The following is a 62,629-nucleotide window of genomic DNA, read 5'->3' as shown; positions in this document are numbered from 1 at the left end:
TTGACTTTTCAATAGCAATCAACTGATGATACAGTATCAATTGATTATTAAAATAATTAATTAATTCATTAACCGATAAAACTTAATCGATTTCATATTAATTTAATTTATTCAATTTTAATTGTAAAATTCAATATGTTTGATTTATTAAAAAAATTGATTTATTTGATTAAGTCGATTTAATTTTTAATGGAATGTTGAACCCTAACCGCACTTATATCTGGACGGATAAGAACAGATTTGAAAGAGCCACCAACTCCAGTGAATTAATCCCAATATTATCATTATCTTGTGAATGAAAGCGTAATAAATTAATAATATAAACAATTTGGTGTATTGTCTCGGGCCTTTGTCCCACGTGTTGCATTGACCAGGACCCCGCCTGGCGTACGATGGTCGTCGGAGGAGGAAAAGTATATATATATATATATATATATATATATATATATATATATATATATATATATCGATCGGCCTTTATATATTACGACCAAAAATTATATCAAATCAAATCTAATCTGTCTCAAGTCAACAACATATGCTCGCCTACTTTTCTTTAAAATATCTTCAATATCTTCGAGAAGAAGAATATATATATTGTCTAGCGTTTCATTTCCATTTTCCACGAAGAGTGTTGAATTATTCTTGTATTATTTAATTGGATCAGATATTCGAGAGAGAATAGAATATGTAAGAGCTGAGAAGGTTCCTCTGGTGAAGATGCATGCATGTAAGATATGGTATGGTGGGGCCAGGGTAGGAATAGTATAATTGAGTACATTATATATACAGATTGTTTGTTGGGTTTACCATAATCCAATAAAAGATGATAAGGACTCGTTGCGTCTTCAAAGAAATGTATCATCTAAATTAAACTATTAAAAAGATAGGCGTAGACATGTTTAAGAGTAGTCAAATCGTTCAAAATATAAATATATAATAACTAATTATTGGCAGCAAAAAAATAGTCATTTTAATTAATTTAAAAGAGGTTTTCTATACAACTAACATTCTTAATATTAATTCTTCTCTCTTTCTGTATTTCTCTGTTCTTATATGTTTCTATATGTGATCATAGGCTTCGACTAAAAACAAATAGTAAATTAATCTATAACTTTTAGATTAATCTATTTTTTCTCTTTATTTTCTCTAAACTTTTGTGTTAGTCTAAACACACTGCACAAAAAACTCATATTCACCTATGACTGAATCATCAATATCTTCATCTGTAATAATATAGATCTCTATCGATGATGAATATGACATCTCTTCGGTGAATCAAAGGTATAATTATTTATTTTGAAAGATAGCTAGTCTCTCATTACTTTACACTTATGACCTTTTTGGAATTATCAATGGAACCTCTCCTCACCACAAGAAGATGATCCAACTTACCCAATTTAGGTTAATAAAAACCGACTAGTCTAGAAATACTCAATCTCAACTCAACAGACACTACCTTGGGCTGTTGGATTTAATACAGGTCTAAGAGGTCCTTGCTCAACCCTTCAGTACGACTCACGTACCATCCTCAAGTCCTGGAACTCTATATATAGGTATAGTCCAAGTAATATGGCGACAACTCCAATAAATATACGCAATTAATTGACACTTTAGCAATCAAATTGACTACCATTGGTTATCCAATCTCTGAATTAGACTTATTAACGCATGTTTTGGGACCTCAATCTAACAGCTCTTTTTTTAGCATGTTTGAGACCTCAATATAACAGCTTGTTTTTAGCATGTTTGGGACCTCACAAGTATCAAGTGTTCCTTATAAACGACTTCTATAGTTGCAAACATAGAGGATTTTATACAGTCTTCCGCCTTTAATGCATATGACTAGTTGTTAGTGCGATCATACCCTTAAGCATATGGTTTCCGTGTACATTTTAATGTTTGAACAAATTAAGTTAGGAGATATTGTTAAAATCTCACGTGTGTCATGTGTACAAATGCAGAAAAAATTGACATGTATTGCAAGTGAAATAGTAAAGTACAAGTAGGTCGATATGAACCAGATACTTGGCAAGTAAAAATCTAAATAGGTCAACAATATCAAATAGTGGGCAAGTGCCAAACCAAATAAGTCCGAGGCATAAATGATACTTGTAAGGAGGTCAAGCTGATGAGATGCTAGGTAATAGGTAAGATGACGAAACCTCGAAAGTGAGAGTCTTTAGGCATAAATGACTCTTAAGTGAGAAGGCTTCTTGGCGCAACAAATTCCTAGAGGCATGGAGAGCCTCTTGACACAAAGCAAAGCTCGTGTAAAGAGAGTCAAATGTACTTATTCAATGGAGTATAAATGGGCCTAGTCTAGGGAGGGGCTCAACCATAAATGTTGTTGGAGTTAGAAGAACAATCGAGTAAAAGAGTTCTTTAGTCGATTGGTACATGAGTCAATAAGACAATCAACTTCGGATTGAAGAAAATTAAACGAACAGAATAATTTTGTTCGAGTGTTACTCTGGTCACTCATCTTATTCTTCAAATTAGTCAACTCATGACCGAATAGAAATAAAAAAAAAAAAAAAAAATCTATTCGAAGGCTAGTTAACTAGTCAATCAACTAAACCAAGTTAGTCAATCCGATACCTTGATTAATCGACTAATGAATAATTAAAAATTTAGAACAGAGTAATTGATTTGATAACAATGGCTTGAATGGCTAGATACCTACATGCTACTATTTGATAAGTCAACTGATGAGCCAAACTAACGTTCTAGCACAACAAATTGAAAAAATAAGTCGTTTGTTGGTTGATATTTGATTCAATCGACTGATCGTGACTTGAAAAAGTAGAACCATGGTTGAAAAGGAGATGAAGCTTGAGCCTATAGATAAGGGACCTTGGGGGCACATGGTTACTAAAACAGCTCACATTTGCAATCTCTACACATGGTTTCGTTTCCTTGTGCTCTAATTCTCAATTTCTTTCTTTGTGCTTAAATTGTATTCATTATAAGAAGTGTAAGAGCTTTCTTCACCACCAGTTGTTTGTTGTTAAGAAAGAGAAAAGATAGTGGAACTTCAAGGGATGATCTCCTAACGGATCATAGGTCATGGAGTATGAGCTTGGGGCTACCAAACTACATTCAAAAAGAATGTGTTTCTCTATTCGTAGTGTTATTTGTTGCTTTCCATTGCACTAATCTTTATTGTAATAATGGGCGAGATGTGAAGAAATAGGCTATTCACTCTCCTCTAGTCTCTCTTAATCTCAGGTTGCATGAGACAAATTGAGGGACAATAGAACAAGGAGCATCAAGGCAGCAAGGACAATAATTGATGGAGGCCAACTCCAGAGGCAAGACGTATAAAGGATGGCATGTGGAGGAATTGAGAGCTCATGTGCATATGAGGGGCGTATGACATGATAGGAGATGGCTGAGGACGAAGTCAAGCTACAAAGTATAAAACTTAGGTAAGTTGAGTGTTGAGTGAATGTTTCCATAGGAATGATGGAAAAACTCAACATAGGTGAATTCAGCCTTAGAAGTGGTCATAGTTAGAATCAATTTGCTGGTAATGTACAATAGTTGACTAGTGGCTAGGAAACTCATTACCCTGAAGTATCAGTCAACTAGTGTTGGAGACTAATGAAATAGGCAGTCGACTTGGCAAGATAAAGTCTAAGAGACGTAAAGAGTCTCTTGTTAAGATGAAGACTTGGAGGCACGAGGTTGCTTCTTGGCTTGATGAAGTTCTGCAGATGTGAAGAGTCTCTTGGCAAGATGGGTCCTGAATGCACGATGAGCCATAAAGGCTTCTTGGCACAATGAAGTCTCGGAGGCATAAAGACCTCTTGTCAGGATAAGATAAAGTTCATTCAATTTATGATTTATGTCAATCTACTAAACCTCAAATAAATTTTAATAGAAAGTTTCTGTTCAAGCCTGCACAAGTAATAATGGATTGGTATGTGAATCAATTGATCAAACCTTGAACCACGAACCACGAACCACGAACAAAATAAGACATCCTATTCAGTATGTCAATTCAGCTGATATATAAACAATCGTTTGACAAGTTAACTCAAAAACAAAATAGAACAAACAAAAAAAATTATTCGATCAATTTTGAAAATAGACGATTAAGATGTTGACTTAAATCAAATAGACAATTAAGATGTTGACTTAAATCAAGTAGTCGACTAATAATCTCAAGTAGTCAACTAGTGTGAAGATAAAAACTTATAATAGTCATTGATCTAACATGAGATGACAACAATGTTGGATAACTACCGGCTACTATGCAAAGTAGTCAACTAATGATGGTATGTAGTCGACTGATGACAACTTGAATTTGAGAAACGGTAACAAATCTTGAAGCTATACAAAGCTCTATAAATATAGAGGTTTGGAGGCACATGAAGACTACTAAATGCTCATATTTTTGCTCTCGAACTCTCCTTATATTAAGCTTTCATTGCTTTTCACTTTACTCCCTTGTACTCAAAATTCTCATACTTGTAAAAAAAGAGTGTGAAGGTTTGTCTTCACCCCTAGAAGAATTCCAAAAACGGAGAAAGATTTTAGGTGTTTAGAGGAGTGATCCAACTTACGGATCATAGTCATGGAGTAGAGTCCTCGAGGGATTGTCAAACCATGTAAAAGAATTATCTTATTCTTTATTGCTTTCGCTTCATATTCCCTATATTTTCTAACTGGACTAACTTTTTGTAGAAAGAAAGTGATCAACTATTCACCCCCTAGGAGATCGATAATTCACACCCTAGCCATAATAGCCTTAATAGTTCTAATAGATAATATTTCTATCCTTTTTCTAGTAGCAGAACGCCCAACAAAAATAAATTTTGAGTCTTAAGAATTATGTTTTCCTCGCGTGTGTTTATGAACAAGACAAACACACCCTAAGATTTTTGGAAGGATAATATAGGAGTTACTTCCTTGAATAGGTCCGATCGGACATTTGAAATTCAAGGTGCTTAAAGGCGGTAGAAAATAGTACATACTATATCCCCCAACATACTTTAGGGACATTCATATCAAACATAAGAGCTATATTTTTCTGTTCACTACACCATTTTGGGCAACTGTATTAACACAATCAGTTTGGTGTATAATCACATAAGTGTCTAAATAAGTATGAAAGATCATCATATATTCAGTATCATTATCAATTCATAAAATTTTCATTTTGGCACCAAATTATGTACTAATCATTCTACATAAGGACTGAAATAGGAAAAGACTTCATTTTTTGCATGCATCAGATACACTCAGGACATCCTATGACAACCAATAAAAGTCAACCATTTATAACTTGATAAGGAATGAATCATATCATGAAGGAAACTGAACTTAATTATTGACTAAAGGATATGAGCTTCTAGTATAGTTAGCAAGTTCACAAGCATCACAAATCAAGTTTTCCACATTACACTATAAAAGTAGGAATAAAGTTCTTTAAATATAATAAAAGAATGATATCCTAATCTCCTATGCCACTATATAATTTGGTGATAAGCAAAATCGAATTCACCTAATAAAGCGTAACTCCTGAAAAAAAAGTCTTTCAACTAATTGATACAGTCTACCATACCTAATCATTTTCCCAGTGCCTAGCACTTGGATGATACAATGAGAAGGAAAAAAAAATTATAAGTTAAATCTTTTGTAAGAGCACTAACAAATAAAAGAGAATATGTAAACAAGAAATAAGTTAGTAGGAGTGTAATTTATAGAAGCTCTTATAACAATATGAGATAAAGGTTCATGAGCTATACAAATTTTTCTTGAGCTTGAACAAGAAGAATATATCAAAATTTTATATGAGCACTAATCATATTACAAGATGCACTAAAATCTAAAATCCATGAGTCATCAGAAATACCATGAATATTTTGGATAATATAACTAGTATTAGATGGTGAACATGTTATTCTTGAATGTACAATATGAGAAGTAGCTATGGTGGAAGAAGACTCAAGTCTTGCCATAATGAGCCTAAGAATTTGTTGTTCCTCATTGGATAGTTCACTAAAAGGATTGGTTTCTCTTTGCAATCTGGTATCAAGAGTTTTAAACATGTGAGCTTGAGACTCTAAACCATCAAATCTTGTTCCATAGCGACCACATGTTGGAAGGCCAAGAGGTTTCCAAATGTATCCTTGGTATGCCTTAATTTCCTACAATAACCACACTTATTAATTCGTTCTCCTCCACTTATAAACTCACTTTAGTGTTGTATTAGATATTAAAGTTATGGTAACATAGCTATATGCTTACCAATATTCTTATATGATGGAATACACCATTAAGTAAATTTCATGTGCACGTTTTCTTTCAAATTAATTATGAAACTTTATTGCATTAACCATATAAGATGTTTGAATATCCTAATAGTAGTGAAGTTTCTTATCACAAGCTACAACGGTCAAAAAAATACTAGTCAATTGTCATCTCACCTTATTAGGTTTCAAAAAAATACTAGTCAATTGTCATCTCACCTTATTAGGTTTCGTAAACCTTTTTCCTCTATTCATATATCCGGACATCCTTACTTGATTGGGAGAAGTATGAGCAGTTACATCCCAAATCTTTTAAGTTGTATCTATAAGAAGGTAACCTCGTGTAAGCTATGGCTGCATTGTGTTGATCAATCATGACATGATGAGAAATTTTCTAATTCTCATTTACGGGTCCAAATCAATAATATTTTTCTTTTCTCATCATTAACATAGCCTTACAATCTTCTAGCTTGAATGAATAACATGATCACAATTGTACACCATAGTTTATTCCATCTAGTTTAATTAGAACAATTTTAAAAGAATTATCATAAACAGCTATAATTTTATCACTTTACTAACCCCAATCAAACCTCTCAGTTGCATTCAAGACACAATATGAGGGAGAGAACACTAAGGTTAACAATTCTTTAATGATTGCAACAAAAGAGACGATTAGGGTTTGAAATGATGACTAAGATTTAAAGAGGTGGCTAAAATTTAGATTATTGTGTGTGCAAGCGGATATGGTAATAGGTTGAATCTGCTTTTGAGACAAAGTCCAAAAAACATGACATTCAAAAATATAGATGAACAAGTCCGGGCAAACTAACATTAAATATATAGTACAAAATATTAAATAGCAAAAATATTTGAAGCTGAAAAAAGGTGAAAACCAATCTGACCCATCCAAGAAAATGGGGGGAAAACTCAAAAAATGGTAAACGAAATAAAAAAACACAAATGGACCCAAATCATAATATTTTGCATGCGTTTGGATTTTGGATCGGGGCTCAAACTTTTATAATCTAATCATGTTAGGTCAGATCAGGCTTCTCTTAAAACCCACTCAATCATAAAACTCAAACAGATTCATACTTTCTTGTAAAACTCATAAAAAACTTATTTGTTGCAAATTATTGCAACAAACCGTAACCAGGAAATCATATTCTTCTTGTATGCTAAAAGCTGTGAACTATGAAACCATAACCAGGTCTCCTTTCTATATGGCAAAAAATGAGTTGCTGGTATCTCAAAAACTAACTTTTTCATACATAGTAGGCCTGCATAGGATGTAGATCTAAGATACTGACTACCTGACCCATAAAATTGTTAGAAAATTGACAAAAGGGCAAGATGTTCTTACAATTGTTCTATTTTAGAAGCTCTCGGAAAACACTTGGGAAAGCCACACCTTTCATCTCTCAAAGAAACGGAGTTCCACCATGGCCTCTTGGCGTCTGGGTGAATACCAAGCAGTGGCCTTTGCTGAACCAAGAACCTTCAAAGCCCAGTCAATTGCAAATACTGATTCCTCTACTTGAGCAACTTTGTTTCTTTCATTTGGAGTAAACAGAATTCTGGAATCTACTCGAAAACTGAAAGGCCCAATTATCTATGAAGTAAAAACTGAAATTAGAACTTTACAAAATAGTTGAAGGTTAGCCAGCCAACTGTTCTATGCTCTCAAAAATCATCAATCTGTACCGTTACTTGATAAAGGGGCACAAAAGTCAAGATGTTAGGAGAGGTAAGATATTGGCACAATGTTGTTGTAACAGAAAGAAACAGCACGTTTGTCTGACAAAGAATTTGCATTGTGCTCTGACACAATTGCCATACAAATTTTCTGCAAAAGGTGCTCATTGCACAAGTTTCTTAAATTCCATGACCTACTGTTTCCCTTTGAATCATAACAAACAACTACATAGTAGTCCCAAGCAACCAAACAAAAGATCGAAGCAAGCAGAAATATGTGAGAAAAAACCTGTTATAGATGCACATTTCAAAGACCACAATAGAATACGTAATTGTTTCCTTTGCTATACATGGGAGTTATATAGATGTAATTGATTAAGGATACTACCCAAAGTGGCCATGGGGTATTTAGTATTCATGCCATATTTCCTACATCCATTTAATAAGGGATGTGAAGGATTCAAGTCGATACTAATTATGATTTTCCCAGGATGGACAAAAGGCCAAACCTCAGACCCAATGGATGCTTAAACTCTCTGAAACTAAATCAAATCCAGATAGATCAAGCTGGGTTTTTATTTTTGGACCTAATCTATATGTTTTATAATTTCCATTTTTATGTTCTACCAAAAACTGATGGGATTTATATGAGAGCAATTCACGATTTCACGGTTATTATCATCAAGCTTTGTTTGTTCCAAATATTTGAGTTAACTACATCAAATCTTATTCCTCTTGAGCCCTATGCAAAATAATATCACTAATAATATTGAAAATACATAAATCAACTTTGATTATATTAAGTAATGTTTACTTTATTCTCCCACAACTCTTTGCACCTTCTACACTAATAGATTCACTTTTCTAACGATAGAAACTTTAGCTCACCTTTGAACATGTTTATCTCATGTCAAGCTATTTTCTCATTTTATTATTCATTGGAGTAACATTGCTCTCAAATTTTAATATGTGCAATGATAAAGTTGTTGCCATGAGACTTAGAGGCCACGTGTTTGAGTCTCGGAAACACTCTCTTGCAAAGCAGGGTAAGGCAAGCTGCATACAATAGACCCACATTGGTGGTGCATCGTGCACCGGGCTGCCCTTTTAATAACTCCACACATTTTTCTTATCATTCTCATCTCTATTACATTACATTTTGAATCCATTGTTTCCTAAAACCACAACACTCTAATTAAGTGCAATTATGTAGCATAAGATTTTCATCTTAGAAATAATTGCAATTTAATATAGCACCAATAGATAATAAAATGAGAACAAATAGGTAGTATAGACATTCAACAACCAAGAATTTTAATCATTTAAAATTGAATGTGTGAAGGATAAAGGGAGGCAAAGAAAACTTTCCTTAACATAATTAAAGAAAAAATGAATATTGATGGCAATACATCCTTGTATAATAAATGGTCGCATAATATTCGAGTAGTTGACCACAATGTGGTGGTTGGTTTGTTATTGTGATAAAACTTGTGTTGGATATCTTCAAATAAATAAAATTGTCAATCCTTTTATGTATATTTTCCCCGAGGGGAGATCCACCCTTCTAAGTTTGTAGTACTGTATCTACTTGCAAGTTCAGTTGTACCAAGAGGATGAATCATGAAGATTCTCTTCCAGCCTATATTAACCAAGGCATCAACGATAGTACAATGTAAAGGCTAATCCAAAAATATCTTAGTGCCTATAAGTAACCTTTTCAAAAAAACTAAAACATACATTATAAATATGATTAATACAAAACTGTGCCAACATCGTAACATGTTCTTGTAATTGTGGGATTGTAACTACCATGCATAGTCCTTAGGTGTCTTTATGCAGCTCCATGAAAATTGTATTACCTGTTGTTGTAGAGACAGTGTGAGCTCAGGACAAACAGCACCAAGTTGTTCTAGATTCAGTTCTTGAGAGTTATATAAATTCTGGGCCAAACCTGCAACACCACTTAAAAATGATGAACCTGAGGGAAAATGCATCTGGGCATTTAACCTTGTTAGATCAAGAAAAGGCCTCTGAAAATTGCCATATTGAGCTGAAGTAGACAGAGATGCAAAGAAGTCAACAAAGGCTGCCAAATTATTTCTTTGGGCACAAATCCTGAAGGCATTGGATGCCTGCAAGTGCAACCGTTCTTCATCACTGAACCGTGCTGAGCAATCTCCCAAAGATACACTGGCTACAGTCCCTAAAGAAGACACAATCCAAGAATTCATAAATAGCAGTCTTGTTTGAATTTTAGTGAAAGCCAAACCAGGTAACAAGTAGAATGAACAACTAGTAGCAAATCAAATAGGACAACCTTATAAATTTAAAAAAAAAAAAAATTATAATGAACTGAGATTTCTATGCTACACAATTCCAAGCAACTAGCAGAAATTAGCCTGTCAGTTTAAGCAAGTTATTTGAAAAATTAAGACAAAAAATAGTATCTTACTAGACATAAAACACAAGAAAAAAATACAGCAAACTAGTAATCTCCAAAATTTATGCAACGTTAACAGCAAAGAAAAATTCAAAACCTTAAGAACAGTCAAGACCATATATGTAAGCATCTAATAAAATGCTATTTAGCTGTCTATCTTGCTTATTTCTGCCGAACAATAAACTAAAATTAGTTGTTATACAGAGCAGATAAGAGTGGAATTGAAGTTTAAACTCATACAAGCATATAAGATTCAGAGAGGAATATGCATTTAATCCAATTCAGTGTGGATCAAAATATGCTGATATTTGTTGCATGATTGACTGTTCTACATATTTCATACTAAGAAAAAAATATTTACCAACATATGCCCCATAGAAAATATAACTAGAGGCAGCAGATGGCAACCTTATCTCAAAAAAAATGTGGAACCGCCACATCAGCGGCCCCCCTAGAGCCGGTCCCACGGATATGGAGGGAGGTAAATGCAGGTACACAGGTGGAAAGTGCATGGCGGAGACGTTAACCCCAGGCAGTGACACCTGGGGATCGACCCCTGGACCTTTCAGCCACAGAACCATGCACTCCCCATCTGTGCTACGCCCTGGGGACAGATGGCAACCTTATCTCAAGACTGAGTTTAATGTGGATATGAACCACAGGAATTTAGCTGGTTTTTCATACTCAAAACACCAATGTATAATGTACTTATCTAAATTGAGAAAGGAAAATTAATATACCAAATCAAAAAGTAGGAGCTAAGGACACAATATACCAGATATTGACATCCAATACTAAATTTTTTTTGGCATTCAACTGTTCCCAATCATCCAATTGATGTTGGCCATTGTTTCACCAACTCTTAACTATAAAAAGTGCAATAAGTGTTTTGATAAAGCATACTTGCAAAATGCATTACGTACTACACACAATATCTTTGTATTAGACTCTTCACCAAAAAGAAATATGAGAATCAACTGGTAATAGTGATCTTGCAATATATAACATCTCCAAGAACCAATTCAATAACTGCAGAAAATTGCTAATCATTGTCATTACTGCTGCAGAATAAGAGAAGAATACAACATTATTGTTTGTTTTATGATGATTCTTGTAAATAGCAAAATAATTAAGCTTCAACATGTCACAGCTAAAAAACTAAAGAGCTATTTTACATGACAAAGTTTCAACAGAAACAATGTTTTAGCTAGAAATAAAATTCCTTAGTATAAAAGGCATACACCTTTTTTTTTGGATAAGGTAAATGTATTATATCCAAGAAAAATGTACAACCAGGATTTAGCTTAAGCCCAATCAAGCTCATATGACAACACCATCCATCCCACGCTGCTAAGGCACCCTAACCTCTACATACATACCCGACTACTCATCAAAATGAAGTAAGCGGAGTTGGACATGTGTGATGTCTTCATGAGTAGTAGGCTAGTAGCGCCTCCATATCTAATCCAAAGTAGGTGGCCCAGTCTGTGATCCGTCAGCTAAGGCTCATTAGCTTCCAAGGCCAATCAGCCCAGCTTGCAAAGCTGGGCCATCAACAGGCCCTCTAAGGGGAGAGCAGCCCGCTCTTTGGCAGCCTGGCTCCTCTGGGCTTTATCCACAGCCTGGCCCAATCAAATCCAGAAGCTATTGGGTTTTGGATCCCAGCTGCAGCCTAAGATCCAAGTAGGTCAGCCCGACCAGCATCCTTCAAGCCCGCTGAATCTGCCTCCATGTGCAGCTCCTTTTGGAGTTTGAAGTTCGAATTTGAAATTCAAAATTTCCCTCCATTGGTATATGCATCCCCAGCCTTCCTCATAGTCCGTGTGTGCACATCGAAGCTCCGGCAATCCATCAGAGTTCCAGCCATCCAGCAAACGAACCAAAACAGCCCCAATGATCACTACCCAGGGCCTAGCATTGGCCGACAGCAGCTCCAATTAGCCTTCCCTCCCGCCATGGAACACATAGCACAGCCTTCTACGGTTCTCATCGCCTCACCACCAATCAGAGGAGCTCCAGCAGAGAGAGATCAGCAGAAGGAGTGCTCACAGCCACTGCCATTGCAGCTCCATCTGCAGCAGGGAGCAGTGGGCGGACAGAATTGACAGCAAGTGTCGGCTGAGAATTTTGCACTTGTACCTTCTCTGATCCTTCCAACCACCCCAAACTCTGACAGACTGCCTTGCCGGAGTTCTTTGACAGGCCATTGTGGTCGGATCAGAGGTAGCAAGGGAAGCAAGGTGCCCCCAAGCATCGAACTACCGGCCATGGCAGTGTGCTGGCCAGCTCTGTACATTACCCTCGCCGGCCAGAGATGTCGGCTGCTGCAGTCTCCTACCACAGCATCCCATAGTCCAGCAAGTTCTTATGTTGTGGATCCAAGCTACAGCCCGAAACCCGGAAAAGTCCTTGAGCTCCATTCCGGTATGGTCAGTCCAATCCGTAAACTTCAAGCCTATTGGTTTTGGCTCCAAGATGACAGCCACTTTGAAATTCAAATTTTGAATTTGAATTTGAAATTCCCTCCGCTTGGCATGCTTCCCCAGCCGACCTTGTTGTCTGTGCACATACCCAACACATGACAGCCTTTTTCCTCAGCTCCGGCTAGCCACCAGAGCTCTGGCTACCAACCAGCAAGCAGAATAACCAGTCAAAGCAGCAGAAGCAGCTCATTTCTGCCTCCTCTCTGGCCAATGAACTTCCAGCATAGCTAACTGGAGTTCTTTTTACCTTATCGCTAGTTAGTGGGTCCCCGACATGAGCAGAGGTAGCCGGAGAAGTTCTCATCGTCACCAATGTGCAGCTCCACTAGCAGCAACAAGAGCCAGCAGTAACCAGTGAGGAGCAACGACCTGGGTCAATGTCACCGCCTCCGTCTACCACCCAGCATGAAACTCCGGCTATCTTCTTGCCAAAGTTCACCACCAAGACGTTGTAGCCAGAACCGAGGCCATTGGAGGTGAAATGAAGGCTCCCCCATGCTGTTCCACAAGCCGCCGGCCATGGCATTAGCCGGCATGTTCTGCCCATCTCCTCCGCCGGTTGGAGATAGCAGTTGCTACAAGCCCGCATCGCAGCACCTCTTGGCTGAGGTTCAGCCACACCAAAGCTACACACCTTGGCTCCTCCTTGCACTATTCCAGCAAACTCAATCACCCTACTCACAGCAGATCAGAGGTGGAATTCCTTGCCTTGACAGAGCAGCCTGGAACTCCGATGATGAAGTTGAACAGGTTCATCAGGGACTGCCCCTTTCTTCCATGTCGAGGTTGTGCTCCCACAACCTCTCCAACACCGCATCGTCGTCGGTGATGAAGTTTTCAACAAGCCTCCACCGGTGGGGGGAGAAGCCACCTTTCCTAGCTGACACCAACTACCTGCAGTGAAAGCTCACCAGTGAAAGGAGCTCAACAGCCCCTCCTATTCCCGTCACCTTCTCTAGAGGGCAGGGAGAGCGTCTCTCTCTAAATGGGTGGTAGAGGAGGTGACTAATGTAAGTATTGTTGGTTGATTTTGATGTGATCAACCAAGTTAAGTTAGGCTCTGCATGTTTGATGCCTTGTGTCTAAGTATGCAGGGACTTAAGAACATAGGAAGACGAGCGAGAGACGCAGCTAGCGAGAAAGAGGGTACGAGAAACAAGTCGACGAACTCGGTACATCCGAGAGACGAGGTGTCCGCACACCGGCAGACAAGACGGACGCGCACGACACTTCCGAGGGACGGGCTTCCCTAGTACCTGCAGAGGTTCTGTATCATTCCAGACAAGATGATACCCATCACCGTGTCTATACCCATAGATCAGAGGAAGCAATCCTGGTTACAAACAACCAAGTTGACCGAGCTTTTATCCAAGAAGAAAGTTTCCAGCAATTACAAAGAAGTAGGATGAGATTCCTACATATGGGATAATTCAAGTCCGAATCCAAATTCTCCATAGACAGGAAGAAGGAACTTTACTCCTTGTAGTATTTCGAGACAACCGCTGGCAAGGGGATCAATTAATCTTTGCCACTATGGAGATTGACCTCACACGAGGAACACAATTGGTATATGTGATACCTGATACAATGCTAACTATTTCTGATTTCTACAGAAACAAACAGGTATCATTCTTGGCCAGGGGATATGAGAACTGGCAAAATGGCGAAACAAATATTCTTGTTACCAGGGGACTAGTTGGCCGATTATCCAACACTCCTAATGTTGGATTTGCATACGAAGTACAGAATGTTGTTGACTACTTGGCAAGCTACGGAGTAAGAGCACTTCCCGGGAGGAGCTATAATACAAGGGATGTCTTAGGCCAAAACTGGATGATCAGACAATCAACAGTAAACATAGCTATGCAACCAACGGAGGTAAATACACGAAACCTTCTAGATGGAAGAATTTCTCTCAGTTTTAATAATTATCAGGTAGCCTCAATAACAAATCCTCCAATATATAACGCACGAGATGAAGAGATATCCTCTGATGAAGAAGAAATTACAAATCACATAATTACAGTGTTTACTGAAACAGAAAGAGAAAAGGAGGAATTATTAGTAAGAAGGATATCAGCAACAGCGGCACTACCAATAAGAAGAAGTCATGGAGCGACAGGGTACGACATTGCCATAGACAAAGCATGTATTATCGTCTCTCGGGAAAGAAAGTTATTAACCACAGGGATATGCATCCAAGTTCCTCAAGGACTTTATGCGCGCCTGGCCCCCCGATCTAGCATAGCATTAAGAGGAATAATTATTATGGGAGGCGTTATTGACACCGACTATAGAGGTGAAATCAAAATCTTAGCATACAACACAACTAGTGAAGACATTTATTTTGAAGAACAAGAATATATAGCTCAACTCATTCTTGAATACATTGCCACCCCATCCATACGGGAAGTCGAAATATTACAACCAACTGACAGGGGATCACAAGGCTTTGGTTCCACAACCATATAGGTATGTTCCAAATACAAAGCTAATCCTCAATGTTCTGGTTGTTACTATTGTTGCAGTGATGACGAATGCGCGCAAGAATATGATTTTTATGTTGCTAAAGAACATATGAAATCTAAAGGCAAGACAATACGAATGGAGTCTTCAAAAGAAAGACTGAATGTCCTCAGCCGAAAGGCTAAAGATTATCGAGTTGCTCAGCACAAATTCTATGAACAAGAAGCTTATTTAAATCTTGTCGAAGGACCACAAACACTGGCCTCATCCATATCTCAAACAGCAAGAATGTTGCAAGATTCAAGAGAATACCGACGGCAGTTACAAAGGCAACTTGATGAATCACCACAGTCATCAACAAATTTTTTATGTACGTTTACCAACTCCGATGATGACTATTTGGATTATTTGCAATATCTAGCGTTGCATGACACAGCTACCGAGGAGTTTACAAATCCCTTTGCGGAAGTTGGTTGGGGGGGGGGGTGGTGGGGGTAACTGATTCTCAGTTGCTGCTGTCACAGAAGAATCAAAATGGATAACTGATTATCCCCAGTTAAAGGCTCTTACTGAACATATTTATTCAAAAGAAGCAAACTCTCAATACAGACCCCAGCTGATGAAACTATGAACCCGGTAGGTTTCCCTCCAAAGCCGCCAGGACCTAAACCAGAGCCCATGAGTTATGTTCCTGAGCCATCTGCCAGACCCAGGAGGTTCGCCAAACAAGATACATCCGAATGGTGGAACCTACCTTTTGCTCATCAGCAAACGGGTGTCATCTTAACATTGCCAACCCAGCTTAACAAAGTTGATGATGTCCTCCTAAGATGGGAAGGTATAACAAAAAATATTGTGGCATTACAAAACTTCTCTGATGTGCAGGATAAAGTAGATTTTATTGAAAACCTACTTGGAGAAACTGAAAGACTAACCTGGATTCAGTGGCGAATGGCCTATCCTACTGAATACCAGAAGCTTGTCAACTCCGCTGATGGGAGGAATGGAACACAGAATATAATCTCCCAAATCAGAAGAATATTCTTACTTGAAGACCCTTTTAAGGGATCAACATATATCCAAGACAGAGCGTATCAAGACCTAGAGAGAATTTCCTGTACCTAGGTAAAAGATATAATCTCATTCATGAATGATTATATGAACCTGGCATCTAAAACAGGAAGGTTATTTACTGGGACTGAACTATCCGAGAAGTTCTGGTTAAAGCTCCCTGGAGACCTGGGAAAAAGAGTAAAAACAGCCTTCGAAGAAAAATACCAAGGTAACACTATAGGGGTACACCCCAGAATAATATTCACCTATAGGTACCTTGAGGAAGAATGTAAAAAGGCAGCTTCAGTAGATCCCTCAAGGATCTATCATTTTGCAGCCAGATACTTATCCCTGGGTATTATCAAAAGGCAAGCAAAAGGTATGGAGCCAGGAAGTCGATTACATACAAAGGAAAGCCTCATGAATCCCATGCCCGAATAGAAAAGAAACATTTAATTCGCAATAAGAAATGCAAATGTTTCTTATGTGGCGAGGAGGGGCATTTTGCAAGGGATTGTCCCAAAGAATATAAGAATGTACGAAGAGTAGCCATGTTTGAAGGACTTGAGCTACCTGATGACTTTGAAATAATGTCAGTACAGGAGGGCGATGACCAATCCGACGCTATCTATAGCACCTCTGAAGGGGAAGACCAGTAGGTACTTGCTCATGAACACCTATATGTTTTTATTGAACAAAGAAATTGCTACATGATAGGAAAAACGGGGAGCTGGCAACCTATGGTCCGAGTTACAAAAGAGCAGCATGACTGTCAACATGTCTGGATAATAAATGATGAAATCCCTCCCCCATATGAAAGGTGCCACTGCTGTAAAAGGGAGACAATGAAGAAGCATCGAATGCATTGCCCAAGCTGCAAAATTACATCCTGTGGTATGTGCACTGACAATTATTTTGATATTACAATTCCAGTTCAACGAGAAACAGCTATCCCATACAATCCAGTGAGCTTCATAAAAGAACATCAGGCATATGCTACTTGGGCTGAGGCTGAAATAGAAAGGCTAAGGCAGGAATTAGAGGCAAGTAAATTATTGGCTAAACTCCAGCAAGAACAACTGGTAAAGGAGTCCAAAATAAAAGAAGAGGAACTTATCAGAATAGCTTCAGCAGACAAACTAGAAGCTGATACCGAAAATGAAGAATTTCGATTAAAAATTAAGGCCTTGGAATTAGAAAATCATGACCTCAAGAAACAGTTACAGGAATACAGAGAAGGAACCAATGTTTCTGATCCAGATGGCACTGAAGAAGAAGGGATAAATGTTTTCATCACAGAAGGAAGGGAGAAGGTATTCTCAGCTGAAGAAGACACCTAACCAAAGAAAAAAACAAATGGCTTATTCAATCTAAGTGTTGAAATCCATATTCCTAGAGTCAAGGAATTCAAAGCAAATGCTATTCTGGACACTGGTGCTACAACATGCTGTATAGACCAACAATCCATACCACCAGAAGCTATTGAAGATAACACATTTGTGGTTAATTTCAGTGGTATTAATTCAAAAACAACGGCCACGAAGAAGCTGAAGTATGGGAACATAAAGATTGGGGAACATTCTTTCCGTATTCCCTATACATATGCTTTTCCCCTGGGGGGATATCAACATGATAATTGGCTGCAACTTCATCCGGTCCTTATATGGAGGCATCAGGATAGAAGGAGATGAGGTAACGTTTTATAAAAATATAACAACTATCAAAACACATCAAACTGTGACTGCAGCACCAGCCATTGAAGAACTCGAACTAGAAGAAGAGGAATACTACCAAATCAAAGAGCAAGTTTGTACCAGGAAAACTACATCAAAGATTGAAGGCATAATACGGAAGCTGACGGATACTGGTTACATTGGAAATGACCCCATGAAGTATTGGCAGCAAAACCAGATCAAGTGCAAACTGGATATCAAAAACCCAGATTTGGTAATTGAAGATCGACCGCTAAAACATGTCACTCCTAAGATACAGGACTCCTTTCAAAAACACATAAAGGCACTACTGGATTTGAAGGTCATTAGGCCATCCAGGAGCAGGCATAGGACAACAGCGATAATAGTTCACTCAGGAACTACCATTGACCTGGCAACCAAGCAAGAAATTAAAGGAAAGGAGCGCATGGTTTTTAATTACAAGAGGCTGAATGACAACACTCATAAAGACCAGTACAGCCTACCTGGTATAAACACAATTATTAAGCGAATTGGAGGAATTAGCATTTACTCCAAATATGATTTAAAATCCGGATTCCACCAAGTTGCTATGGACCCCGAGTCAATAGAATGAACCGCCTTCTGGGTTCCTAATGGGTTGTATGAATGGTTGGTAATGTCATTCGGACTGAAAAATGCTCCAGCCATCTTTCAGAGGAAGATGGACGATTGCTTTAAAGGTACAGAAAATTTCATTGCTGTTTATATTGATGATATCTTGGTATTCTCAAAAACTGAGCAGGAGCACAAAGAGCATTTGGAGGTTATGTTAAAAATTTGCTAGAAGAACGGACTTATTGTAAGTCCTACTACGATGAAGATCGGAACCCCTGTTGTGGAATTCCTTGGTGCAACAATCGGGCCTTCCACTATCAAGCTGCAGACTCACATCATCTCCAAAATTACTGATTTCAAGGAGTCTGAGCTAGAAACAATCAAAGGCCTACGATCTTGGTTAGGCCTTCTTAATTATGCTCGTAGCTATATCCCTAACCTTGGCAGATTATTGGGACCCCTCTACTCCAAAACCAGTCCTACTGGGGAAAGAAAGATGAATTCACAAGATTAGAGTTTGGTCCGAAAGATCAAAAGAATGATCTCTGATCTCCCAGATCTTGCAATCCCCCCTGAAGAATGTTTTATTATCCTAGAGACTGATGGGTGCATGGAAGGATGGGGCGGCATTTGTAAATGGAAGAGGAAGAAAGATGACCCACGAACTGAAGAAAAGATCTGTGCATATGCTAGCGGGAAGTATTCTCCTCTGAAATTAACAATTGATGCCGAAATTCATGCTGTGATGAGCAGCTTGAGCAGCTTCAAAATCTATTATCTTGACAAGAAGGAGCTTATCCTCAGGACTGATTGCCAGGCAATTATAAGTTTCTTCAACAAGTCTGCTCAGAATGAGCCCTCAAGAGTCCGATGGTTATCTTTTACAGATTATATTACCGGACTAGGAATCGATATACAATTCCAGCATATTGATGGTAAGGATAATACACTTGCTAACGCCTTATCACGCCTTATCTGTTCTCTTACAGGCTCATGACTACCTCAAGAAGAAGACTATTTAGCCTTAGCCCAAGTGGAGGAAACAATGATCCAGCTAGTGAGGAAGCCCAATACCAAGGCATCCCAGCACCTGAAGGACCTTATCAATTACTGGATCAGTATGAAGAACTTAGCAGGAGTAGGATGCCAAACCCAAGGATCTTTAGGCCACAAGAAAAAGATCTCCGAGCCCATCTTGAAGATATCGAGTGGACAGCATCACGTCGCGTCCTCAACAGTATTTGGGAGCTCAAGCTTATCAACAATTCCAAAGAAGCAGATTTTGCCTACCGAGGACAACTCAGAGGTGGCCTCTACTTTCAAGATTCCCTTCCTGAGGTGACAAAAGCTAAGGAAGAATTATTGGACCTCTTCATCAAAGCTCAAAACATCATTCAGCGAATAAGGGACACACCACCATAAGGAAGCATGATGGACCCATAAATCCAAAGAAAGCAGATACGATAGTACTCTGCTAGTTATCTTTATTTCTAGCCTATTTGGGAGCTCAAGCTTATCAACAATTCCAAAGAAGCAGATTTTGCCTACCGAGGACAACTCAGAGGTGGCCTCTACTTTCAAGATTCCCTTCCTGAGGTGACAAAAGCTAAGGAAGAATTATTGAACCTCTTCATCAAAGCTCAAAACATCATTCAGCGAATAAGGGACACGCCACCATAAGGAAGCATGATGGACCCATAAATCCAAAGAAAGCAGATACGATATTACTCTGCTAGTTATCTTTATTTCTAGCCTTTAGCTTTATAGCTTTACTTTTGGCCGCTTTATTCTAAAGACAAATGGACTGAGCCCCGGGGAGCCGTCCACTACTCTAAAGATAAGGATGCCTTGTCAGATCACACTAGGTATGCGTGTAAAGGACTAGATATGGGTAGATTTGCTTGAATGAAGATGGGGCCCAATGAGCACCCTGTTCAACACTTCATACCTCTATATAAGTCCTTAGATAAGCTCATTGCAGAACACAAGTCGAGACACCGACACAAGTTCTACTCTGAGATCTCTTAAGTTTGTAAGTTCTTAAGTTCCTAAACTTGTAATCAAAATCTTTGCAATTTTATAAGTTCTTTTTGCAATTATCTTTGTTATAAGATTAGAAGGCTTCCGCACCTTTTTGGTATCAGAGCGAAGTTCAATTCATGGCTGAGTAAAAACTTTATCAAGGTATTCATTGGCGAGAGGTCCATGGGTCTCCATGTTTGAAAAATATCAACCTAGATTTTAGACAAACATTAATGAGTGTCTTTCTTTAAAATTTTAGATTAGTGAATTGCAACTGTTGATCAGTTATAGCGAAACCTCTTACTGAAGCAGCGCTTTAATAACCAAAGTTCTCTTCAAAAATTCTAAGTCTAGATCTTATTGTGATAAGGCGAACAGGGAACGACGGGCGGATTGCAAAAGGACAGATCCTAACTTGGCAGCAAGGGTAAGTCCAAGGGCACATCTGTATGAGCAAGAAAACCTTTAGAACCCTCTAAGCTGTAAGCATAAGATTTAGAGGAGGAATTAGAGGAGAAAAGAAGTTATAAATGTTTTATGTCTAAACACTGGGAAGAAAAGATTCAGGAATGGTATTCCAAAGCCCATACCTCAAACTTTGAATATCTTGATCTTGCAGAAACTAAGCCAACAGTAAAAGAACTAGCTCACAACCTAGCAATAGTTTACGACCGACTTTGTCTCTCTTGTAGAGCTCATCTTAAAAATTTTAAGAAAATACATGAGGAAATCGAAGAATTAAAAAGACAAAACCTAGAACTAAGAAAATCTCTGATTTCTCTCACCGAAGTAGTCTTATCCCAGCAACCATTGACTGAGAGACAACTCAAGAAATCAATCACCAATATAATTGAACAACCAAAACTCCCTGAAGATTTGAACAAAAAAACTTGAGAGGATAGAAAAGCTTCTTCACAAAGTAGAAGCTTGGGTTAACGCATGAGTTACATCAATACCCAAGCAACAACCAGCTATAGAGAAGCTCTTCAAGCAACTGAAGGAATTGAAGCACCAGCCCTTGGTTTTATTAGACCAGCTGAGTATCAAGGCGCTGTAAAAGGATCTGTTACGGCCATCAAGCAAGCTAACACTCAAATACAACTACTGGTGACGATCCTTGAAAAGCTAGAAAACCTTGAGGAAAGAATCAAGAAGCTTGAAGCAAAAGCTGCAACTCTAGCATCTTTGCCTGACGAGGTAATCCAAAGCTTATCAGATAAAATCAAAAATTTGTCTGTCCAGGAAAAACCTAAAGAAGGCAAAGGCAAGCTCCTAGTATTCAAAGACCCTTACGACATCCTGAAAGAAGTTCAAAAACATCAAAAAGAATGATGACAAGAACTCAAAATCCCCCAGTCACAACAAGAACTGATACAGAAAATTAAAAATTGAGGCCTTGGAATTAGAAACTCATGACATACGAGAAACATTTATCCCTATGCGTCCTTATCATATGGGGGAGGGATTTCATCATTTATTATCCAGACATGTTGACAGTCATGCTGCTCTTTTGTAACTCGGACCATAGGTTGCCAGCTCCCCGTTTTTTCTATCATGTAGCAATTTCTTTGTTCAATAAAAACATATAGGTGTTCATGAGCAAGTACCTGCTAGTCTTCCCCTTCAGAGATGCTATAGATAGCGTCGGATTGGTCATCGCCCTCCTGTACTGACATTATTTCAAAGTCATCGGGTAGCTCAAGTCCTTCAAAATGCCCCTCCTCGCCACATAAGAAACATTTGCATTTCTTATTGCGAATTAAATGTTTCTTTTCTATTCGGGCATGGGATTCATGAGGCTTTCCTTCGTATGTAGTCGACTTCCTGGCTCCATACCTTTTGCCTGTCTTTTGATAATACCCAGGGATAGGTATCTGGCTGCAAAATGATAGATCCTTGAGGGATCTACTGAAGCTGCCTTTTTACATTCTTCCTCAAGGTACCTATAGGTGAATATTATTCTGGGGTGTACCCCTATAGTGTTACCTTGGTATTTTTCTTCGAAGGCTGTTTTTACTCTTTTTCCCAGGTCTCCAGGGAGCTTTAACCAGAACTTCTCGGATAGTTCAGTCCCAGTAAATAACCTTCCTGTTTTAGATGCCAGGTTCATATAATCATTCATGAATGGGATTATATCTTTTACCCGGGTACAGGAAATTCTCTCTAGGTCTTGATACGCTCTGTCTTGGATATTTGTTGATCCCTGAAAAGGGTCTTCAAGTAAGAATATTCTTCTGATTTGGGAGATTATATTCTGTGTTCCATTCCTCCCATCAGCGGAGTTGACAAGCTTCTGGTATTCGGTAGGATAGGTCATTCGCCACTGAATCCAGGTTAGTCTTTCAGTTTCTCCAAGTAGGTTTTCAATAAAATCTACTTTATCCTGCATATCAGAGAAGTTTTGTAATGCCACAATATTTTTTGTTATACCTTTCCATCTTAGGAGGACATCATCAATTTTGGTAAGCTGGGTTGGCAATGTTAAGATGGCACCCGTTTGCTGATGAGCAGAAGGTAGGTTCCACCATTCGGATGTATCTTGTTTGACGAACCTCCTGGGTCTGGCAGATGGCTCAGGAACATAACTCATGGGCTCTAGTTTAGGTCCTGGCGGCTTTGGAGGGAAACCTACCGGGTTCATAGTTTCATCAGCTGGGGTCTGTATTGAGAGTTTGCTTCTTGTGAATAAATATGTTCAGTAAGAGCCTTTAACTGGGGATAATCAGTTATCCATTCTAATTCTTATGTGACAGCAGCAACCAGCTACAGAGAATCAGTTACCCCCCCCCCCAACTTGTGCAAAGGGATTTGTAAACTCCTCGGTAGCTGTGTTCTGCAACGCTAGATATTGCAAATAATCCAAATAGTCATCACGGAGTTGGTAAACGTACATAAAAAATTTGTTGATGACTGTGGTGATTCATCAAGTTGCCTTTGTAACTGCCGTCGGTATTCTCTTGAATCTTGCAACATTCTTGTTGTTTGAGATATGGATGAGGCCAGTGTTTGTGGTCCTTCGACAAGATTTAAATAAGCTTCTTGTTCATAGAATTTGTGCTGAGCAACTCGATAATCTTTAGCCTTTCGGCTGAGGACATTCCGTCTTTCTTTTGAAGACTCCATTCGTATTGTCTTGCCTTTAGATTTCATATGTTCTTTAGCAACATAAAAATCATATTCTTGCGCGCATTCGTCATCACTGCAACAATAGTAACAACTAGAACATTGAGGATTAGCTTTGTATTTGGAACATACCTATATGGTTGTGGAACCAAAGCCTTGTGATCCCCTGTCAGTTGGTTGTAATATTTCGACTTCCCGTATGGATGGGGTGGCAATGTATTCAAGAATGAGTTGAGCTATATATTCTTGTTCTTCAAAATAAATGTCTTCACTGGTTGTGTTGTATGCTAAGATTTTGATTTCACCTCTATAGTCGGTGTCAATAACGCCTCCCATAATAATTATTCCTCTTAATGCTATGTTGGATCGGGGGGCCAGGCGCGCATAAAGTCCTTGAGGAACTTGGATGCATATCCCTGTGGTTAATAACTTTCTTTCCCGATAGACTATAATACATGCTTTGTCTATGGCAATGTCGTACCCTGCCGCTCCATGGCTTCTTCTTATTCCGCACCTTTTTTTATTAGAAGGCTTCCGCACCTTTTTGGTATCAGAGCGAAGTTCAATTCATGGCCGAGTAAAAACTTTATCAAGGTATTCATTGGCGAGAGGTCCATGGGTCTCCATTTTTGAAAAATATCAACCTAGATTTTAGACAAACATTAATGAGTGTCTTACTTTAAAATTTGAGTTTAGTGAATTACAACTGTTGATCAGTTATAGCGAAACCTCTTACTGAAGCAGTGCTTTAATAACCAAAGTTCTCTTCAAAAATTCTAAGTCTAGATCTTATTGTGATAAGGCGACCAGGGAACGACGGGCGGATTGCAAAAGGACAGATCCTAACTTGGCAGCAAGGGTAAGTCCAAGGGCACATCTGTATGAGCAAGAAAACCTTTAGAACCCTCTAAGCTGTAAGCATAAGATTTAGAGGAGGAATTAGAGGAGAAAAGAAGTTATAAATGTTTTATGTCTAAACACTGGGAAGAAAAGATTCAGGAATGGTATTCCAAAGCCCATACCTCAAACTTTGAATATCTTGATCTTGCAGAAACTAAGCCAACAGTAAAAGAACTAGCTCACAACCTAGCAATAGTTTACGACCGACTTTGTCTCTCTTGTAGAGCTCATCTTAAAAATTTTAAGAAAATACATGAGGAAATCGAAGAATTAAAAAGACAAAACCTAGAACTAAGAAAATCTCTGATTTCTCTCACCGAAGTAGTCTTATCCCAGCAACCATTGACTGAGAGACAACTCAAGAAATCAATCACCAATATAATTGAACAACCAAAACTCCCTGAAGATTTGAACAAAAAAACTTGAGAGGATAGAAAAGCTTCTTCACAAAGTAGAAGCTTGGGTTAACGCATGAGTTACATCAATACCCAAGCAACAACCAGCTATAGAGAAGCTCTTCAAGCAACTGAAGGAATTGAAGCACCAGCCCTTGGTTTTCTTAGACCAGCTGAGTATCAAGGCGCTGTAAAAGGATCTGTTACGGCCATCAAGCAAGCTAACACTCAAATACAACTACTGGTGACGATCCTTGAAAAGCTAGAAAACCTTGAGGAAAGAATCAAGAAGCTTGAAGCAAAAGCTGCAACTCTAGCATCTTTGCCTGACGAGGTAATCCAAAGCTTATCAGATAAAATCAAAAATTTGTCTGTCCAGGAAAAACCTAAAGAAGGCAAAGGCAAGCTCCTAGTATTCAAAGACCCTTACGACATCCTGAAAGAAGTTCAAAAACATCAAAAAGAATGATGCCAAGAACTCAAAATCCCCCAGTCACAACAAGCACTGATACAGAAAATACTCCATTATTTGACGACCAGATACGTGACTACCGACAACATCAAAGGAGAAGGTATAATGCCCAAAGAGCCTTGTAGAGAGTAGCTAGACGAATTCGAGGTCAAGGAGCGTACAATTATACTCTGGAGCAGCAGTTGGACCCCCAAACACAACTGCAATTATCCATGCAACAACGGGCTTCCCTAGTACCTGCAGAGGTTCTGTATCATTCCAGACAAGATGATAAGAAGGTAGGTTCCACCATTCGGATGTATCTTGTTTGGCGAACCTCCTGGGTCTGGCAGATGGCTCAGGAACATAACTCAAGGGCTCTGGTTTAGGTCCTGGCGGCTTTGGAGGGAAACCTACCGGGTTCATAGTTTCATCTGGCCTGTATTGAGAGTTTGCTTCTTGTGAATAAATATGTTCAGTAAGAGCCTTTAACTGGGGATAATCAGTTATCCATTCTGATTCTTCTGTGACAGCAGCAACCAGCTGCAGAGAATCAGTTACCCCCCCACCAACTTCCGCAAAGGGATTTGTAAACTCCTCGATAGTTGTGTCCTGCAATGCTAGATATTGCAAATAATCCAAATAGTCATCATCGGAGTTGGTAAACGTACATAAAAAATTTGTTGATGACTGTGGTGATTCATCAAGTTGCCTTTGTAACTGCCATCGGTATTCTCTTGAATCTTGCAACATTCTTGCTGTTTGAGATATGGATGAGGCCAGTGTTTGTGGTCCTTCGATAAGATTTAAATAAGCTTCTTCTTCATAGAATTTGTGCTGAGCAACTCGATAATCTTTAGCCTTTCGGCTGAGGACATTCAGTCTTTCTTTTGAAGACTCCATTTGTATTGTCTTGCCTTTAGATTTCATATGTTCTTTAGCAACATAAAAATCATATTCTTGCGCGCATTCGTCATCACTGCAACAATAGTAACAACCAGAACATTGAGGATTAGCTTTGTATTTGGAACAGACCTGTATGGTTGTGGAACCAAAGCCTTGTGATCCCCTGTCAGTTGGTTGTAATATTTCGACTTCCCGTATGGATGGGGTGGCAATGTATTCAAGAATGAGTTGAGCTATATATTCTTGTTCTTCAAAATAAATGTCTTCACTGGTTGTGTTGTATGCTAAGATTTTGATTTCACCTCTATAGTCGGTGTCAATAACGCTTCCCATAATAATTATTCCTCTTAATGCTATGCTGGATCGGGGGGCCAGGCGCGCATAAAGTCCTTGAGGAACTTGGATGCATATCCCTGTGGTTAATAACTTTCTTTCCCGAGAGACTATAATACATGCTTTGTCTATGGCAATGTCGTACCCTGCCGCTCCATGGCTTCTTCTTATTGGTAGTGCCGCTGTTGCTGATATCCTTCTTACTAATAATTCCTCCTTTTCTCTTTCTGTTTTAGTAAACACTGCAATTATGTGATTTGTAATTTCTTCTTCATCAGAGGGTATCTCTTCATCTCGTGCGTTATATACTGGAGGATTTGTTATTGAGGCAGCCTGATAATTATTAAAACTGAGAGAAATTCTTCCATCTAGAAGGTTTCGTGTATTTACCACCGTTGGTTGCATAGGTATGTTTACTGTTAATTGTCTGATCATCCAATTTTGGCCTAAGACATACCTTGTATTATAGCTCCTCCCGGGAAGTGCTCTTACTCCGTGGCTTGCCAAGTAGTCAACAACATTCTGTACTTCGTATGCAAATCTGCTTCTTTGGAATTGTTGATAAGCTTGAGCTCTCAAATACTGTTGAGGACGCGACGTGATGTTGTCCACTCGATATCTTCAAGATGGGCTCGGAGATCTTTTTCTTGTGGCCCAAAGATCCTTGGGTTTGGCATCCTACTCCTGCTAAGTTCTTCATACTGATCCAGTAATTGATAAGGTCCTTCAGGTGCTGGGATGCCTTGGTATTGGGCTTCCTCACTAGCTGGATCATTATTTCCTCCACTTGGGCTAAGGCTAAATAGTCTTCTTCTTGAGGTAGCCATGGGCCTGTAAGAGAACAGATAAGTCGTGATAAGGCGTCAGCAAGTGTATTATCCTTACCATCAATATGCTGGAATTGTATATCGATTCCCAGTCCGGTAATATAATCTGTAAAAGATAACCATCGGACTCTTGAGGGCTTATTCTGAGCAGACTTGTTGAAGAAACTTATAATTGCCTGGCAATCAGTCCTGAGGATAAGCTTCTTCTTGTCAAGATAATAGATTTTGAAGCTGCTCAAGCTGTTCATCACAGCATGAATTTCGGCATCAATTGTTTATTTCAGAGGAGAATACTTCCCGCTAGCATATGCACAGATCTTTTCTTCAGTTCGTGGGTCATCTTTCTTCCTCTTCCATTTACAAATGTCGCCCTATCCTTCCATGCACCCATCAGTCTCTAGGATAATAAAACATTCTTCAGGGGGGATTGCAAGATCTGGGAGATCAGAGATCATTCTTTTGATCTTTCGGACCAAACTCCAATCTTGTGAATTCATCTTTCTTTCCCTAGTAGGACTGGTTTTGGAGTAGAGGGGTCCCAATAATCTGCCAAGGTTAGGAATATAGCTACGAGCATAATTAAGAAGGCCTAACCAAGATCGTAGGCCTTTGATTGTTTCTAGCTCAGACTCCTTGAAATCAGTAATTTTGGACATGATGTGAGTCTGCAGCTTGATAGTGGAAGGCCCGATTGTTGCACCAAGGAATTCCACAACAGGGGTTCCGATCTTCATCTTAGTAGGACTTAGAATAAGTCCGTTCTTCTGGCAAATTTTTAACATAACCTCCAAATGCTCTTTGTGCTCCTGCTCAGTTTTTGAGAATACCAAGATATCATCAATATAAACAGCAATGAAATTTTCTGTACCTTTAAAGCAATCGTCCATCTTCCTCTGAAAGATGGCTGGAGCATTTTTCAGTCCGAATGGCATTACCAACCATTCATACAACCCATTAGGAACCCAGAAGGCGGTCCATTCTATTGACTCGGGGTCCATAGCAACTTGGTGGAATCCGGATTTTAAATCAAATTTGGAGTAAATGCTACTTCCTCCAATTCGCTTAATAATTGTGTTTCTACCAGGTAGGTTGTACTGGTCGTTATGAGTGTTTTCATTCAGCCTCTTGTAATTAAAAATCATGCGCTCCTTTCCTTTATAAGGCTCTAAAATCTAGGTTGATATTTTTCAAACATGGAGACCCATGGACCTCTCGCCAATGAATACCTTGATAAAGTTTTTACTCAGCCATGAATTGAACTTCGCTCTGATACCAAAAAGGTGCGGAAGCCTTCTAATCTTATAACAAAGATAATTGCAAAAAGAACTTATAAAATTGCAAAGACTTTGATTACAAGCTTAGGAACTTAGGAGATCTCAGAGTAGAACATGTGTCGGTGTCTCAACTTGTGTTCTGCAATGAGCTTATCTAAGGACTTATATAGAGGTATGAAGTGTTGAACAGGGTGCTCATTGGGCCCCATCTTCATTCAAGCAAATCTACCCATATCTAGTCTTTTACACGCATACCTAGTGTGATCTGACAAGGCATCCTTATCTTTAGAGTAGTGGACGGCTCCCCGGGGCTCAGTCCATTTGTCTTTAGAATAAAGCGGCCAAAAGTAAAGCTATAAAGCTAAAGGCTAGAAATAAAGATAACTAGCAGAGTACTATCGTATCTGCTTTCTTTGGATTTATGGGTCCATCATGCTTCCTTATGGTGGCGTGTCCCTTATTCGCTGAATGATGTTTTGAGCTTTGATGAAGAGGTCCAATAATTCTTCCTTAACTTTTGTCACCTCAGGAAGGGAATCTTGAAAGTAGAGGCCACCTCTGAGTTGTCCTCGGTAGGCAAAATCTGCTTCTTTGGAATTGTTGATAAGCTTGAGCTCCCAAATACTGTTGAGGACGCGACGTGATGCTGTCCACTCGATATCTTCAAGATGGGCTCGGAGATCTTTTTCTTGTGGCCCAAAGATCCTTGGGTTTGGCATCCTACTCCTGCTAAGTTCTTCATACTGATCCAGTAATTGATAAGGTCCTTCAGGTGCTGGGATGCCTTGGTATTGGGCTTCCTCACTAGCTGGATCATTGTTTCCTCCACTTGGGCTAAGGCTAAATAGTCTTCTTCTTGAGGTAGCCATGGGCCTGTAAGAGAACAGATAAGTCGTGATAAGGCGTCAGCAAGTGTATTATCCTTACCATCAATATGCTGGAATTGTATATCGATTCCCAGTCCGGTAATATAATCTGTAAAAGATAACCATTGGACTCTTGAGGGCTTATTCTGCGCAGACTTGTTGAAGAAACTTATAATTGCCTAGCAATCAGTCCTGAGGATAAGCTCCTTCTTGTCAAGATAATAGATTTTGAAGCTGCTCAAGCTGTTCATCACAGCATGAATTTCGGCATCAATTGTTGATTTCAGAGGAGAATACTTCCCGCTAGCATATGCACAGATCTTTTCTTCAGTTTGTGGGTCATCTTTCTTCCTCTTCCATTTACAAATGCCGCCCCATCCTTCCATGCACCCATCAGTCTCTAGGATAATAAAACATTCTTCAGGGGGGATTGCAAGATTTGGGAGATCAGAGATCATTCTTTTGATCTTTCGGACCAAACTCCAATCTTGTGAATTCATCTTTCTTTCCCCAGTAGGACTGGTTTTGGAGTAGAGGGGTCCCAATAATCTGCCAAGGTTAGGGATATAGCTACGAGCATAATTAAGAAGGCCTAACCAAGATCGTAGGCCTTTGATTGTTTCTAGCTCAGACTCCTTGAAATCAGTAATTTTGGACATGATGTGAGTCTGCAGCTTGATAGTGGAAGGCCCGATTGTTGCACCAAGGAATTCCACAACAGGGGTTCCGATCTTCATCTTAGTAGGACTTAGAAAAAGTCCGTTCTTCTGGCAAATTTTTAACATAACCTCCAAATGCTCTTTGTGCTCCTGCTCAGTTTTTGAGAATACCAAGATATCATCAATATAAACAGCAATGAAATTTTCTGTACCTTTAAAACAATCGTCCATCTTCCTCTGAAAGATGGCTGGAGCATTTTTCAGTCCGAATGGCATTACCAACCATTCATACAACCCATTAGGAACCCAGAAGGCGGTCCATTCTATTGACTCGGGGTCCATAGCAACTTGGTGGAATCCGGATTTTAAATCAAATTTGGAGTAAATGCTACTTCCTCCAATTCGCTTAATAATTGTGTTTATACCAGGTAGGCTGTACTGGTCTTTATGAGTGTTGTCATTCAGCCTCTTGTAATTAAAAATCATGCGCTCCTTTCCTTTAATTTCTTGCTTGGTTGCCGGGTCAATGGTAGTTCCTGAGTGAACTATTATCGTTGTTGTCCTGTGCCTGCTCCTGGATGGCCTAATGACCTTCAAATCCAGTAGTGCCTTTATGTGTTTTTGAAAGGAGTCCTGTATCTTAGGAGTGACATGTTTTAGCGGTCGATCTTCAATTACCAAATCTGGGTTTTTGATATCCAGTTTGCACTTGATCTGGTTTTGCTGCCAATACTTCATGGGGTCATTTCCAATATAACCAGTATCCGTCAGCTTCCGTATTATGCCTTCAATCTTTGAAGTAGTTTGTCAGGTACAAACTTGCTCTTTGATTTGGTAGTATTCCTCTTCTTCTAGTTCGAGTTCTTCAATGGTTGGTGCTGCAGTCACAGTTTGATGAGTTTTGATAGTTGTTATATTTTTATAAAACGTTACCTCATCTCCTTCTATCCTGATGCCTCCATATAAGGACCGGATGAAGTTGCAGCCAATTATCATGTTGATATCCCCCCCCCCAGTGTTAGGGGAAAAGCATATGTATAGGGAATACGGAAAGAATGTTCCCCAATCTTGATGTTCCCATACTTCAGCTTCTTCGTGGTCGTTGTTTTTGAATTAATACCACTGAAATTAACCACAAATGTGTTATCTTCAATAGCTTCTGGTGGTATGGATTGTTGGTCTATACAGCATGTTGTAGCACCAGTGTCCAGAATAGTATTTGCTTTGAATTCCTTGACTCCAGGAATATGGATTTCAACACTTAGATTGAATAAGCCATTTGTTTTTTTCTTTGGCTGGGTGGCTTCTTCAACTGAGAATACCTTCTCCCTTCCTTCTGTGATGAAAACATTTATCAATATGAATGGAGTCTTCAAAAGAAAGACTGAATGTCCTCAGCCGAAAGGCTAAAGATTATCAAGTTGCTCAGCACAAATTCTATGAAGAAGAAGCTTATTTAAATCTTGTCGAAGGACCACAAACACTGGCCTCATCCATATCTCAAACAGCAAGAATGTTGCAAGATTCAAGAGAATACCGACGGCAGTTACAAAGACAACTTGATGAATCACCACAGTCATCAACAAATTTTTTATGTACGTTTTCCAACTCCGATGATGACTATTTGGATTATTTGCAATATCTAGCATTGCAGGACACAGCTACCGAGGAGTTTACAAATCCCTTTGCGGAAGTTGGTGGGGGGGGGGGGGGGGGGGGGAAACTGATTCTCTGCAGCTGGTTGCTGCTGTCACAGAAGAATCAGAATGGATAACTGATTATCCCCAGTTAAAGGCTCTCACTGAACATATTTATTCACAAGAAGCAAACTCTCAATACTGACCCCAGCTGATGAAACTATGAACCCGGTAGGTTTCCCTCTAAAGCCGCCAGGACCTAAACCAGAGCCCATGAGTTATGTTCCTGAGCCATCTGCCAGACCCAGGAGGTTCGCCAAACAAGATATATCCGAATGGTGGAACCTACCTTTTGTTCATCAGCAAACGGGTGCCATCTTAACATTGCCAACCCAGCTTAACAAAGTTGATGATGTCCTCCTAAGATGGGAAGGTATAACAAAAAATATTGTGGCATTACAAAACTTCTCTGATGTGCAGGATAAAGTAGATTTTATTGAAAACCTACTTGGAGAAACTGAAAGACTAACCTGGATTCAGTGGCGAATGGCCTATCCTACTGAATACCAGAAGCTTGTCAACTCCGCTGATGGGAGGAATGGAACACAGAATATAATCTCCCAAATCAGAAGAATATTCTTACTTGAAGACCCTTTTAAGGGATCAACAAATATCCAAGACAGAGCGTATCAAGACCTAGAGAGAATTTCCTGTACCTAGGTAAAAGATATAATCTCATTCATGAATGATTATATGAACCTGGCATCTAAAACAGGAAGGTTATTTACTGGGACTAAACTATCCGAGAAGTTCTGGTTAAAGCTCCCTGGAGACCTGGGAAAAAGAGTAAAAACAGCCTTCGAAGAAAAATACCAAGGTAACACTATAGGGGTACACCCCAGAATAATATTCACCTATAGGTACCTTGAGGAAGAATGTAAAAAGGCAGCTTCAGTAGATCCCTCAAGGATCTATCATTTTGCAGCCAGATACTTATCCCTGGGTATTATCAAAAGGCAAGCAAAAGGTATGGAGCCAGGAAGTCGACTACATACAAAGGAAAGCCTCATGAATCCCATGCCCGAATAGAAAAGAAACATTTAATTCGCAATAAGAAATGCAAATGTTTCTTATGTGGCGAGGAGGGGCATTTTGCAAGGGATTGTCCTAAAGAATATAAGAATGTACGAAGAGTAGCCATGTTTGAAGGACTTGAGCTACCTGATGACTTTGAAATAATGTCAGTACAGGAGGGCGATGACCAATCCGACGCTATCTATAGCATCTCTGAAGGGGAAGACCAGTAGGTACTTGCTCATGAACACCTATATGTTTTTATTGAACAAAGAAATTGCTACATGATAGGAAAAACGGGGAGCTGGCAACCTATGGTCCGAGTTACAAAAGAGCAGCATGACTGTCAACATGTCTGGATAATAAATGATGAAATCCCTCCCCCATATGAAAGGTGCCACTGCTGTAAAAGGGAGACAATGAAGAAGCATCGAATGCATTGCCCAAGCTGCAAAATTACATCCTGTGGTATGTGCACTGACAATTATTTTGATATTACAATTTCAGTTCAACGAGAAACAGCTATCCCATACAATCCAGTGAGCTTCATAAAAGAACATCAGGCATATGCTACTTGGGCTGAGGCTGAAATAGAAAGGCTAAGGCAGGAATTAGAGGCAAGTAAATTATTGGCCAAACTCCAGCAAGAACAACTGGTAAAGGAGTTCAAAATAAAAGAAGAGGAACTTATCAGAATAGCTTATACACCTGGGTACCGGGGTCTCATAGTTTATAATCCCATTCCTGCGTTACAGAATATCAAGGTGGGGAAGCTATGAGACCCCGGTAGTTTGGCCAAACTAATCTTTTCTTATCGGAAACTTATCGGAAACTATGAGACCCCAGTAGTTTAGATAAACTTATCGGAAACTTATCAGAACGCATGAGGGATCTAAAGGTTTTATTGTGATAAGGACTTTGAAGCCGGAGAGGAAGACTGCTCAAGGAGAAGATCAAAGTTGGATTCAGCTAAGCTCAACTCTAGACGATCGGAACATCATCCAAGCTACGGACAAAAGTCAACTACTGAGTTGACTGTGTCTAGGTGCTTGGGCCAAGTCCAGACGCTCGAAGTCCAAGCGCTCGGACCTGGTCCAGGCGCCTAGATTAGTTCAAGCCAAGTCAGGCGCCTATTTGAGCCATTGCAGCAAGGATCAACTTCGGAGTTCATGTCAACAAGACTCCAGGCGCCCGGACGCCAATAACTTCGTTGATGAAGAGCCGTTGATTTTCGTATTCCTGTTTTCATTTCGTTCAAGCATTAACGTCTATAAGAAGCTACTCCGCCTCCACCGAAGGAGATTCTAATTGAACTTCCACTGTCTTGGATTAGCAACCTTCCCAATTGCAAACCAAGTAAATTTACTGTGTCTCTTACTTTCTGTCTTAATTAACTAATGTGTGTTTGTCCATGCTAAGTTAGAAGCAAGGGAAAGTGCTAATCATTGTTACAGGACTATTCACACCCCCCAGCAGACTTAACATAAACCAACAACTACTGACTGCATAGGATTTTTTACTAACACGCTACATAGGATTTTTTTTACTGAAGCAACTGATCTGTAGTTTGATCAGACCACTACATTTTTCTCATCGTCTATAAGTAACTTGATTGCTAATAACTTGTTACAGACTTACAGCATCAGACTTTGGACTACGTTTTTTATATGAAGGTTTTTGGAAACCAAAAAGGATTAATCACTAACTAATGAAGTTTGTATTTAAGTGGAAAGAAGCAAAACTGGAACAGAGAGCAAAATCATAAGTCTTGAACCTTGATGACTGCTTTTTCAGTAGTAAAATAAGTCAACATAGCAGCGGACATGATGATTTTGAGTTGTGTTCTAGACCAATAATTCCTCCAAAGATTAAAAAACAAGGCTATATCCACAGTTGTCCAATCTCATCATTGCCACTATAGTTGACTAGTGAGGAAGGAAGTCTGCACAAAGGGAAGAGAACAAGAATATAGGTTTTTTCCCTCCTCTTTTGAATGTGAAAAAGTTCAAGTCTCGATACTTCATGGGATAATGTTAGCATTTTAGCGTTCTTTGGTTGAATACAAGTGAAGAGGAGCATTAACACAATGGTAAAGTTGTTATCGTATGACCTTGTGATCATGGATTCGATTCGAGTCACAGAGTCTTGCAATGTAGGATAAGATTGTATACAATAAACTCAATGTAATCAAATATAAAATATATATACTTACGCAAATACAAATAAATGTAATTTGAACAGATGATAAAACCATATTGTGTTTAGATGTGAAGAATATATAAAAAGATGATTAATAAATTCTAACTTATAATTGATTGGAGTTGAAGCTTAGTGGTTTATAGGTCAAATAAAAAATATATTCTAAAATGATACAAGAAATATTATTAATGATATATGCAAGCATAGAGTTCAATAGAAGAGGGATAACATAAATGTAAGAGATCCCAATAATTGGAACTAACAAAGAAGTAATTCCTCTTTTCTAAGGAAAAAAAAATCTAAGTCTTAAAACTTACCAATAACTCCTGATGCAGAAATATGAGGATCAGATAGCAATACATCATAAGGCTGGACCATCTTTAATTTGCCATCTTTCTTTTTCCAAAAGAAAAAATTATTTTTGAATGAAAGAGCAGCCCTTGCACACAAACCAGGTAGAAGAGAAGAAGGTATCCTAGTTGTTTCATTACCACCAAAGTGTTTGGGTTTCCCACTATTATGTTGTAAGCAAAAATGATAGCTCAAACCAGAATCTGAGGAAACTGAAGCAAAATCAATAGCCATTGATAGTGGTACGTCCCAATATGTTCCACTTCTATCAACAAAGAGTCCAGGCCAGGCTGTTTCAAGTGTTAGGTTATGCCCTCGAAGCTGCATAAATAAAGAAAACATGAGCATGTAAGATATTATTTTAAACACAAACAAAAAAAAAACATAACATATAATTGTAAGTAAGAAGATTAGACAAATCAAACTACTACCAATAAAAATCCTAGAGAAGTTTCTAGGTAGCTCAAAATATACAACTACAAATGTAAAAAAGATTAATAATATAAAATGATGAGCAATTGTACAGTACTTGCCTTTTGATTAAATACCGCTTTTCCTCGGGTATTTTTTTGCACATTGTAAAATTCAACAAGAAAAGAAGAATCTTGAGTCAACAGGAACTCAGTACCTAAGCCCCATGAGAATATTTGAGCAAAGTGCTTGTAGATGGTTTTAGGCCATGGGATCTCTTTGAGATGATTTGCTGAAATTTCTTTGATGAAGGGCAAAAATTTCTGTACATTTATTTGTTGTAAGATAGTTGCACACCTGAAAAGTCATAGACGAATACTCCAAGGTCAGAGAAATATATTATGAATGAGTTGAAGAATCTGGAATTTGAAAATTGAATGGAAACATAGATAAAACATTACTCAAAAATTTAAATGGAAAAATAAAAATTAACACGAAAGAGAAAAGGACAGCCCGATGTATGAAGCTCCTGCTAATAAAGAGAAGTCTTATAAAACTAGTATAAGCTAATATAGACCAAGGGATCTTAAAAGACAAAAAGATATGCTACTGTTAAACGGTTCTTTACAAAGGCTGAACCAAGAACAAAATCTATAGTTTGGAATTTTTAATTGAATCATCATTTCATAGAAAACCATTTTGTTATTTCCAAAAAAATAGTCACATTTTGATACAACAAGACAATCAAATTAATCAGGGGGAATGTATGATTTTAAACTTTGAAGATCAATGTCATTGAGTAGCTACAATATATTTATCTTATCTTAATATTTTTCGCATGCAGATGCAATTTTGTTTGGCATGACAAATTATCTCGTCAGCAATTTCTCCACGGGATGATAGTGAACTTTTTTTATGACTTTAGCTAACTAATCTCGTATCAACAACAACAAGACGGACGCGCAGCAATTGTAACCACTAAATTTTCAATGTAATGACATAACCTTTAGTGTTTTAAAAAAAAAAATAGTAGAATTACTCCTTTCCCCAAATTGTAGGTTTGTTTGCTGCCAATGGCAGTGTAGATTTTTCCCAAAGACCAAATCCCACTTGGATATCGATATTGAACAGTGCTTAAGCCAAAGAGAAGTAGAAGACAGATAACGAGGGCAGAAAGGGAAGAGCAAGAAGTGAGGCAATTGATTTCGGCAACGAAGTACCAGTTCTCGGCGAGATGACTCGTGTAGGCGTGGTAGAAGAGGAGGCCCTGTCCTCCGTTGGTAGGGTATCCGGAGAAGGAGGGGACGAGAGGGGATGACATGAAGCGGTGCATGAAATCGAGCTGCTTGGGGCGGGTGATTCGGCGTCCGCGGGAGAGGCCGAGCGGAAGGGGATCGCCGGGGACCGCCCGGGCCGCGCCCTCCATGGTGACCGGCGCCTCCATATCCAGCTCCCATGTTCCGCCGCCATCCTCCGCCCACCGCATCCGGCGCATCATCCCAGTCCCCCCGACGAATCGACGATGCGCGATGGGTAGTCTCGTTCCGTTGTCAGTGCTCGTTCAGCAGTAGGAGCAAAATGGCATGCATAGCACGAGTCGTTTGGTTACCTACCCTAACTCATCTCATTCACAGCATGAGCAATACACGTGGATGCCACAAATAGCATTGATGGGTAATGAATGGCGTGGCCTTGGGCTTCTGTTGGGCCGAATTGGTAATTCTCCGGTAGCAGCAATTTTCTGATGAATATGGTAGGGTGATCCTCAAGTCCCTTCAACCAGATTAGCTAAAGGCGTCTCATGGTGATATGTGCTTTCGTCCTCTTAAAACGATATGGTAGTTAAAGTATAGAATATTATTATATTAAATTATGAGGTTGAAATTTAGTGCATCCGAACATGTCTTCCTCATATTTTGACTATTATACTAATAACTAATAGTCATCCGTGATTTACCTGTTTTATGTTGATCTAGGGACGGATTGATGGGATGAGCGAATCACATTTTACCACATAGTGATCTATGCTTCCTCTTGACCAATGTAAAGGACCGCTATATTGGACAAAGCCTCTCATGATTTATCTTCCTTTCAAATCATATAGGGCAATCCTAAAAAAACTTCGGGGGTGAGGGTTATCACTCCTTTTTGTTGCAATGGTGATTTGTGCTTCCTAGCAAGAAGTAAATTAACCCTTCACTCTCAGTCATAACCTCAGTGAAAAGTTATTCGGTAAGGCTTCTATTGGGCCGAATTGAGAAAATTAAGCCAATACAGAAGCATTCAACTAGCGTGGATCCATTAGACTGCATCCCCCCCCCCCCCCTCGAACCGCACCGCATAACTCATATAAAACACAGTTCACGTGCAAAACATGTGCACGCAGAAATGCAACAACGCAAAACCCTAACAAGGTCAACCTCTAGTGATCCGCGACCTCCTGCGGCCTCCCGCAACCCCTGCGATCTCCCTCCCGAGACCTCCTGGACCTCCTGCAGCCTCCCACGACCTCCTACAGTCTCCCTCCCACGACCTCCAACCCTTTGACCATATGTGACCTCCCATGACCTCCGACAATGTCTGAACACAACAGTCCGAAGCTCCAAGCAACACGTCGTCGATGACCCAAGGCACTGCCCTCGACCCTTGACAGCCTAAGCTCCGAGTTATGCCCTTGTTAGGACTAATTTTTAAGTATTATTTTATCCTAATTTTGGTCATTGCCCTAATTATGGCCTATCATGCTCTTTTCTCTGAAGTTATCAGTAAGATATATGATCAAAAATGACTCAAAAGTTCTCTATCTTTTCATGAAAGAAGAAACAATGTATTTACTAGAAGTGAACTTTGTTTTTGCTCTAGTTATTTAATTTAGGATACATCACAATTTTACCAACTATCATTTAGAAGAAGCTATACTATGAATAGTCAGGATACACAAACTCATGTTTGCATAGAGAAAATCGGGTTGCCACGTACTATGAACTATGGTTAATAAGAAGCTTCCAAGCCATAGATTATTCTAAAGGAGATGTTGATGCAAACTCTCATACAAAGAATCAGTTAATGGACACTCATAATATCACATTTGATCATGTATTTTGCATTTGCCCTCCTTACACGGCTCAAATTTACAAGATGGGCAAGGAGGTAAACACAAATCTACAATAAATGCACAAAAAAGCAAATTTCAATTTGATTGACTCTAAAACTATGCAACTAATAGACCTTCTAGAATGAAAGACAAACCATGTTAATCATGAAGAGATGCAAACAAACAGCAACTTACTTGTTCAGGATAAATACAATAATATCGTGGAATGAACCTAACAAATTACTTAAATGTTAGCAAAGAGAAAGTTGTGGATTTACTCGTGCTTTAGTTCATGAGACTACATGAATCTAGTCCGACATGTAATGTTGAGTGTGACATTTTTTAATAGAATTGAGGCATTTTATGCACGTTAGGGGTTGTTATTAGCTTTTTTTCATCGAAATTTGCATGCTTTAATTGAATTTATACCTTTTTTTGTAAATTGATGTTGTTCGGGTAAATAAAAAAAAAAAATCATGGCAGTCGACTCTTTATCAGCATCATCTTTCACTCGACGACACATGAACGACGAACAATGTGAAACTCCCCACATATTATGTTATTGTGGATTGTGAGCTACTCTTTAGACATCATGGATGGAATTCGATCCAAGAAGGTGATTTTTTTCATATCTAAAATTTAAAGTAAGTTTTCGTTATATCAACACGGTGTTGTTGTGAGTTTTTTAATTATTGAGTTTTGATTAAATTGATTTAAAATTAGGAAAGGGAATGTGATTTCTTCTTATAGCATAACCCAGAACCATCAGAGAGAAGTAAGACAATTATTAATAAGTTGAAGAGAAATGACAAAAAAAAAAAAGGTTGGAGATTAGTGAATTGAAGAAATGTACTAGTTACAAGGGTACAGTTAGATGAGAACAATAATTGTATAACTATGCAGTTGAATGATAAAATATGTTCCTTGAATAAGAAATTTAGAATTGATATTGTTGTAGTTGTATGTACTTGGATTGTGATGATGGCGATGTGGTTGATGTAATTTATTTTGTGATATAACTTGACATTGTGATGTAACTCTTAGTGATGTAACTTATTTTGTGATGTAACTTATTTTGAGCTTACAACTTATATATTTAATACAGTAGTGTTTAAGTTTGATAGAAATTTCGTGCACCGAAAGCAAATTTGGACTTGCCTCTTCATGTGATTGCCATCTACGACATCGCCGAAATCAATAAGACCACACTCACTCAATTGGTCTTCAATCATTTCTAGGAGAGAGATTCGAAGGAAGTTTCTCCAAAGTAATGTTGACAACTAGGAGATCGCCCTAAATGAAATGCTAGCTCTGGAAGTCTTGGAAAAACGCTAGCACTCGTCCAATCTTGCTGAGTCTCATGATAAGTTACCATCACTTGAACTACCTGAAAGTAGTGCTCTTCCGTGTTTAATATTGTTCTTTAGGTTCTTATAACATGGATAAGTGCCTTCAAAGATATTGCACAAAAGTTACATAATCACAGAACCAATTCATGCATGATGCATCCATGAATTTTTTGAACTATGGTTGCCAAGTTTCAACGGAAAATGATGTAATACCTCATAAGGAGCAAGATTGCTGGCACAAATTATGATGTACAACTAAATATATTAAAGTGTGGTTCCCCTCCAACCATTGAGATAGTCATGCAAGCCAAGCTAGAACTCGAAATTCAAACATCATACCGGAGAGGGAAACTAATTTAACATAGCAAAGAGTTAGCAAGAAGATAACAATCCTGTAATTTTTCAACTATTACTCAACGCATGCCTTACCTATTTAAGACCAACGAAGAACTTATAATTCTTGCAATTTCTGAAAAAATAAAGGAACTATTCACAATTTTATTTCAATTATCTATGTTCTAATCCACCGTCTTTAATTTTTTTTTACCTCAATAATTCTGCATCAAAAAGTTGATGAAAGACAACACTAAAAAAAATTGAATCACTAGATCCACAAGTAACTCCACCAACATCCATCCAAACAGTAGGCCACTGCAGCCATAGGAAGAAAAACATTACAACTCTAAGTAATGCCCAATACCCATCTAGTACACAAATTCCCTAACAAGGAAAAGGACAAACACTTGAATATATAGGATAACTGAAACTTTAAACAACAATTCGAAGCATAGTCTCCTCCACAACTTCATAAATTTTTTGCTTGGGTCCCTAATAACTACCTTTTTGTAGCATTATTTTAGATAATTTGCCAAAAAATAACCAAGATGAGATGGTTGATGCACCTATAACATAACAATAAAGCATTATCAAATATATACTCAACCTTAAACTATTAAAAAAATAAGCTAAATGACTAAATAGTGTAACTTATATGAAAAATAAATACCAGTAGTAAACTAGGTCATCTAATTGAAGATTGTGAACTTGCATGAAAAATAAATTTACCTGAGAAAGTTATGATACCAATAATGGTGGAAATTGAGTCTCAATCATACTCAAACTATCAACAGATCTACCAATTGTTGGCACAGAATTTATAGGCTAAAACAAGAAAATAAAATACAGTCTTAGATAATTATAATATAAATTATCTTAGATTAACATAAATAAAATAAATACCAACTTGATGATTGATCCGGTCACATTATACGCTGGCCATGCTGAAAAGAGTTTGATCTACACCCTATGTTATACAAAAAAATAGAATGACTTAAGTTGTTCAAATTTAACAACAAACAATACCAAATAAAAAAATAGAAGTTATGGAGTAGAAATCATTATAATTACTGAAGCTTGATTTATTTTTCTCGCTACTTTTCTTTTCCTTCAAATCTTCTCTAACCTTTTAACCTCTTACCTGAGACTATTTTTTTCTTCATTTTAATTCCTTTCACTCCAGTAGAGTTCCCTTCACCATAATTAAATTCCTAGGATTCCAGTAGAGTTCCCTTCACCATAATCAAATTCTTAGGATTCTTGGCTCACTTTTGATTGTTGGACATTTAATTCATTAACTTGTAATTTATCATTCACCATCTTACAAAACTCAACATAGCATCTTTAACAACCTTGTAAGTGTCATCCCTTTCCGCTGCATTGGTAACCAATTGAACATTCATCCCACACAACTCTTTGAATCGCATGTTTTGAAATACTTTTGGATCCAAACTAGCATTGTTGGCCATTGACTCATTAACTCCAAAATATCCTATTTTTGTTTCTCTTGTCCACCTTTTCAATACATACTCACTCGGGATCTTTATGATATTTTTTCACGTAAATATTTTCATAATATGATAACATAAAATTCCAACAAATTCATATTTTCTATAGCTACACTCAATTTTTTAAAACTTTTTATTAAGTGTAATTATATGATGCTTTCTCTTTTTGTGAGGAGAAACTTTATATTTTGTAAATATATCACAACCTCATAAATTTCTAGACTAGAATCATGAGATAAACACCACTCCTGTTGAAAATATTGTTATGCCTCAGGAATATAAATTTCACTAGCATACTTTAAAATCTCAATTGGAAACATTAATATGGAACAATTGTACTTGATCTAAAATCAGTTTTTAATTCCTCATATCGATGATCATCAAGGAGGCTTTTGAAGTGATTAAAGAAGTCTAAAAACTTGTCTTTACAAGTGACGTACTTTTTCACAATACTATTCATACTTTCACTTCTTTGAGTTGTAGTCATATATGCGGAAAACATTTACTGCTCATATACTAAAGCTCATTTCTCCTTTATGTTGTACATGCGCCTTAACTAATCATTATATTCAAGTGCATACTTGGCCAACATTATGTTTCATGCTAAAATAAAATCTTCCTCTTCATCAAAATCATATATACATGAGGTAAAATCTTTAGTAAAGTCTTTAAACTGAGAAAAAACTCCACTCAAATGTATAGCCGTATTTTAATAAATGTGTCAAATGTACAAACGATGATATGTTTCAGGCTATCTGGAAGCTAATGCTTTTGTCATTGTTGCATCTTAATCTATAAGAATAGTAGTTGATTTTTTTTCACTCATAGCTCTAGTTAATGTCTCAAACAACCACCCAAAAGTCAAACTGATTTCATCATATAATAAAGTTGCATCAAAAAGTATGGATTGTTTATGATGATTAACACCTACAAACAACACAATTGGGTGACTTTATTTTTCTTTATGTAGATTGTGTTAAAGCAAATAACATCTCCAAAATTAGCATAATCAGCTCTCATCTTAACATCAGACCAAAAAATATTAATAATCAAATCATCTTCATCAACTTGAATAGCATAAAAAAATTAGGATCATCGAACTGCATTTTCTGCAAATACTCCAATACATCCCTTGTATCCCCAACTCTAGTATTTATTATTCTTTTAGATCACAAGTAATTTTTGTAATCCTCGAGAATAGATATAATCCTAAATTCTTCCTCCCAGCTACTTACCTCACCATAAGATTATGAGATGCTTTTGAGGGGATTTCCACATCACTTGTCATCTTAATCTATATTGCTGCAGAAGAAGATATATTCCTATGACTTGTATAGAGGTACATTTTGTTTAAACTTGAGATATAATGATTATGTTCTTTAACAAATTGCACCGTAGTAAGCTTGCCTTTTCTGATTACTAATCTTCATTTTAGCCTAACAGTCAAACCTTGTTTCACCACAACTTGTTTTGATATAAATATCTCATTTGTCTTTTCCTCTTTTACCTTGGGCACAACAATAAAAAACTCTATCAAGTAATTTACCCGATTTATCATTGTGGATTTTACCTTTCCTTATGCCAAATCCAATCTTTTTAGCATATGTTAAATAAAATTGATATGCATCTTCTTTTATCTCAAATTCCAACCCTATTTATGGCATATCCAAATCTGTTTCAATATGCAAGCCTATAAAATTAAACAAACAAAGTAAAATGACTAAAAAGGGAAATTTGATATACTGAAGTTAATTTTTTTTTAAATCTAAATCTTATTACCTTCATCAATAACATCAAAGTCACCTTCCCAACTATCTTTATTTCATTCAAAATTCAAACGACGATAACTCATAAATTCACCCTCCATAATAATTACTTTGATATTGTAGAAAAAAACAATAAACTTAGGGCTAAAAAAAACAACGACAAAAGAAGCATATAAAAATAATAATTTTATATCAAATTTTTGCATGTCCAACTTCTCTTTAGTTATCAAATGCTCTGGATCCTCCCAAGAACATTAATTAACTAAGAAGAAGACCCTTTATCTCCCAAGAACTGTAGGACAGAGCTCGAAGCTTGGGTCGTCGAGGGTCGAGGGAAGGGAGAGGCCTCGGAGCTAGCCGTTGTCGTAGGAGTTGGAGCCTTGGGTCGTCGATGGGGTGCTGCTTGGAACTTCAAACGATTGTGTTCAAATGTCGTCGAAGGTCGCGGGAGGTCGAGGAAGGTCGGAAGTCGCGGGAGGGAGATCGCAGGAGGTCACGGAGGTTGCGAGAGACTGCAGGAGCTCACGGAGGTCGCAGAGGTCGTGGGAGGCCACAGGAGGTCGCATATCGTGAGAGGTCGACTTCATTAGGGTTTTGCGTTGTTGCATTTTTGTGTGTGCGCATTTTTCATGTGAACTAGGTTTAATATGAGTTATGCAGTCCGGGGGGACCAGAGGACGCGGTCCAGATGATCCACGCTACCTTTCAACCAACTAGTAGACTCGACCATGGTTCAAAACTGTCGGTTCGACTGTTCGGAACCGCCGGTTCAACAGTTCGAAACCACCAATTCGACGGTTCGGAATCACAAATTTGACAGTTCCTGATAGGTCGACCCTTAACCTTAATTGTCCAAGACAATTATAATTCACAATTTGAAATTGTTGATTCACGATATGGTTCATGGTTCGCCATGGTTCAAGATTATTATTAGTTTAATTTTTTTTAATTTATATAAAAAAATAATTTGCACTTATTTAAGTTGTCTACCTTATGATTTTAAAGGAGTATCATGAACCTCAGAATTATAGTTATCATACTTTCTTGTATTTTGGTGTAGAAATTTTCTTGGACTTATCATCGATAAATTGAATATCGTGATCCTCATTTGGATTCCCTTGCCTCTTCAAAATCGAGATGATAAACCTTCCTCTTTCATTATAATTAGAGAATTGAAGTCAAAAGCGATTAAGATTTCAGAATTGAAAAATGAAAATAAGGAATATGATGTGGAAATAATCAAATGAGCTCTTCATTCATAGAATTTGGAGAATAATGGACATTAAATCGTAGTCATTAATTAAAAAATGATCAGATAATCTAAACAGTTAAAAAAATAAAAAAAATAAAAAACTCTCCAACAATTAGAACCATGGATTTAACGGACGAAATTGCTTTACTTATTTCCTCTAACTTTTAAATCACACTAGTATAAACAAACCATTACAAAGTTGAAAGAAATTATTTACTCTCTTACTCTTATTTTTTTATATAACAAAAAAATATTGATTAGTTATTAAATAATTAACTAAAAAAATTATTGTAAATCTGTTATAGTCTAGGTGGATAGGGCATTTAACTCTTATCCAAGAACTTAGGTTAGGTTCAAGTCTTGGCAAGACCATTCTTTTTATAAAAAAATTTATCAATAAATAACATTAGTTATATTTTAAAAAATATATTGAACATCATTCCAGAAAATATGGCCTTAAATCGTAACCAACCGAGTAACCCGGTTATGGACTCAAGTCGAATCATGTTCAGACCCGGACACCTTTCTAGGTATTTAAAAAATAATTACTATAAAAATTAAATAAAATAGAAATAAACTTAATTATGAATAATTTTATGTTACATTAAATATTCAAATATTATGATATAGATTTGGATGAGATTTTAATAAGCATTTATTTGATTAATTAACTTAAATAAATACTTGAATATATTAAATATTACCATAGAATATATTTGTTAAGATTGAATTATGCACAATTTAGTAAAAATATTATTTAATATGTATGACTATAATATTTTAAGTACAAAAAATCTCAAAAAAATCATATTATAATTTCTTTGATATTGAAAAAAAATCTCATCATGCATTATATCGAAATTATAATAAATTAAATGACTCTTCCAATATGATAAATCTTAAAATATACCATGCTTAGATATTTCCATATTCATATGTTGTACTACGAGACTCTTCAATAACAGATGAAAAGTTATTGCGGAGCTGAAACAATTATGGGATTAAGTTTTCCTATATACGATGTTCACACTAATCAGATGTTTGTAATGAATGTTGCTTTTCTTTGGACTATAAATGACTTTCCGACTTATGGTATATTATCGAGATAAAGCACCGCTGAGATCATAGGATGTCCAATATGTATAAAGTGATCAAAGTCAATCAGATTAAAACATAGGAAGAATCCGAGTTATTTTAATTGTTATTGATAATTTTTTACCATCAAATTATAAATTCAGAAGGAATAAAGAAGAATTTATTAAGAATAAAATTGAAAGAACACCTCCACCTCCACCATTGAGATTAACAAGTGAATAAATTTGGTATAGAGTGCTTTAATGTACATAAATTTGGTATGAGATTAACAGATTGAAAATTAACTTCTTAGGATTTTGTGGGTCAAGCACGACCAATGTTAAAAACATATACGGTGTTTTAATGTACATATTATGTGGAAGATTATACTAAGTTAAGATAACTGGTCAACAAGATGAAGATCTTTCTAATTTGACAAATAGAGCAAATCCATGAGCACAGAGACTTAACCGAATGTTTTGAGTCTCTTTCACAAACTCAGGACATGTTCTATTAAAAGATTTCCACACCTCTACATCGGATGACACATTAGTCCCTCTTCTGTTTCATGACTTATATGTCAAGTCATGTGTTCTACAGTAGCCTTCGATACATAACACCTTTGTAACCAAGGAGTTAAAGACAATAAAATATTTGTCTATATGATTTATGTCGTTGACTATGACCCGACCATCTTACTTTTGTACTTATATTGATTACAAAATTTACAAACATCTGCATCATCTCTTCAATATAGCATACAACAATCTCTACAAATATTAATTCTTTCCACTAGAAGACTTAATTCCTTCACAAATTTTTTTATACTATATAAATCATTTGGCATTATGTGATCACATAGAAATATCTTTAGACACATTATGCTCTATCTTGATATTCAATAGTCTTGTGGTTAAAGATAATTTAATGTAACTATCACAACCAACCCACATAGGCTCATCTGCAACACTCAACACTTTCTGAAATTAGAGATATAGTTTACTATTCACATTTTCATCACATTGCCTCCTCCAACAGTGATGCATAACTAGTAAATATTTGTTCAAATGTTGAGAAAAAACTAGAACTTGCAATGCTTGATTTTAGAATAAAATTCTAACCCGTTGCATCAATTATCATCCTTTGATATGAATTTAATTGATCATAATAACTTCGATCCCCACTAATTTAGACTTGTATGTTTTATGCATAATCTTTATTAGATATGAACGGTTCATCATAACATGTCCGATTATGGTAATTCGGAATAAAACCAAATCAACAAAGATGTTATCGAACTTGATCAGACTATAAAAATTTTCCATTGTAACATTTTCTACACAGACATCTTAACTTATTCTCATCCATAAACTCAAAATTACTCAAAGCTAAATCTAAAAATTATACCAACCCAATAATAAACTCATTAGTTAAACTCTGACATTCAGGTAAATTTTTTTATACATCCAACTCCATCATTTCTGCATTTTTCCTATTTCAAAATTTAAAACTATTAAAATATTAACTCTCATCTCTTACAAATAAAAGCTAGTATAGACCTCATCAACAATAGTAAAATAATTAATGGATGCTAAATTGGTATAATAATAATTAATATTAAAATAACCTAGATAAATAATATTGACTATCAATAAATAACTATTATAATAATTACTGGATGCTAAATTGGTATAATAATAATTAATATTAAAGTAACCTAGATAAATAATATTGACTATCAATAAATAACTATTATTGTAGATATACCTAAATTAGATGAACAAAGATAAATGTTTCCAACTACATTAAGTCTACGCCACATGGAGACCTGCACAAAGAATATTATGAAGTTAACAATCAAATATAAGACTGCAAAAAGAACTTTTATAGTTTTTAATTAAATTCCATACAAAATACTATATCATTTAGATTTTTGGGAATCAAAATCTAATTCAACTAAATTGCATCCAAATGAATGACTCGAACATAAAGTAATCAACATAATAGCATGGCAAGAGAACTAACACTAAAAATTGCATCAACTAAGTAACAAACATGTAGCATTTAATCAAACACCTAACTATGGCAACATTCAATCAAAACCAAATTCATGACAAACAACCTAATCTTCATAAATGCATTAGATATATTGTTGAATGAGATGTCATTCAAGAAATTAAAATGCATAAGCTTCTCTATGAAGAACAATTGTTAGTTAAAAAGATTGAGTGATATAATTAGATTCCATTAAAAAAAATAGGAAATTGAGATAGGGTATGCTGAAGGATGTTTTGTAGGGGACAACATTAATCCTTCTTTTCCCCAACAGTAAGACTTCATCAAAATAAAAAACAAAGAACATATAAGGATAGATAAAAAAAAGTTGAAGGTGCAATCTTAAACAATGTAAAAGCTCAAGGATCAAAATTTCGATTAATTACTTGGAATGTACTCAAACTCTTCTTATACCCCTCCCTATGTACCCTCCTCGTGTATTAGACTCAATGCCCTTATTTACTATGTGTGAGAACTTCCAGTGTTAAACCAAAGTCTAACACTTATACTCAAGTTCATATGGTGTCGTACTATCCACACTATCCATATCACAACTCATATAAGCAACCCCATTACAAAAGCTAACACAACACGTACAACCAAAAGCTAGGCAACCCCATGACAAAAGCTACTTCAAATCGGAGAATCGAGGCAAAACAAAAGCATCAACAAAGTACATGGACAAAGTTCTTATGGAACTGAATCGGGTTCATTTACAACTCTATCTTGGAGTGTAGATCAGAACAAATGTACACAAAAAATCTAAATCTTCACCTTATGATAAAAATCACTATCCTTCACATCCATTATCAGGATATGGGTGATGGTGGCTGCGCTCGTGGCTGGCCACGAGCAGCATGCTTCGCGGCCGGCTGCGAGCGGGGCAAGCTTCGCGTCAAGCTGCAAGTGACTAGCAGGTGAGGGGAAGGACAAGGGACAGGAAAGAAGGGAAAGGAGATTACCGGAGAAGATCGGCGTGCTTCACGAGTTGGAGAGAACCTGCGCCGGTGGAGGAATTTTCGTGCGAGTGGGAGAGATTGAATTTATGGTTAGGAGAGGAATTTAGATCATGGGTTCAGCTACGAATCGTGGATTCTTCGCAAATTTAGCTATACTCGTCGCTAAATTTACAAGATTTAATTATGCATAATTAAATAAAAAAAATATATTATTTTGATATATATAATTATAATTTCTCTTGATATTGAAAAAAATAATCTCATCACGATTTCTTCTAATATGGAAGAAATATCATTATAACTAGTGTGATCGTGCACACGCGTTGCGTGTGTAATATAATAATATATAAATTATTTGGGTATTTGAAAATCTGAATTATTTGGATTTTCTAGTATCACCCTTATAAACCCATACAATAGTAACTACTGTAACGGATTTCCCTATGTAAAAAAATATTTTATTTTAATATTATACTTGTCTTAGTAAAAAAAACTAAGAAAAGTATATTTTTTAATATCGTCGGCCTAAAATATTTATAGACGCTTCTTTCATCACAGTATTGTCAATTCTAAGATGTGGGACTAAAGAGAACTATATTTTTTTATATAAAACAATCAGAGAAAAATTCATAATAATATGTCGCTGCCGAGTCTTGAACTCTACATCACATGTTTCGCTTATGGAATTACTAATAAACCTTGGAATAATTTTTAGTGTGAATAGAAAAAAAGGATATTAATGTAAATGCATTTTAGGCTTCACCAAAGTTAGTTAGTAAAGGGGGGAGATTTTTAATAAAATAGTAAGATTTATCAAAGATTGATTCGATGATGGTGGCCAATTATCCATAAATAGTGATTTTGAGGTTTCTAAATATACACACCTTCAGGAATTGTTACACCATCTATAATGAAGTTTAAAGTGCTTAGAATACTGTCAAAGATTCTTAAGAATATTAGAGTTTTATACGAACCTTAGCTTGTTGGGATATCAATGGCTGCAGGTATTATTCAATTTTTTTTTTTCTGTATTCAGTTATTGTCATGTTTATTGAGTTTAGAAAAACACGATCACTTTCTGTTATTTATCTTGTTTGTTCCGTTTATGTAAAACATGATACTTAAGTTTCCTTACATTTTATACTCGAACAAATGCTTCGAAAGTTAGCTTAGGTGAGGTATGGGTGTTTATATTTTATTATAAATTAGTCCTTTTATTTGTGTAAATCGTTGTGCCACTAATTTTTCTTTATTTCTAATTCTGCTACGTTTTTCATCCACTTTATTTTTGGAGACTCATTTAGATTTTAGAAGTTAACTTCAAAGTATGCTTAATTTTTCAAATTAAGATAACTCTTCTAGCATAACAATAATCCCATCCGGATCATATAATGCCTTATTTATATTTTTTTGTTCAATTTGTGATATTAAAGCAAAATTATTTTCTAAGTTCTTAAAGTAAGATCTTGTTTTAACAGCTGGAGTGATACCTGCTAAAACTTGTTCTATAGGTTTGTTTCAGTTCTTATGCTCAACAACACAATTTGATTGTGGGTAGGGTGTTGTTTGGCAAATAATGTCAAATTCTACATAAAATTCAAATGAACTAGCTATTAATTCTCCTAATCCCTTCATATTATTTTAATTTATCGGTCAATTTAATTCTCAATTTCATTCTTATAATTTTTGAATGTTTTTAAAGCTTCATCTTTGTCTTTTAATAGAAACATATAATAATATATAGTGCAATCATCAATAAAAATAATAAAATATTTTTTCCTCTAGTTTGCACAAATTTTAAATCATATAGGCATTGTGAATTAATTTTAAAGGAGTCGTGCTTCTTTCCACCGAATAAACGGCAACTCGACACATGAAGCTCTCGCCAATGCGCCCCCCGAGGAAGGGTCTATGTACGCAACGTTACCCTACTTTACAAGAAGCTGTTTTCGAGACTCGAACATATAACCTCTAGTCACATAGCAACAACTTTGCTATTGTGTTTAAGCTTTAACACATATTTCTCATTTATGTATTAGATTAATATTAAATGAAGGCTGGATCCTCTAGACCGCTTTTGTGGTCCAGAGGATGGTCCCTTTGCATGTATTAATGGGGATAGATGATCCCCACCTATTTTATAAATGTGATCATCCATCCCACTAATACATGTAAAGGGATCATCCTCTGAACTAGAAAAATTGGTCCAGAGGATCTCCTCTGTATTAAATGTAGGCAATAAATTTGAATTCACAAGTCATTATAAAATGTTATAATTTACATATTCAAGTCTAACATGCCATAAATTAAAACTCTTAATCATATAAGTAGAATTCATAATTCGGCCATGTACATTCGAGTGACTTTCTTTGGACGTCGATAGTCTTAAGCCTTTTAATTCAGTTTGCCACTGTTATAACAGGTTCGTTGAACTTCTTGAGCTTCCCTTGGTGTAGTATTATGTTGGGATGCTTTCTCTTCTTACTAGTGTTCAATTCCATCAAATTTGGCTTAACATAGATAGGCATTTACATTGATTTTGATGACATGCAATTATCTTTTTCAATCCACAATCTTATAATTAGATCCTTAAGTCCCATCTTCTTATACTTTAGATAATTTTTGAATTCCCTCAACAAAGATGAGAATTTCTCGATTATCATAGCAATTTCAAAACTCATTCATTGTCATATCCTCAAAATGCAAATTATGTAGGATCAATTACAATTCTTACATTCAAGTCATCACTATATTAAACCAATCATTGTGAAGTCGAAGAATTTATCAATAATGAATTTCTTCAATCCAATATTTTGTACTTCCTTTTAAAGATTCTCATACTTTTTTACAATTTTTATTGAACTATACACGTTATATAACATATTATCCAAGTCATTGAGGATATAATTTCGATATAAGAAATCACTATACCCCATGCAACGTATTTCACCCTCTTCTCTTTATCAATTTCATTTTACAATATAATGGAGCATCTTTGTGTCGGAACCTTGCCAAGTTCAATGTGGTCAGATAAAACATCTTTTGTTGCCACAATTTGAAATTGGTGCTAGTAAACTTCTCCAATTTCTCATTATGTGCCAGTGGAACAAAGGTCGTCAATGGAGATGCCATTCAGATTGTGTGGAAATTTATCTTAAAATGTTGGAGTTGATGATGGTGATGCAATTTAAGCATGGGCAAAATGAGAATATAGTATCGTTTAGGAAAAGTCAAGATTAGAATTGGACTCTTTTTTTAAGACAATTTACTCCGCACGTGATGCTCACATAATATGACAATCATCTCCCAAAATATAACAACTTTTATCTTATTATAGCAATATTACAAATCACAATATCTTCAAATGCTTATTCTTATATTCTGAATTGAATGAATCAATTTGCAAAGACGAAGCCCTATTTATATTATGGGAAGGATGGGAGGAACCTCTTAGTTTAAGCAGATATGATCTGTCCAACTTGAATTCCAATATCTAAATCACATCCTATGTCAAAGAACACATTGCCCCTTCACCTAGATGCATCTAAGTCATTCATTTTCAACTCAACGACTTAGATTAGCCCCATTTAAAGGAGCACTTATGTCCTCTCATCTGGATGGACTGGATCCGTCCATATTAATCTGACGAGTCAAATTAACTCATGTCACTGATCCATAGCGGGTCCACTTGATTCACAGATTGTGTCATGTCATTGATCCATACCATACCAAACCCACATGAGCTCATTTATACAATAAAAAAGGCTACTTAAACTCCTCATGATGATGCATACCTGTGACGTACATAGGGCACCCTAAAGCACCCAATATATGTGCACGGTCAGTGTTATGCACCTCCCTCATAAGATCCGAGCATGGGTTGAGTTGAACCAACTAAATTCCAACAACACACAACATAAAAAGGAAGGGTTAATAACCATTCCTTTCCAATGTGAGATAATTTTATATCCCTTTTCATAATGAGCTTTTTTATTTAGGCTCACTTTGATACAGAATTTCTCTTTCACTCAAAATTAATTTTGTAAAACTAGATATTAAAAATTATTTAGATTTTAATTTTCCATTCAATTTTCAAAAATATCAAACATAACTCCCTTGAATTGTCTTCTGAAGTTTATTGGTTCAAAATTAATTTTTCAACAATTAGTTATATTTGTTTGTGATCATTCTTGTTCATGTTTCATATTTTCTTTAGTTTCTACATTTTCTATTATTTCTTGTTCAACCTTTTTTATTTATCTCTTCATTGATATCTTCATGAGTAGGAGAGGATTTACACTAAGAAAAATAGTTATTTAGGGATGAAATTTTGCGGCAAAAATTTTTCGTCACAAATTTATGAATTCTATGACAAAAATGTAAATTATCGTATATTAGCAACTCATTTTGTAACGAAATATTTTCTTTACAAATTATCAACAAAATATATTTTGTCACTAAAGTCGTTGGAAATTAGTGACGAACTTCAATATTCATCGCAGTTTTTACGACGAATCATGGATCCGTCGCAGATTTAGAATTATAACCAAGCATCCCCCTATGGGTTCTATACCCGATTCATAACAAGATAATTTTTCATGTCTTTTCTTAACCGAGGCTAAAATTCTGAAAATTACAAATGTTAAGATAGGAATAATGTTTTATATTATCATAATGGTATATTTTTAAAAAATTTATACTTTCCAAAGTCGGTTAACGGACATAAAGATAGTCATCCAAAATATGCATGCGGCATGCACCAAAATCATAGAAACATACACTTGGTTAAATTGTTTCGATAGTCGTCCAAAATATGCATACGGCATGCATGTATGAGTGATTACATCAACAATATCCTTAGAGTTGGGTTGTGTACAAAATATAGCATAGCAAGATTCTTTTAGTGAAGAAAGTTTTCTTTTCAAGAATAGTTTCTGGTGTGTACGAAGAAGAATTTGAGGTGAGATGTTATATTTTTATCTCTATCAATACTAAGAGAAAAGTTTAGGTTGAATTAAGAGTTCTCTTATGCAAATTGTGAATAGTCATTTGTTTAATTTTATTTTACATTTTCTCTCATATTACATAGACTTGCACTATTTCTTTAGTTACTAGAATTACAAACCACATTATGTTCTATTTGTATTACTTTAACACAAGATGAAAATCTCATGCGATCTCGTTGTGGAGCTAGGTGACTTTGTATTTACATTGAATAAATTTGAATTGATTGTTTAACAAACAATTATAATGTGGTTTTCATATACAATCATAAATATTTGCGGTTCTAATATATTTCACCTCAAACTATTCCAGTCGAATCAAAGTGATAGTGCCACTTGGAGAATAACTAAGTTGAAAATTAGTTCTCACATTAGTTAGTTGGTCCTTTGACTCTCCCTCCGTCAGTATAGTAGACTAACATTTGCTTTCCAACTATTCTCAAAATGCATCCACTGCTTCTATTCTAGCTACTTTCTCATCTCAAGGAACACTATAAAGCAATTCTCATGGTAACCTCAATAAACCCTCATTATCTAAGGCAATTCTTGTGGTAACCACAAGGAACATATAATACTTAGGGTTTAGGGTTTGATATTTGGGGTGCTCTCAACTATGCTCAAAACAAATAATGATGGTGTTATGCATATAGAACACTAACAAAGAGAAAATTCAATCAAACATATTGCAATTCAGTTAATTGTTGGTGTAAGCGTGTCCCAATAAATCTGATGTCATCTTAGATTTTGATATTTGGATAAAGAATTTAGACTGTCAATTATTTTTAATGTGTGTTTGAGTGTATAAAAAATTACATGAATAGATATGGAGCTTGGAGAATTCAAAGCTCAACAAGATCGAGTGATGGATGTTGACTTGGTATGACCAAGGTGGCATGCTCAGTGACTTAGAGTAGGGCTGCAAACGAATCGAGCCGGCTCGCGAGCTTTTCAAGCCGGCTCGAAAAATATTCGATTCGTATTCGAATTTATCGAATTCAAACCGAACTCGAATATGTTCGAACTTTTTTTCGAGCTGAACTCAAGCCCAAATTATATTGTTCGAGCCGCTCGCGAGCCGCTCACGAGTCTTAATATTTATTAATATAAGTTAAATATATATTAAATAAATAAATTTCGAGCCTTTCAAATCTATTGTCGAGCAATAATTCGAATAGTTCGCGAACATGTTCGAATATTTCGAGCCGAACTCGAATTCGAGCCTTAATTCGAACCGAATTCGAGCCTTAATTCGGACCGAATTCGAACCAAACATTTTGAATTTTTCGAACTTCGAATTGAGCTCGAATTCGAATATACCCATTTCGAATCGAATTCGAACCTTAAATTTTTCTGCATATTCAGTTCGATTCGATTCGATTCATTTACACCTCTAACTTAGAGGTCTGATGAGATTAGAGGATGGTATGAGACATCTTTAGAGGTCTGATGAGATTAGAGGATGGTATGAGACATCTAAAGGACCGTAAGTCTAAGTCGAGGAACACTGTGGTGGTGCTAGAGAAGCTTTAGAGAAATGACCTAGTGTGATCACATTAGTAGCTTGATGGCTCGAGATTCATAGTGATAGTGTTGCACGAGGCACATCGAGGGACTGCATGATGGGGAACATCAAGGTAGTGAGGATAACAGCCAATAGAGGCAAATGTCATAGGTGAATGAGTGATCAATGGCATGTGAAGGAACCGAGAGCTCCTGTGCATTTGAGGGGCCAAGGTAACCTGATGAGAGATGGTTGAGGGGTGAAATTATTTTGCAATGGTAAGTCTCTGTAGCGAGCTGTGAGTGTTGAGTGACCTATATTTATGGGAATGAAAATTCAACATAAGTCAGCTCGATCTTAGAAGTAGTCGCAGTCAATGTTACCAATCAACTAGTATTGCAAATTAATTGACTAGTGGCTGAGAAACCCATTACCCAAAGTGATTCAAGGTTTGTGATTTAGAGCAATCGACTAATGCGGAATTGAGTCAATTGGTGGAATAGTAGATTGGATCTGAGGAGCCAACGAACACAATGATGATTCTGTTTGTGGCTAAGTCAATTAAGACTATTGCTTATATGAAAAGTAGAAATGAGCCATTGTTGAACAACGGTGGAATCATGATGGAGCAATCAACTGATTATGCAAACCAGCAAACCAATTGATTGTTGCACACTATCCACACTTACGGTAAGGTTTCAAAGGCTATAAAAGACTTCAAAATGGCTTCCAGGTTGGCAAAATAAAATTGAATAAACTCTATTAAAAGTATTTTATTTGTATGTGCTTTCCTTTTGTAACTTCTTTGTGATCTCTTGAGCTTGTAAGAGAATTTCCCATCTCTAATAGCTGATCGAAAAAAAAAATAATGGTGTTTTCCAAAAGTGAACCACTGAATAGAAATGTGGATACTACTCACCTCCCTTTAGTTGTCGTCCAGTCGTAACACCAATTAGCAATACACTTTAGGGTTTTAAAAAGGGAGGCTCCACTTTAACTTGCTCATCGAGTAGTTTGATCAATTTGAGAGGCTCTTAGCATTAAACATTGAAAAAAGGGAACAATCTGATGATAGATTAAGCACAATGGACTCAAAAAATAAAAAGGTTTTATATAATAAAAAAAAAGTTGCAGCCAAATTCTTTGAATCAGTAGCTTCAAAAGGAAGGTCGGGTGTTGTAAATGTATCACAATGTAGATGATGAACACAATTTTGAAGTGTTATTGTCATGATTGGCAAACATACGCCAACTAGCATAAAATATAGAATTACAAGTATACAAACACAAAAAAGTCATCAAAGTGAAATAACATACGTATAAGGGATGATATCGATAACTTTATTGATAAGGGATGATATCGCTTCCATAATACTCAAGACAGATGAGATAACTCGTGCAATATTGTACATGAGCCATGCTAAAACATCTCTTACCTACTTCACAAAAGTGAAATCTCGATCTCATGTAATAATTATCTTGTACAATCTTTCTATATTGTAGAGAAAATGTGATCATGACCAAACCTTATATCTTATCCTCAAGGGTTTAGCATAAAGCAGAAAATATTTGTATAATAGCACTGACTTTTATAGACAGAAGCACAACTATAACAAAAACCTCACAAGGACTGTATGCTTCAAAATGATCAAAGGTAATTCAGAGTGAAAACTAAGACTATATCTACATGTGAGCTTGCCCACTTCATGACCACCATTAGTCCTAACCATGGGAAGACTTTATGATCTATGATTAATAGTGCAAATTAACCCGAGGATGAATATATAAACATTGGTGGTAAAAAGGCGAATAAGCTCGCCCCCAGCGCCCCCGCCAACCCGTCCCAGGGCCAACACGGAGGAGGTAAATCACGGGCGGCTACTAGCCTTTGGAATAGTGACTATGAATATATAAACATGCATTTTGAACAAAGGTTTAGGTCAAAATCTGAATCATTAAACCATATTCACAAATAGAGATTGTGCACATGAAAAGACAGAAGGCAATGGCAAGCACAAAAGGGAACAAGGCAAACCATATAAAATAGGAAATTACAGAAAAATAGATAGCATGCAGAAGACAGAAGGCGATAATAAGCGCAAACAAAAACATGGCAGCATCCAGGCGAAAATGCTCATCCATGCGGTTTCTCATGTATAAATGCTGCGCCATGAAGAAATAAGAGTTGTGGAGAGAGTCAAGAAAGGAGAAAATGAAGATGAAAAGGAAGAGGGGAACTAGTTTTTATGAAAATAGGAGCAGATATTTAAACAGCATGAGATTGGTAGAATGAGATCAAAAGTGTAGTTTGAATACATTAATACGATCCCACCATCATTTTGAAAACTTCAATCAAATTGTATCAACCTACTAAACGGTCAGCTGAAGAACTTTCCAGTAATTGACTGTTACAACACACAATAACAGCTATTGAAACACAAACAAAAAATGATTAGAAACAATACTATCTAAGATTTAGTTGCTTTTCAAAATCATTTAAAACACTAATTTCTCACTTTGGTTGGAAGTTTCAAGACATAGCGAATGTTGCCCAAGATATGGTTTTGTTACTGTGTGTCGATAAGATGTCTCTCATGAGTATTAAAGATATCATTGCATCGTAGCAATCTTCGTGAATGTCATGTCATAGAGAAATGTCATGCAAACTGCAAAGTACTGAATCCTACTGAACAGATTGATTCTCTTTTCCTTTACTGGACAAAAAAATCTAATCAATTTGATCTGATTATGAATTTAGATTATAAATGCAGGATTAAGTTGAAGACCCATTACAAGTAACTTACAAAACAAGAGAGAACCATTGAAGAAGATCAAGCATAAGACCTCGAGTGGGTTCAATTGCACTGCATACTGCAAATTGCTAGTTGCAGGAGAAAAGAGATCCAACTGGACTTTCGTTAATTAATTAATAGACTTGAGCTTGGTCACAATTTTAACAACAAATTGTTCCTTATGATTTAGGTACTATCACACCTTGTAAAAATTATTTTTGTTTAATTTGCTTGTGAATTTAAATTTATTTAATTAATTAGTTTTTTTTTTATCAAAATACTCTTGCACATCCTCATCGCAAGAACAACACCATAATGCATAATTTATTTGATTGCACATTAATTTATTCATCATCAATTATATTATAGTGGATAGAATAAATCCATCATTCAAGAACACAAAAAATCATTGTGCTAAAGTCTTGTATTACTTTATTTTATTAGCATCATTTCTTGTTAGTGTGTTTAGGTTGGTATGTTGAGAAAAAAGAACCATTCTTGGAAAAATATATACTGGAAGACACTCTTCTACATGAGTGCAAGTGTGGAACATATGAACCAATTCACAACTATTGTATTTTTTGGGTCCATTCGTTGTTCAAAAACCAGTTGAGGATTAGCTGAATCCTACAATTTGGTATGATCTGTAACTTGTCATATTTAAGTATGATTCCCCAGTTCCCCTCATGATATATATTGTGAATTCATTACGGAAACCAAGATGGATGGTACAAAAGCATGCCATTGCTTTGTTGAGTACACCTCTGAAGTGAAGAAAGTAATTGGGCATCCAATTAAATACCTGGGCAAGGCAAGAGGAAGACTCTACGATGATGAAGAAGAAGAAGAGGTTGTGGAGAGGTCGACGGTCTTGAAGGAGTCGTGGAGTCGTCGGAGCATGTCCTGGTCGCGGGACCAATTCAGGTTGGGCGCAGTGACGAAGTGGGCGTAGAGCTTATTGCGGGCGCAGGTGACGGAGATCAGGCTGTGGGCGCCGGTGCCGTCGATCTCGTACGCATAATACAGCTGCCCCTTGTCGTCCTTGAGCTCCTGGGACCGCACCTCGTCGGCGGTGGCTAACTGGTCCTGCAGGTCCACGTCGGAGAGGGCCAGGTTGGAGAGGACGGCGTCGACGGGGGCGAGCGAGCGGAATCCAGAGAGGAAGGTGAGGTACTCGCGCTCGGAGCGCTTCTTGGGGTTGTAGAACTCACTGTCGGTGCCGTTGGTGCCCTTCTCCACCTTGGACACCAGCCGCTCCTTCCACCCCTCCGGCACCTCGTACGTGTACTCCGCCGTGGCCTTCTTGTCCGCGTTGCCGCCGTAGCCGCCGTAGTTGGAGGCGCTGGCGGCGGTGCCGTAGTAGAGGCTGAATGTGGGATCGGCGAAGGAGGGAGGTGGGGTGGCGGCGGATAGAAGTAGGGCAGCGGCGGCGGCGGCGGCTGCGAGGGTAGTGGAGAGGGGCTTGGGATGGTACGATCTGAGTCTGACGAGGTGAGGTTTGGGGGGAAGAGGAGCAGAGGCGACGGCGGCGGTTGACAAGACGGCGGAAGGGGAGAAGAGGGCGGCGGCCATTCGCGGTCGCTGGCGGGCACTTCGCTTTGGCTTTGCTTGGGTTGTGTGGTGGCGGAGACTTGACGACGGCGGCGGCTAGTGTTCGGGACCTTATCCGTTGTGCCGGATCAGTAATTGGATAAAATACCCGCGGATCAGGATATCAGATTTTTTTTTTTTTTTTCCCTATGCAGCAGCCATTTTGTCAAACACTGCAACTTAATTTTAGATTTGTCAAAAATAAAAAATACAAAACGTTCATGTTTATAAAAAAAAAAATCTAAAGTTTTTTAAATTATTTTAATAATTCTAGATGATTGTATCAGTCTTCTGGAGTAATCTTCCTTCCAAATTCTTATCTCTTGAATATATCCCTTGCGTCCTTCATATTTTACCCAAGTACTCTCTCATAGTTCCTTGTATCTTTGACGTACTGAGCCTATAGGTTATTTTTTTTGTGTGATCCTCTCTCACCTACGCCTTCTATCATATCCAATGCTCCTTAGTCATCGGGTACTTCTATATTCTCCTAAGCCTCTACATAAACATTCAAATTAGATCAACAAGATATAACTTAATCTGTGTTGAACTGTGGCTCAACCACTTGAGATACTTATTCAAGTTCATACCTTCAGTGAATTCGATAAGTTCTCAAAAGTCGTTGTCCACCATAGACTTAATTTTTCCCTCATGACTTTGATCTACTTTTCTGGATTAAAATATTGTTTGATTTTTTGGAAAGATATGAGATCATCTTTTAATTTAATGTCAAAGTCATGCTCTTAGATAGGAATGACAATGGATCGGGTTCGGGTCGGATTTCATATCCTCCGTCCACATTCCCATTAGGGATCAAATAAAAGATCGAATATCTTCTATAATAATATTTTTTCTTTCTTTCTATCCAACTATTATCATTCAATAAAAGTATATTAGAATTAATGTTATATATATATATTGATCATGTCCAATAGTCGAGGTAACGGAAGCTGGGGATGTGGCCCTCCGGTTAACCGTGACTTGACTCCTCGCGACCCTGCAACCACAATCGCGTCAGTGCCGAGCCAGGGAAGAGGTCTCCGGCGATGTGTGGAAACAAGGCAAAGTAGCGAATAGTAGCAGCAACAGTAGATTATCGCATCCCTCCGCTAAAACTCAGACCCCCTTTATATAGAGCTCTTGTAACGCTCGTGCATATTTCCCAAGGCGTGCACGCTTCCCGAAGCTTTCTCTGAAAAGATATATCGGTAAAGTGTCTCTGACACGATACCTTAATGAGACGAGTATATCTTTGAAGTGATAGTGAAAGCTTCTGTCATACGATCTTTTGTCTGAACCAGTCGCCGATCATGCCGCTTGCCAGCGGCGCATGCTCCCAGAAAGATAATGTCCAACTAGCGGTGTTTTTTACTGGGCCGAGCGGGATAGCCGCTCGGAGGATAACCACTCGGCTCAGGCTCTTACTTTCTGCTCAAATGAGTGTATTATCTGGTTGAGCGGGAAAGCCGCTCGACCACCCTTCTGTTTGTGTAGCTTGGTCGTAAATTCGTCCGTTCTTATATCTCTATATAAGGCTAAGTGGGGAAGTCGCTCGGCGTGCCTTTGCAGATACCTAGCAGTCTTTCTAAGCGTCGAAAGCTCGGAATCTCGTCGAACTGTTATGGTGTCTGATCGGGTCTTCCTTATCCCGATCGGGCGAGCGTGCTACCTGATCGGCCAGTGGTATAGGGGCGTTTGACCACCTTGACTCTGACCTCCACCATGGCACTGACCTCCGCCATGGCAGCGGGGTGGGGCCTTCCCCCCTTATCACCGCATCATATATATATATATAATATAATATAATATAATATAATATAATATAATTGGGTATTTGAGTTGAATATCGAATATCAGTACTCCCTCCATACCCTTCTTCATTCGGATCGAATTTTGGATTCTCTGTCAAGTTCGGAGGAAATTGTCATCCCTACTCTTGGAGATATACATAATTATAAGACATTGTAGATCTCCTTTTACTGATGGATCTTCTTACTGGAATTTGTACTTAAGGTGGTTAGGAATCATGCTCAATCGTAAGAGGGAATACTTTTATGTCAGCTGACGTAGCCTCCATTTGAATTGAAGGTGATATGAGAATATTGTGGTCCACTACGCCTGCTAGTTGTACAACTTCAACTGTATGTGGAATGATTATCATTTTACTATTAGCTGCAATAATAGTTATCACATTATGATCGCTAATGTTCTCCTCAAATAATATTTTCTTAACTT

General features: G+C 37.2%; 2 protein-coding genes across 2 annotated transcripts; both read right to left on the bottom strand.

Annotated features, from left to right (window-relative positions):
• Positions 1-7,451: 7,451 nt before the first annotated feature.
• LOC121981431 (protein TRIGALACTOSYLDIACYLGLYCEROL 4, chloroplastic-like) lies at positions 7,452-37,741 on the bottom strand. Its single transcript, XM_042533945.1, has 5 exons — positions 37,337-37,741; positions 36,239-36,473; positions 35,672-36,026; positions 9,818-10,161; positions 7,452-7,875 (listed from the first exon to the last, which is right to left on the bottom strand). The coding sequence occupies exons 1-5, from the start codon at positions 37,612-37,614 to the stop codon at positions 7,678-7,680; spliced, it is 1,410 nt and encodes a 469-aa protein (XP_042389879.1). The 5' UTR covers positions 37,615-37,741; the 3' UTR covers positions 7,452-7,677.
• A 21,730-nt stretch (positions 37,742-59,471) lies between these two features.
• LOC121981430 (thylakoid lumenal 19 kDa protein, chloroplastic-like) lies at positions 59,472-60,505 on the bottom strand. Its single transcript, XM_042533944.1, has one exon. The coding sequence runs from the start codon at positions 60,374-60,376 to the stop codon at positions 59,630-59,632; it is 747 nt and encodes a 248-aa protein (XP_042389878.1). The 5' UTR covers positions 60,377-60,505; the 3' UTR covers positions 59,472-59,629.
• Between the last annotated feature and the right edge of the window lie 2,124 nt (positions 60,506-62,629).

This window comes from Zingiber officinale, chromosome 5A (genome assembly GCF_018446385.1).
Source record: "Zingiber officinale cultivar Zhangliang chromosome 5A, Zo_v1.1, whole genome shotgun sequence".
Taxonomy (NCBI): Eukaryota; Viridiplantae; Streptophyta; class Magnoliopsida; order Zingiberales; family Zingiberaceae; genus Zingiber; species Zingiber officinale.
Note: the sequence above shows the minus strand (reverse complement) of the source record. Positions and strands in the feature narration are given on the sequence as shown.

Coding starts and splice junctions, on each gene's coding strand:
- LOC121981431 (XM_042533945.1), bottom strand. CDS start 37,614: ATGATGCGCCGGATGCGGTGGGCGGAGGATGGCGGCGGAACATGGGAG. Junction 36,474..37,336: donor AGTCATCTCGCCGAGAACTG/GTACTTCGTTGC, acceptor ATGACTTTTCAG/GTGTGCAACTATCTTACAAC. Junction 36,027..36,238: donor AAGCGGTATTTAATCAAAAG/GCAAGTACTGTA, acceptor TTATTTATGCAG/CTTCGAGGGCATAACCTAAC.
- LOC121981430 (XM_042533944.1), bottom strand. CDS start 60,376: ATGGCCGCCGCCCTCTTCTCCCCTTCCGCCGTCTTGTCAACCGCCGCC.